The 72089-nt window shown below is 40.8% G+C and overlaps 1 protein-coding gene across 4 annotated transcripts; it reads left to right on the top strand.

Annotated features, from left to right (window-relative positions):
* Positions 1-31510: 31510 nt before the first annotated feature.
* Positions 31511-71691, top strand: LOC134527631 (sesquipedalian-1). 4 transcript variants are annotated; one of them, XM_063360485.1, is made up of 4 exons: positions 31511-31683; positions 33852-34089; positions 51872-52060; positions 59237-71691. In XM_063360485.1, exons 2-4 carry the CDS (start codon positions 33885-33887, stop codon positions 59611-59613), a joined length of 771 nt encoding a protein of 256 aa, XP_063216555.1. In that variant the 5' UTR covers positions 31511-31683; positions 33852-33884; the 3' UTR covers positions 59614-71691. The 4 variants fall into 4 exon arrangements, with proteins under 4 accessions (XP_063216555.1, XP_063216556.1, XP_063216553.1 ...); XM_063360486.1 differs by having other exon boundaries at positions 31557-31683; positions 33849-34089; XM_063360483.1 differs by having other exon boundaries at positions 31560-31696.
* The last annotated feature ends 398 nt before the right edge of the window (positions 71692-72089 follow it).

The raw sequence follows: 72089 nt of genomic DNA, 5'->3' as shown, positions 1-72089 counted from the left end.
TGTTCAAAATTCATTAAATAAATTTGTAATCTATATAATGAATGATTAGATTGACTAAGGTCCTTGGTTCGATCCATGGAAGATACAAAACAACTTTAATTTTAAAAAAGTACCACTAATGTGGCAGGTTTGAGAAAATAAAAGCACCGCAAGTTCTTTTAAAAAACTTTTATTACATAAATATTACACTAATACAAGTACAAAAAAAATACACAGACAAATAACTAAAGTTTTGTGGATTTCTCGATTTCTGCATCTGCCACCCACGAATTAAAGCGAGGTGGAAAGCCCCACCACTTGATGTAGGACTGTCCATTTCTTCGTTTTATAATCTTCTCCACCAAGTACGTATCGGGATACAACGTAGGCTGAATCTCTTCGGCATAGAAGCCACCATGGATAGGTTTGTGGTCCAAATCTTTGAGGTAGTAGGTCCTAGGCTCTGATTCACGAAAATGTGTCACACGGAAAAGTTCAGGAATCCAGTTCGCAGTGAAACCTTTCTCGAAGATACCTTTCTGCTTGGAGATCCGCACAATGTCACCGACGTTAGCTTTACGCTTTCGTGGATCTTTCTTCTTCGTGTTGGAAAACACAGTTCGAAGCAGGCGATTGTCTGTTACGTCCTTTGGCTTCATTTTCGTGGTAGAATGCACCGTGGAATTATACTCGCTTATTAGTTTCGGCAAGATGTCAAGCCATTTGTAATTTCCGTTAGCCGTGAACTGTCGCCACATCTTGGAACGCAAAGTTCTGTTAAACCTTTCGACAACGGAAGCTTTGACATTACTAAATGTAGAGTAGTGTTTGATGCCATACTTCTTTATCAAAACCTTGAAGGTTGCATTGAAGAATTCTTTCCCGAGGTCCGTTTGCAGGTGCGACGGTACACGTCCACCACGCATAATATTGTTCATGGCCTTGGCTACTTCAGTTGCAGTCTTTGATTTGACAGGTCTAGCCCAAGCGAACTTGCTATAAACATCGATGACTGTCAACATGTACTTGAAACCTTTATTCAATCGGGAATACGGTATCATCTCAACAAGGTCCGCCTGGAATAAATCATCAATTCCACGAACTATGACTTTGCGACGAAGGTATTTTCGTCTAGAAAGAGCATGAAGTTCGCGAGCAATTCCGGTTCGACTCATTGTATGTAGCCGGCTTCCCTCAGTTCTTCAAGTATGGAGAATATTTTGTTGATGTGCGAATAGTTTCCTACACTAAGCGAAGCATGTAGAATTCTAAGACGATCAACTAATTCATTGGGGTTGTCCCAATATACATAGTCAAATATCTGACCACTTACTAGCTTTTTTAAAACTTCTCCATGTATTGTTAGTTCACTGAAGCGATTAGTGAGAATGTCGATTTTTTCATGATCTTCGTATTTATATGCACCACTATCTGGATCGTTATCCCGAAAATGTGCATTGGTTAGCTCTAGCAGTTTTTTGTACTCTTGTAAGTCCTTGTGAGAATATCCTTTTGGCTCCCTGCAAAACAGCAATTCGTACAGACCCGAAGTCCCGCGCGTTTTGAACTATTCTACGCGCACGATATTTCCTGGTAGAAAGTCTATTTCTTTAGCACCGAGGAACCACTTATTATGTTTTCTGTACACTCCATAGGTCGTGTCATTATTACAACTCGTAAACGATATCAGGTATGGCCGGACCATTGCATTAACTTGGTGCCCCTTTTTCGGTATTTTTTTCTTGTGCATGGACTCTGTACTTGTTAAGTCCTCTTCTTCTCGATCTGGTTCATACTTTCTCTTCTTTACAGTCTGCATTTCATCTTCAACTTCTGTCTTCACAATGATGGCTGGTTCTTCCTGGTTTTTAAGTTCGTCGAGGCGAATAGTGATTGGATTAAATATCTCCTCATTTTCTATCTTACGTGCAAGTCTGGTTCGTCTAGCAAGTAGATATTTTTCACGAACAGACTGTATAGCTTGATGAAGTTCACTGGCCAGGTCCGACATTGTACTGGCTGAAAACATATTGCAAGACCTCCTTTTATATGGTTTTATTCGTTCGCAGAAACTTCTTTCTTTTGTTTGGCTAAATCTTAATTTGTTGACAAGTGAGATAGTGATGCTTTCAGACTAATTTGAAAAGTCCTCAAATCGTCACGTCTTTGTGCATTCGATATTTCGATCATGTCGCGAATGCCACACGCTGGTCGATGGCAACGAGATACTCTAGTAATTCGTTTTTCACACTTTCTACTGTTTTAGCCAGTAGCGAAATGTATTTGCGGATATCAGCATCGTGTTTCACGGTGCATAGTTCGGTACTCGGAGCTCGACTGCTACAACCAAATTTGGAAATGCTATGACTCATTTTGACGATAAACTGATCGAAACCTCGTCTGTACCTGCCCTTATATAGAGGCCAGTCTTTGACCATAACTAGGAATCCGTGTTCTTCTTTCCAACACAAGGAGCACATGTCTTTGAATTCCTGGAATGCCATGTCGGTGTTTACGTGATCGTCATAAGCATGACGTAAATTAAGTTCGTCCATGCGAAAAAGTACTCGGATTCGAATCAAAGGTGTATGATACAGGAAGAACGTACGAATATTCGTGCGCAGTAAACATTTTGCCTGTGAATGTCATAAGAATAAACTGTAATTTGCCAAGTGGAACGTATCTCAACGGAAGACTAAGCAACATGCTGCACGAGTTTTCGCCGATGGTCCCGCCAGGATATAAACTGGTCGAAGTACCGCAAAGTATCATTTACGTTCCAGTCGTCGTGAAGTGCGCACACGAAGTCGTCGTCAGAATCGTTGACCAACGAGGACGATTGGTGAATTTTCAAGACGAAGACATTGCATTACGTCTGCACTTGAAGCGATGGGCATAAAGATCGTAACACCGAACAGTTATAAAAGAAATCGCATTGGCGTGAATAAGAACAGTTCTCTACCAGACATCGGTGCATTAACACCTGACAGCATAAAGTATCTTCTTAGTATTGGACAAGTGCCGAATAAATATGGAAGACGAAATCCTCAACGTGGAAGATCCGGTCATTTTTGATGACAGCATTACGAAAATGGAATTGCACGAGTACCAGCCTTTCCTGCTCGGACCGTACGCACTACCATCAGAAGTACGCATTGCTGTACAGCACCAAGATATTTGTACTTTACCTTCGCAGTCATTTCTACATATAAGAGGCGCGCTGACAAAAGAGGATGGTACGCATCCAAAAATAACGTCAATATCCTGAAATGGTTTTCTTCACCTAATCGAGCGCATTACATATATACTCAATGGCATCGAGGTAGACCAGACGAGAGATGTAGGCATAACATCTGCTATGAAAAAATACCTTTAGCTCACGCCAAATGATTTGTCTGCTGCAAAGATGGCCGGTTGGGCTCTCGAGGATGAATATAAGCTTCCGGTTTATGCCGAAGGAAAGTTCGAAGTTTGTGTTCCTCTGTATATGCTTCTTGGATTCGCTGAGGACTACAAGCATATAATCATTAATTCGAAACAATTGCTCGTACTGCTTCTAGCCAACACGCACATTAATCCAATTGTCGCCGCTGCAGAAAACCCTCAAGTTGTCTCGCTAACACTACAGTCTATCGAGTGGATGCTGCCCCACATCCAAGTGAGCACTGTTGAACGAGTCAAGATGTTTAAGAACATAGAAAATGGCAAGAACTTCGATGTGCCATTCCGATCCTGGAGCCTGGAAACTTATCCTGGCTTGCCTCATAGTCAGCGTATCAATTGGATAGTAAAGTCCAGCTTCGCTAGGGAAAAACCAAGATACATCATCGTCGGGCTTCAGACCGGAAGACAGCTCAATGCGGGAATAAATCGCTCCATATTCGATAACTGTCAAATACGTAATGTAAAAATATTTTTAAACAGCGAAAGCTATCCGTACGTTGACATGAACATGGACCTAGAAAGTGGCAGATTTCTTCTCGCAAATCAAATGTATGCCAAGTTTCAGCAAGCTTACTATGGGCGGAGACAGTCACCGATACTGAGTCCCGACAGTTTCAAGAACAAGGCTCCGTTAATGGTGTTTGACGTTTCCAAACAGGATGATCGAATAAATTCAAACATCATCGACTGTAGGATCGAGATAACGACTAGCGGAAATATTCCACCAAACACCTATGCTTTTAGTCTGATACTTCACGATCGGCTTGCATCGTACAATTGTCGAGACAAACTTTTGAAAATTCCGACATAAATACTGTTTCGTTTTCGATGATAATTTAGTTACGACCAAGCATTGCTATCTACAAGATGTACTGCAACCTGCAAGGTTTCCAGAGTCAAAATGGATTCGTGCTCAAGGAAATTAGCATCACCTCTGGATACAAGACCCGAACTCGCATGTTCCGACCTCCGTATCCTTGGAAACTACTAGACGAAAAAAGTAAATGGTCGAATGAATGGCTATGTAAATATTATCATGGACTAGAGTGGGAAGAAGGAAAAATCCCGTACCACCAAGTGAAAAACACTATTGAAGATTTACTAGTTCAAAACGAAATAATCTACGTCGCCGGACCTGAACAGAAGAAACGGCTGAGCAAGTTGTGTGATGCGTCAGTTGGAAATGTAGACCTACAGACCGACTACGGCTGTCCTTCCCTGCGCAAGCTTAGTACAATATACGAAGTGCAGCCACGTGACAAGTTTGAACGTGTCTGTGCCTGTACAAACTCGCAGTTAATGCAGAAATGGCACAAACAGTGTTAGTAGGAGCCTGCTTATATAAATGGCGTACATCCGTACGTGCCTTCAGTTGACGTTAGACCTGCAAGAAGATGTTTACGTTTCATCCTGCTAACGTGTAGGTGAGCGTAAGACCTAGCTTCAGCAGTGTCGAGTACAGCTACTGGGATTTCGGGTATCTACGCACATATATAGAAACCTGTGATGGAGGCACTCAGCATTGGCGGTTTGCGCACTTTCCTGTGTCCTACGAATTGACTCAGCAGCTATTAGATTGTTGCGAACCTTGACACTGTGCCGTCTATCACACGAGACCACACACAATCCTTCCTGCTAGCATCGCTGAGGTAGTCGCCTCGTCTGCACGTGCAACACCAAAGATGAGCGTGTTGCAACCTGTTGCGACCTGTGATGCTTCTACGCAGACGTCCAAACGACGTGCGTTTCGTCGTCGAAGTTCAGGCGGTTAATCTGTCCCAACTAGCACTGAGTCAAAGCCAAGACACAGACGTGGTCACAGACATCATCGACCATGTGTTGTCGGAGTTGTCGACGTCGCAGAAGATGACCAGCTGGAAACCTGTGTTCCTGATCCCGTGACCTGCGAACCAGTTGGAACCGGAGTCGACGAGGCAGTTCGTGTGGCATTAAAGATTTTGGTTGTGAAACTGCTTAAATCCTTAACCTAATATGTATTTGTGTAATTTATATAAATAAATGTGTAAAACTTGAACTTGTGTGTTTTTTATTTCTATAATTTTTAGGTACCTATTAAAAATTATTTCTAAATACAGGCAATATTTTGACTCATGTAGTATACCAGTAGACCGCGGGTATATAAGCGAGGTTCAGACGACTGGACCCTTAAGTCCAAGTGCCCAACCCCCGCATGGTAGACTCTTTCTACTCTGGCCAACTCTTCATCCAGACCATCCTCTGTCTCCTGTACTTCCTACACTAATGCATGCAAACTTGCATCCCGCATGAAAGTGCCCAGGGTTTTCCCTGTGTCTATGCAGGTTTTACCTGGGCCCAACTTAACTAGTAGCTTAGGCTAGAGATAAGAGTGAGGGGAGTTAGTCATGGCAACAATCGCTGCCATGGCTGGCCAATCCCCTCCTAGCACACGATGCATGTGACCCTCTCCCTGCATGGCTAATCCCAGCATGACAGCGTGATAGGCTTCGGCCTGAGACGCACTTAGGTCCCTCCCTAACCCGGACCCCTCCCAAACACACTTAGGTTTTAGTTAGGTTAGGAAAAAAAAAGAAAATCTGGAACCTTAGTTCACCTCTGGCCGCGGTGCAGTACGGACTTGCTCACTTCAGTAAGTTTCGTGAGATTTAGTTACTGCTCCAATGTCGACCGGGATAGACTGTTTACCGTCAGCAGCGGGGACCTCGATGGCAGCAACGATGATGGAGTCGGAGATCCCGATACCGGCTGCAGAGGAGACATCGATACGTATTGTTCCATCATCAGCTGAAGTTTCACCATCTGCATTCCAGACTTCAATTAATGAAGAGCGTACAGCGCATCAATGCAAATATTATGGCGCATCTTTTACTAAACCTACGAATGCGCGCAGAGACGAGGTTGGACGGTAGAATTCAGACTCACTCTGTATCTTACCTGCAAACTAAACACTAAACACTACAGAAATGTTTACTGTTAATGATTACATTGTAATTATTATTACTAGCTGGAGCACTTTTAAGCAGGGACGCAACCAGAAAGAGGTAGACGGGGGCTTGCGCATTTAGGGGGGGGGGGAGGCTGGCAGAGTAATTGTTACTATAGATATATACTTTAAAGACATAGTGTTAATACTAAAATCAAATGGTGGAGGGTAGATGAACTGAATTATTTGTTTTGAAAGCTACATACATGTATATCGTCAAATATTACTACTGTCCAACTATCCAACTATCGAACTTGCGATGTATTAAAACTGAAATGACTGCAAATAAATCTATTTATTTTCCATCAAAGTTGAATAAAAAATATTTGTAATAGTGGAATTAATGTGTGTTGGCGATATGGGGCGTTGTCGGAAAGATTATTTATTTTTCTGGTTTGAAAATAAAAGATGAACTGTTTCCCCGGGTGTAAACTAGTCTAGTTACGTCCCTGCTTTTCAAGAGTAGTCTTGGGCGCTGTCTGGTGTCACCGACGTGCATCCTTTCGTTTAAGATTTCCCACATTCACATTCTCTTTTTTCACATTCTCTTTTTTCATTCTCCGATAATTGGCAGGTGGAGAGACCTGACGCCCCCCCCCCCCCCCCCCGTTTCTTTCGACCCCTCCCCGACCCTTCATAACAGGAGAGATGGAGAAACAATGATTACCAAGGTGTCTTGACCAGGGGGAGGGAGATGTGGAAATACTTTTTTTTTACCTCTCCGAACAACTGATGGTGTGGTATTCAAGGCCAGTCATTTGACAACACGCAAACTCTTAAAACTGTTTGGAATGTAGTAAATTTATGAAGTTTTCCACGAAGAACGAACCTTAAACAAACTAAGGGTTCTTCATAGCTCCAAATAACTGAATGTTCGTGGAAATTTCGTTGTATTACGAGTAGCGAGTTCAGTTTGTTCAGTTGCTAGCAGGGAAAATATTCACTTGTTTGAAATTTAGGTTAAGATAATTTTTATGCGCCAATGTTGACATTTAGTTATAAACATCTAACCATAAATTTACGAATATTACTGGGTAATCTGTATCTAGTGTTCCCCATAAATTTAATGTGAACTTTTTTTTTGCAAGGGCATGATGACCAATGGGAGAGGAGAACCCCTTGAAGAACCTTGTAAGTTACTTCTTACACTGGCTTCCATCGCAGCCAGCCGCCAGTCACGGGGAAGAAACCCTGGCGCGGACGCACCTTGTTGCAGTCTGATATGTCAGTTTTTTATGCGAAAAATACCTGCCCCTACAGATAACCCGCTCAACGTTTGTTAAATATGCAGATAACAACATCTCCTGAATATTTTATATCTTCTTTGCAGTCTGAAAAAATATATGTGAAAGAAGCAGCTGTCAGAATAATGCTCAAAGAATACTTTTCAGTGTATAAAATGTAATAAACTAATTACACGTCTCGATAGCTTACATCATCATTATAAAAATGCTCCGAGAAAGTTAAGTACGAGTATAATGAACATGGTTATTGTTTTGACTTATGTGTTGTACCAGCTGATGAGACTATATAAATGAGACCCTGCTGATATGAACTTCAACCCGTCTCTGGCTGCAGTGATGAACGGATCGGATAGTTAGACTTGTATAACATAATAAACCGGTATCTTGCTATTCTTGAGAACTCGGTGACATCATTACCACTATCTACACCAACCTGGATCGAAGGTCTACCATCAACAGTGCAAAGCTTGATGACAACGTCGTCTACAGCTACACCTACTCTCTTAGCACAACAGGGGATTTCGACGCGTGCAACATCTTCCGCAGAGCAGACCTCAAAGGCTTCAGAAGTTTTACAATGGTTTTCAACAGTTCCAGTGTCATTGATGAAGGAAGGAGCATCCAGCGGTGTTCCATCACTCAACTACTCGTACTGTGAGGAGATCAAAAACTTGAAATTACGGGATTATGTAATACACAATTGTAATAATAACTCTGAACGCTTAAATATCAGTGCAACAAGTGTTTAAGCAAGTTTATACACTATGGAAGATTAAAACGGCACCTCAGGTATTGTGATAGACTGGCTGTACATTCATCGGAAATAAGCTTTATATTTTGTAACAAAACATTAGCAAATATTCAAAGTGCACAACGACACGAAATATATCACTGTCCTTTTAATGAAGTCGATAATTCGTCTTTGTGTGAAAATTGTGGTGTACCAATATGTCGACCTAATAAACTGAATAGACATTTACGGACATGTAAAAGACTTACTTCGTCCATTAAGAAGACTGTTTGAATCGAGGAATCCACAAAACTTTAGTAATTTGTCTGTGTATTTTTTTTGTACTTGTAGTAGTGTACTATTTATGTAATAAAAGTTTTTTTTAAAAGAACTTGCAATGTTTTTATTTTCTCAAACCTGCCACTTTAGTGGTACTTTTTCAAAATTAAAGTTGTTTTGTATCGGCCAGGGATCGAACCAAGGACCTTAGTCGATATAATCATTCATTATATAGATTACAAATTTATTTAACGAATTTTGAACATGGTTTATTGAAATTATTATTTTTTTACATAAAATTAAACATTATTGCATCGATTGGGTATCGAACCAAGGACAGGAATCGATCAATTCAATATGTATATTAATGAGTGATTTATTTAATGAATTTGGGAACTTTTCCCGAATTTCTAGCTAAATAATTACACAATTCCAAGATGGCTACCAAATGACAAGATGGCGGGTGTCACAGCAATAATAATAAATGATTACTGCACTCTAGCGGGTACGAGTTTAACTAACATGGTGTCAGCGTGTTACGCAGTTTCGCACTGCATAACTATACGACTACCAGACAGCGCCCCTGCCCTTCTGATGGATACAACCCACAGCACAGGGGCGCGTAACTTTCGATTCCTGCGCGTCGGACGGCAATGCATCGGGGCCGCTCGGGCCGCTTCGACTCCGCTCGGCTTCGCGGGCTTCGTCCGGAACTACCAACGATGACGTACTTCCGCCGGCGGGTATCCAGACTGTTCCTCCGTCGGGCTTCGGCGGACTATATAAACCGGCCCAGCCAACGCTTCGGCAGGCAACACCGCAAGCTAGGACTGAATACAATCGCCTTAAAGCTCAAGTCTCGCGAAAACTTAAAGATTTAAAAATAGAAAAATACGGAAACCTAATAACAGAATGCGCAACTCAACCTCGGCAAATGTGGCGGCTCACACGCAATTTACGAGGAAAAAATAAATTTATCTCTACACCTGCCATTGTTACAAATGCGGGCATTAAATATGACGCGATAGATAAAGCAAATGCTACAGCAGACATTTTTGAAAAACAATTTTCACCAAACGAGGACATAAATGAGCCTCAGTTTACTAGGACCACGACAGTAGCTGTTAATAACTATTTACAAATCGTTCCACAAGCCGAGCCGGAACTCGTAACTATTAAAGAGCTCTTAGAAGCTATTCACTCGCGACCAAAAAATAAAGCAGGCGGACCTGACGGAATAAATTTTGATACTTTAAAGAAATTATCTTTTCAGGCAATACAATATTTTCTTAAAATAATAAATGCTATTTTCATTCTTAAATCCTACCCATCGTCATGGAAACTAGCTAAAGTCATAACCATTCCGAAGCCGGGAAAAAATGCGTCACTACCACAAAACAGGCGACCTATTAGCCTCCTAAATAGCATGAGTAAAATTTTCGAAAAAATTTTACTCAAACGACTTCAACACCATTCGGACGAACACGAAGTCATTCCAGATAACCAATTTGGTTTTAGAAGTGGCCACTCTACCTCTCACCCCCTAATTAAGCTCATTGAAGAGGCCACTGACGGTTTTAATTCACGAGCGAAATTTACTGTCGCAACGATGCTCGACGCGGAAAAAGCTTTCGACAAAGTCTGGATACCTGGCTTAATTCAAAAATTAATAACATTTAACATTCTGGACACGTATATTCATCTGGTGGCCCACTATTTATGGCGTCGAAAATTTTTTGTGTCAATAGAGGGGGCGAAATCAACCACTCGGGAGCTGACAGCAGGTGTGCCGCAGGGGTCCCTACTCTCGCCATTTTTCTATAATGTTTATACAGCCGACATCCCGCGGGAACATGCCCACGTGCAATTATATGCAGACGACACTGCAATAATATATCAATCCCCGAATTTGAAGTTTGCTTTAACCAAAGTTCAGAGGCAGCTTACCTCACTCGAACAATGGTACACTCGCTGGCGCATTAAAATAAATGGAGCCAAGTCCACAACTATAATTTTAACTAAAAAATACACCGCCCCCGACCGCGAATTAAAAATTTTTAATCAAGCCATACCATTTGTTAAATCGGCTAAATATTTAGGTTTAACTCTATATACCAGGCTTACCTGGAAAGTTCACACCACTAAGGTGACACAGTTTGCGCAAGGCACTTTGCGCAGCCTGTATTCAATGTTTAAGGCCCCCCAATTCCCCAGAAAGAAAGAATTACAGCTGTATTTACAAATAGTTCGCCCACAATTATTATATGCTTGCGAAATCTGGGGCTATGCAGCAAAATGCCATATCGATAAAGTACAGGTCACTCAAAATAAATTTCTTAGAGCCATTGCAGATTGCGGCTGGTACACCAGCACACTAGAAGTACACCAGCTACTCAAAGTAGAGTATGTAGAGGATTATATAAAACGGCAAAACAGGTCTTTTTATGGCCAGCTCCCTGAACATGCCAATACTTATATGAATTCACTTCCGGACTACGACCCTGCTGCACAGCGACAGTTTAAAAAACCGCGACTTGCCTAAGCCAGGTTATTCTAGAATCCACACAACCCATGTACGCAGGGCAACTTAGCAAACATAGCAGACGTTTCTCTCTGGCCCCGATGTGCCTGTCTACGTCCTGCGGTGCAAATAATCAACATTGGACTAGCCAATGATTGACATGCCCAGGACTCGTAAATATTGCGTCAACACTACTTTTGGCCCAGCGGGGCTCTATTTTATTGCGTCATCACTATCTTTGGCCCAACGGGGCTCTAATTATAAACCAGCGACAACTCGACCGCAGGCCCAAATTCCTTATAATTACCAAATCTTTCCTTCCCCCACCTCCTCCACTAGTCCTTGCTAGTTGTTTTCCCCAGCCATTATTAATTAATTAATTGATGTAACTTTCCTTCTCTTGCTAATTCAAAATGGTCCAAAGCACGCAGGTGTATGTACTAACTGACTTCTGGGTTCACTGCCTGTGTGTTAGGGCTGACTCCCTATGCCTGAAGGGCGAGACCCGCCTGGCAGGCTTCACCTCCAGTGCCGGCCGCGTTTCGGAAAGGCATGGGATTTTGAATTGCAACAAAAAAAAAAAAATTCAGTGTCACTAATCAACCTGCACTCTCTCCTACACATCGGTAAACTTACACGATGATATGCCTGCTTGGTCAGCCGGGTATGTGCGGCCTTGGAGCTATACACTACACTCACACAACGAAATTAATTAGGCCATTTTTGCGCACACTTCACACGCCTCTAAATACAGACATCACGACACTCTCATGCATCAGTTAGCCAACTAACTGAGGGGAAAGGGTGACCTCCCCCCGCTTGACACCTACACTATTAAAAATAGAGCCAAGCAACATGCGACAGCTATTTTACTTCTTTCTGGACCGTGAGCCACCTTTAATCTTAAAATCGCACACATCGCGCCCCGCCGTCGTTTCCAATGATTCGAACAAAGTGACGGGGTTGCACTATTTATATTGGCGACCACATAGCCAGTTATGGGAACGTAAGAGTTCCCGGTATCGCTGTCACACGCTCCCGGCCGAGCATATGAGGAAACGGCGGCTTCGGCAGGCAGTCTCTGACTGGCCCAGCAGCATGAACCTGCAGTGATGACGATCTACACCACCGGCCTCCTCCATCACGCTGCCCGACGACGTGCCGACCGCTTCAGCAAGACTATTTGGTAAGAGACGCCGTCAGAATCTAAGTTCGTAAGGGACTCTGAAAATATTTTCAACCCAGTAGAAAAATTACAAGTCCACGAGGGACTTAGAATAAATTCAAGCCGAATTAGTTTGGACTTAGAATTTTCGCAGAGTGAGGAAACAGAAGGTTTGCCTCGTCTGTAGAATGAAGGGAACTGTCTCGTGAAGGTTACGGGATAAGTAAATGTTTGACTGGTGTTGAAAGTAAAACGGCAGTGGGGCAGTGTGGCAAGTGACGGAGGAGAGGTCAAGTACCGCATAACGTAAAGTGTACTTACTTGCAATACGTTGAGGCTTACCGTAACGTAACCAACTGACACGTCCGTAACCAACGTAGCCTTTACGTAACGGGATTCGACTGAACTGTTATATGTTCCCGAACAGCACAGATCAATGTAACGAGCACTCCTGTGTGAACTTCAGTACGCAGCTACTTCGTATAACGACTGACGAGGCGAGTAAAGATAAAGACTGCTCACCGCAATATTGGCGGGACACCACGGAATACCGCTGTCAGTAATCAGGAGACATTTGAATAAGACTCGCTGACTAAAAGTGTGTGTAAGAACGTAAACATTTTAAGTGTCATAAATTGTGTTATTTGAGACTTACACCAGAAACACTGTTTCATAACTTTAAAGTGATCAGAACACGATAAGAGAGAATGTTTTTTGAGTTTAATCGATATTTCTTTATTATCTGGGTAAACTAGTTACAGATAATATTTAACTGTACTATAAGCGATTTTATGTCAGTTCTCCTTGATTATTTTCTTTACTTTTCTTATTCTCTAATTGTAAATTGATATAGTTGGCAAATGTTAAATTCATGTTAGTACAGTTATTTAACGTAATTTTGAATGTGCAAAAAACCAAATAATTTGATGTTCATAATTTAGCTTGCTGTTTGCTTTATGACAAGGCATTAATTAAATGTGTGTAAAATATATTTGTGATCCCATATTGTTAATTATATTATTCTTTTCACAGACATCGTGGGCACTTGCTGTAATCATCAAAATAAGAAATCAGAAGGTTGTCATATCTGATCATGTGTCTATTGAAGGATGTGATGTTGTTATTACAAGTTTTTTTTAATAAAAGAACTTTTGTTTCACGAACTTTAGAACCACTTTCTGAGATTCTAACCCTTGTCCTCCCGCCCTTTCGGACTGGAGGTGACAAGCGCACTCTAGCAGACGATAACATGATGATGGCTTCCAGCAGACGAGGACAAGATGGCAGTCATTAGGTCATGCTAACTGGCGATATATATGCTATGACATAAGTGGTGGTGGTCAGTCTGTCTGCACCCACCACGGGGGAAGGATCGGTCGCCATTTTTTTGTCCTCACCGGGTTCGAACCGAGGACTCCGAGCTCCATGTCGTAAATGTATGTTTTTTTAAAATATTTTTTATTAAAATTTTATTAATTGAATTTTTTTTGTAAATTTTAAATTTTTTTTATTAAAATCGGATGATAAATAAAAAGTTAAAGATGGCAGCCGTAACGGAAATTGCAACGGTAACGTCATAATTCAAAATGGCGGAAAACAAAATGCAGGAATGTTCGAGAAAACAAAATGATGTCATCCAAAATGGTGGATCCAAGATGGCGGATCCAAAATGGCCACCGAGATCAAGGTCAAGGTACTACTTGTCCTGTTACGATGTGTCCCGTTACGTTCATCCAAGATGGCCACCGTGATGTCACAATCCAAGATGGCGTTCGACACCACACACCACACTCCGACCCCAGTTTCCGGAGCCCCTATTATATACTACTCCTACAACCTTCTTGTTTGTAGGTGAGTAGCAGGGGTGGTCAATGGGATAGCTGCTCGTGTCAAATATATCCATCAGCGTAGAGTCGTCGGCCAGGTCCTGGTAGAAATTGCACGTCTTGATGTCATATATGAAGCTGTCCGTGTCCATGTATGCCAGCGTTATGTTATCTTTATATTTATGTTTCATCACATCATAGTGGAAATTGTATATCAATGTCTTGGACAAGTCCAGAACCGAAAAGCCCGCATATATAGGGCGGTCAAGAAAGATGGTTTCATGTTGAAGTTTGACTAGTGTTAGATTTTCGTTGAAGATGGTTCGGTCCTGGAACGCTGGCTTGGCAATCACTTTTCTACGTCTCTTCTCGCTGCACACAAGTTCCATACGTTGCCTCAAAAATTTATTCTCTAAATGATGCTTTGTGGCACTTGTATGAGCTTATATCCGGGCGGTTCCGTGGTGGAAAACTCGTAGATGCAACTACTTTTTTTACCACTTATGCAAACTCAGTCTGCCAAATTACAGTTCATTCTTATGACATTTGTCGACATAATATTTACAGGTCGCGTGGAGATGTACAAATTGTTGGAGTAGTATGTAAATGGGGTTCCGAGATCTGGCTTCTGGCTGTGGATTGAAGATTGTCGGCGTCCGCCATCTTGGATTGTGACGTCACGGCGGCCATCTTGGATGGTTGTGACCTTGACCTTTGACCTTGACCTTGAATTTGATCCTCAAAAATCGCCAAAATCCGCCAAAATTGGGCAAAATTTGCCCAAAATTCCTCAAAAATCGCCAAAATTTCCATTTCTGTGGAAAAAAGTTCCGCCAAAAAATCTCAAAAAATTCCACAAATTAAAAATTTCTCATTTCGAGGGAAAAATTTCCCGTTTCGAGGGAAAAATTCCCGTTTTTAGTCCTTAAAAATCCCAGCGGCTGAAAATTCCTAAAACTGGCTTAAGCATCCTTAACTCAAGCCTCAGTTAAACCATATCTAGGAATAAGGATACCATGGCCGCCATCTTGAATTATGACGTCATCGTTGCAATTTCCGTTACGGCCGCCATCTTTAAATTTATTATCCGATTTTAATGAAAAAAAATTTAAAATTCATAAAACAAATTAAATAATAAAATTTTTAATAAAATATTTAAAAAACAAACATTTACGACACGGAGCTCGGAGTCCTCGGTTCGAACCCGACGAGTGCAAAAAAAATAAAAATGGCGACCGATCCTTCCCCCGAGGTGGCTGCAGGCATACTGACTCCCACCAATTTTTATCATCATCTAGTATGACGTCATGGCCGCCATCTTGTCTTCGATGCTGGAAGCCATCATCATTGTATCGTCGGCTAGAGTGCGCCGATGACATGTTAGTTTAATTCGTATCCGCAAGAGTGCAGTAATCATTTAATACTGTGACATCCGCCATCTTGTCATTTGGCCGCCATCTTGAAAATCCGTAATTATTTAGCTAGAAATTCGGGAAAAGTTCCAAAATTCATTAAATAAATCACTCATTAATTTACATATTGATTCGATCGATTCCCGTCCTCGGTTCGATACCCGATCGTTGCAATAATGTTTAATCTTATGTAAAAAAAATAATTTAAATAAACCATGTTCAACATTCTTAAAGAGACTTTAAATCCTCTACTACCACCATCCTATCAGACATCAAGACCACCATATTGGAAATGTGTAATTTTAATGCTAGAGATCCGGGAAAAAGTTCAGAAATCATTAAATAAATTTCCGATCAATATACTGATTAATTAGATCGACTAAGATCCTTGGTACGATCTAGGATGATGCAAAAAAAATTAAATATATCATCAATTTAACATAATAGTAACAGGTTCGAGGAATTAAACACCGCAAGTTCTTTTACAAACATAATATTTATTACATAATTTCTATTCTACTACAGGATCACTTACGAAAGCCAACAATCTTATAATCATTTAGTTCCGCAGCGGTGTGAAATGACTAATTCTTAGCTCCAATCGGTTTATACTAGACAGAGTCCAGCCAGAACCTTTACAGACATAGTCCACCTCTTCTTGACAGAGTTTCTGGATACCGTTTTTAACAGTTTGCTTCACATCGTTAGAACTGTAAATTACTGCAGCAGATGTCTTGAATGCACACTTCTTCACTTCGTCATCGAACGGATATGGCTTTCCATATATACAGTCCAACCACAAGTTATATTTCAAAGGTCCGTTTGTTGCTACATCATCAGTAAGCTGATTGATTATCTTCTGTCTGATATCATCAAGAAAATTACAAATGTCCTTCGACTCACCGAACGTATTTAGATAATAGTAGTCTTTCAACGTTCCACGAAATGCAGACTGCGCCAAGTAGAAGCCATTATCGTTCACTTGTAATGCTACGAACACAGTCTTAGGTTTAGTTCCATGTTCAGACGTCATAACAATCGGTTGCTGGGCATCTGTTTTTTTGGTTGTACGCTTTCGTGTCTCCAATCTAAAGCGAGGAGTCGAAATGTCGGCAGGTAGTTCAGCAGTAGGAGCACAGACTCCACCTTTACATTTTTTCGCATGATGTCGCAAACTGTCAATTCGAGTAAACCATTTAAGGCACTCATCACATCGAAACTTCATGCGAGAAGGATTCTTCGCGCATTTGCTCCGCTCATGTCTTCGTGCATCATGGTAAAATGCGAACTACGTATCACAGTAGCTGCAAGGATACCGTGGTGATGAAGACGATCCTTTCAGACCCGATCCAGATACAGGCGTTGCAACAGTAGTACCATTTCCAGGCATTCTCTTATGCACATCGATGCATCGTTGTTGCGCCGAAACCTTTACTTTCTGCCGCACAGCAGGACCTTTGCATGCCTTCATGTGCGTTTTCATATTATCTTTTCTGGCAAACTGCTTATGACATTTCTCACAAACAAACATTTTACGATATAGGTTCTTGGCACATTCGCTCCTCTCGTGTCGCCGAGCATTGCTGTTGTTTGAGAAAATCTTGTCACAGTAACAGCACCGATGTTCGCTAGTTGTCAAATCAGCATCCATTGAAGTCTCCATCGAGGTCGTATCGTCGATCGTCGTGGTTTCCTGCACATCCATCTCAGTAGTCATTAAGCTATCTTCTGCTGGTGGTATCACATCTGTTGAAATCTCCTCCAATGTTGACATCGTCGTCGTTGCCAACGGGATCTGCTCCACCATTGTCGTCGCTGTCGTCAAGGTTTCCGTAGACGATGATACAACGTCCATCGAGTACGACGTTAAAGTCGGTAAATATGCCATCGAGTTCTCAAGAACAGGTAATTACGCGACTTATTCACCAGATGAAATAATCTAGGTGATCCTTACACCGTCGACGACAGTAACAAACTGAGCGACCTGCTGTCTAGGACTCGCTTATATACATGCACCGGATGGAATAATACGCAAGTCAAATCAAGAACCACTTACTATAATACCAGAGTCAAAACAACATTAAAAATAGAAGGACCATCAACGAAAAGGCAGCACATTTGGAAGCACCGACAACGAAAAGGCAGCACCGACAACGAAAAGGCAGCACCGACAACGAAAAGGCAGCACCGACAACGAAAAGGCAGCACATTTGGAAGCACCAACAACGAAAAGGCAGCACCGACAACGAAAAGGCAGCACATTTGGAAGCACCGACAACGAAAAGGCAGCAGCGACAACGAAAAGGCAGCACATTTGGAAGCACCGACAACGAAAAGGCAGCACCGACAACGAAAAGGCAGCACATTTGGAAGCACCGACAACGAAAAGGCAGCACCGACAACGAAAAGGCAGCACATTTGGAAGCACCGACAAAGAAAAGGCAGCACCGCCAACGAAAAGGAAGCACATTTGGAAGCACCAACAAATAAAAGGCAGCACCGCCAACGAAAAGGAAGCACATTTGGAAGCACCGACAACGAAAAGGCAGCACCGCCAAAGAAAAGACAGCACATTTGGAAGCACCGACAACGAAAAGGAAGCACCATCAACGAAAAGGCCGCACCGCCAACGAAAAGGAAGCACATTTGGAAGCACCGGCAACGAAAAGGCAGCACCGCCCACGAAAAGGAAGCACATTTGGAAGCACCGACAAAGAAAAGGCAGCACCGACAACGAAAACGCAGCACCGACAACGAAAAGGCAGCACATTTTGAAGCACCGACAACGAAAAGGCAGCACATTTGGAAGCACCGACAAAGAAAAGGCAGCACCGCCAACGAAAAGGAAGCACATTTGGAAGCACCGACAAAGAAAAGGCAGCACCGACAACGAAAAGGCAGCACCGACAACGAAAAGGCAGCACATTTTGAAGCACCGACAACGAAAAGGCAGCACCGACAACGAAAAGGCAGCACATTTGGAAGCACCGACAAAGAAAAGGCAGCACCGCCAACGAAAAGGAAGCACATTTGGAAGCACCGACAAAGAAAAGGCAGCACCGCCAACGAAAAGGAAGCACATTTGGAAGCACCGACAACGAAAAGGCAGCACCACCAAAGAAAAGACAGCACATTTGGAAGCACCGACAACGAAAAGGAAGCACCATCAACGAAAAGGCCGCACCGCCAACGAAAAGGAAGCACATTTGGAAGCACCGGCAAAGAAAAGGCAGCACCGCCCACGAAAAGGAAGCACATTTGGAAGCACCGACAAAGAAAAGGCAGCACCGCCAACGAAAAGGAAGCAAAAATTGGGATGCACCGACAACGAAAAGGCAGCACCATCGACGAAAAGGAAGCACATTAATTTGTCATTGACTGCAATATTCATTGGTTCCAATATTCATTGGCTCCAATATTCATTGGCTCCAATATTCAATGGCTCCAATATTCATTGACTCCAATATTCATTGGCTCCATCAGTCATTGACACCTACAGTCTTTTGGTCCCAAAAGTCTTTTGGCTCCAAATATATTAGGCTAGAATTCTTCGAGTCTAAGAGACTATGAGACCACATGGTTACAGAACTACGTGACTACGAATCTTCAAGTTTACGAGACTGCGAGGCTACAGAGCTACGAAGCCTCTAGTACACAGGTTTACGTGACTGCGAGGATACAGGACTACCAGTCTGCATGAGTACTTGACTACGAAGCTACTCGTCTACAAGGCTACAATTACAGCATCTGTTTTCGTCAGAATTTTCTCTTTTGCTCCAACTGCACCACCAGCATTATGTTATAAGATTACAAGGCCGCCTGCTTACGTAGCTTCAAGTCTACGAGGATACTTGGATACGTAGCTTCAATTCTACGAGGTCCTAAGACTTCATGACTACGCGACTTCGAGCCATGAGGTTACGAGATTACGTGACTACGAATCTTCATGTTTACGAGACTGCGAGGCTACAGAGCTACGAAGCCTCTAGAAAACGAGTTTACGTGACTGCGTGGATACAGGAATACAAGTCTGCATGAGTTCTTGACTACGAAGCTACTCGTCTGCAAGGCTCCAATTGACACATCTGTCTTCGATGGAATTTTCTCTTTTGCTACATCTACGCCATCAGCATTATGTTATAAGATTACAAAGCTACTTGCTTACGTAGCTTCAAGTCTACGAGGCTCCAATACATCATGACTACGAGACTACGAACCATGAGGTTACGAGACTATGCGATTGCAAGTCTTCAAGGTTACGTCATCGCGAGGCTATAGGACTACGAAGCTTCCAGAACGCATGGTTACGAGAATGCATGACTAATTGGCCGCATGGCTACGAAACTTTATGTCTCTGACTGACTACAATAGCACTATTCAGTGGTGAGAGTTAATTTATTTCATGCAAAGGTACTTGCTGCAAGCAGTTCCGCTTTTCAACATCAGATGACGTCACGTTTTGCTTGCAGGTAAAATAATATTTATTTATTTTATGCGGGATGCGGGTTGTTCACTATCGGTCGCATAAGAAGAATGGCATCGATAGTCTTCAAGGAGAAGGAAGTTCGTCCTTCCTGCTAGTGCTTCTCAGATTTCTCACAGTCCGCCATCTTGGATTGCGACGTCACGGCTGCTATCTTGGATGGGTGTGACTTTGACCTTTGACCGAAACCGCAGGAATGATCGCAAGCACACGGATTAACCATCATAATATTGATAAGAATAATCAGGAGCACACGGAGAAAACCATCATAATATTGGCAAGAATAATCAGGAGCACACGGAGAAAAAACGACACATGTTTTCTTTGATATCATAAAATTACAGAAAAAAAAATATTTAAAAATAAAAATAAATTAATAAAAAAATTTAAAATAAAAACAAAAAATACATAAACTGATTCTGCTAGCTTGTAAACTTATCATTGTTGACCAAAGATAGAGTTCTAGTACAAGCCAGAATTTTATGTATTTTTTGTTTTTATTTTAAATTTTTTTATTAATTTATTTTTATTTTTAAATATTTTTTTTTCTGTAATTTTATGATATCAAAGAAAACATGTGTCGTTTTTTCTCCGTGTGCTCCTGATTATTCTTGCCAATATTATGATGGTTTTCTCCGTGTGCTCCTGATTATTCTTATCAATATTATGATGGTTAATCCGTGTGCTTGCGATCATTCCTGCGGTTTCGGTCAAAGGTCAAAGTCACACCCATCCAAGATAGCAGCCGTGACGTCGCAATCCAAGATGGCGGACTGTGAGAAATCTGAGAAGCACTAGCAGGAAGGACGAACTTCCTTCTCCTTGAAGACTATCGATGCCATTCTTCTTATGCGACCGATAGTGAACAACCCGCATCCCGCATAAAATAAATAAATATTATTTTACCTGCAAGCAAAACGTGACGTCATCTGATGTTGAAAAGCGGAACTGCTTGCAGCAAGTACCTTTGCATGAAATAAATTAACTCTCACCACTGAATAGTGCTATTGTAGTCAGTCAGAGACATAAAGTTTCGTAGCCATGCGGCCAATTAGTCATGCATTCTCGTAACCATGCGTTCTGGAAGCTTCGTAGTCCTATAGCCTCGCGATGACGTAACCTTGAAGACTTGCAATCGCATAGTCTCGTAACCTCATGGTTCGTAGTCTCGTAGTCATGATGTATTGGAGCCTCGTAGACTTGAAGCTACGTAAGCAAGTAGCTTTGTAATCTTATAACATAATGCTGATGGCGTAGATGTAGCAAAAGAGAAAATTCCATCGAAGACAGATGTGTCAATTGGAGCCTTGCAGACGAGTAGCTTCGTAGTCAAGAACTCATGCAGACTTGTATTCCTGTATCCACGCAGTCACGTAAACTCTTTTTCTAGAGGCTTCGTAGCTCTGTAGCCTCGCAGTCTCGTAAACATGAAGATTCGTAGTCACGTAATCTCGTAACCTCATGGCTCGAAGTCGCGTAGTCATGAAGTCTTAGGACCTCGTAGAATTGAAGCTACGTATCCAAGTATCCTCGTAGACTTGAAGCTACATAAGCAGGCGGCCTTGTAATCTTATAACATAATGCTGGTGGTGCAGTTGGATCAAAAGAGAAAATTCTGACGAAAACAGATGCTGTAATTGTAGCCTTGTAGACGAGTAGCTTCGTAGTCAAGTACTCATGCAGACTGGTAGTCCTGTATCCTCGCAGTCACGTAAACCTGTGTACTAGAGGCTTCGTAGCTCTGTAGCCTCGCAGTCTCGTAAACTTGAAGATTCGTAGTCACGTAGTTCTGTAACCATGTGGTCTCATAGTCTCTTAGACTCGAAGAATTCTAGCCTAATATATTTGGAGCCAAAAGACTTTTGGGACCAAAAGACTGTAGGTGTCAATGACTGATGGAGCCAATGAATATTGGAGTCAATGAATATTGGAGCCATTGAATATTGGAGCCAATGAATATTGGAGCCAATGAATATTGGAACCAATGAATATTGCAGTCAATGACAAATTAATGTGCTTCCTTTTCGTCGATGGTGCTGCCTTTTCGTTGTCGGTGCATCCCAATTTTTGCTTCCTTTTCGTTGGCGGTGCTGCCTTTTCTTTGTCGGTGCTTCCAAATGTGCTTCCTTTTCGTGGGCGGTGCTGCCTTTTCTTTGCCGGTGCTTCCAAATGTGCTTCCTTTTCGTTGGCGGTGCGGCCTTTTCGTTGATGGTGCTTCCTTTTCGTTGTCGGTGCTTCCAAATGTGCTGTCTTTTCTTTGGCGGTGCTGCCTTTTCGTTGTCGGTGCTTCCAAATGTGCTTCCTTTTCGTTGGCGGTGCTGCCTTTTCTTTGTCGGTGCTTCCAAATGTGCTTCCTTTTCGTTGGCGGTGCTGCCTTTTCTTTGTCGGTGCTTCCAAATGTGCTGCCTTTTCGTTGTCGGTGCTGCCTTTTCGTTGTCGGTGCTTCAAAATGTGCTGCCTTTTCGTTGTCGGTGCTGCCTTTTCGTTGTCGGTGCTTTCAAATGTGCTGCCTTTTCGTTGTCGGTGCTGCCTTTTCTTTGTCGGTGCTTCCAAATGTGCTTCCTTTTCGTGGGCGGTGCTGCCTTTTCTTTGCCGGTGCTTCCAAATGTGCTTCCTTTTCGTTGGCGGTGCGGCCTTTTCGTTGATGGTGCTTCCTTTTCGTTGTCGGTGCTTCCAAATGTGCTGTCTTTTCTTTGGCGGTGCTGCCTTTTCGTTGTCGGTGCTTCCAAATGTGCTTCCTTTTCGTTGGCGGTGCTGCCTTTTCTTTGTCGGTGCTTCAAAATGTGCTTCCTTTTCGTTGGCGGTGCTGCCTTTTCTTTGTCGGTGCTTCCAAATGTGCTGCCTTTTCGTTGTCGGTGCTGCCTTTTCGTTGTCGGTGCTTCCAAATGTGCTGCCTTTTCGTTGTCGGTGCTGCCTTTTCGTTGTCGGTGCTTCCAAATGTGCTGCCTTTTCGTTGTCGCTGCTGCCTTTTCGTTGTCGGTGCTTCCAAATGTGCTGCCTTTTCGTTGTCGGTGCTGCCTTTTCGTTGTTGGTGCTTCCAAATGTGCTGCCTTTTCGTTGTCGGTGCTGCCTTTTCGTTGTCGGTGCTGCCTTTTCGTTGTCGGTGCTTCCAAATGTGCTGCCTTTTCGTTGATGGTCCTTCTATTTTTAATGTTGTTTTGACTCTGGTATTATAGTAAGTGGTTCTTGATTTGACTTGCGTATTATTCCATCCGGTGCATGTATATAAGCGAGTCCTAGACAGCAGGTCGCTCAGTTTGTTACTGTCGTCGACGGTGTAAGGATCACCTAGATTATTTCATCTGGTGAATAAGTCGCGTAATTACCTGTTCTTGAGAACTCGATGGCATATTTACCGACTTTAACGTCGTACTCGATGGACGTTGTATCATCGTCTACGGAAACCTTGACGACAGCGACGACAATGGTGGAGCAGATCCCGTTGGCAACGACGACGATGTCAACATTGGAGGAGATTTCAACAGATGTGATACCACCAGCAGAAGATAGCTTAATGACTACTGAGATGGATGTGCAGGAAACCACGACGATCGACGATACGACCTCGATGGAGACTTCAATGGATGCTGATTTGACAACTAGCGAACATCGGTGCTGTTACTGTGACAAGATTTTCTCAAACAACAGCAATGCTCGGCGACACGAGAGGAGCGAATGTGCCAAGAACCTATATCGTAAAATGTTTGTTTGTGAGAAATGTCATAAGCAGTTTGCCAGAAAAGATAATATGAAAACGCACATGAAGGCATGCAAAGGTCCTGCTGTGCGGCAGAAAGTAAAGGTTTCGGCGCAACAACGATGCATCGATGTGCATAAGAGAATGCCTGGAAATGGTACTACTGTTGCAACGCCTGTATCTGGATCGGGTCTGAAAGGATCGTCTTCATCACCACGGTATCCTTGCAGCTACTGTGATACGTCGTTCGCATTTTACCATGATGCACGAAGACATGAGCGGAGCAAATGCGCGAAGAATCCTTCTCGCATGAAGTTTCGATGTGATGAGTGCCTTAAATGGTTTACTCGAATTGACAGTTTGCGACATCATGCGAAAAAATGTAAAGGTGGAGTCTGTGCTCCTACTGCTGAACTACCTGCCGACATTTCGACTCCTCGCTTTAGATTGGAGACACGAAAGCGTACAACCAAAAAAACAGATGCCCAGCAACCGATTGTTATGACGTCTGAACATGGAACTAAACCTAAGACTGTGTTCGTAGCATTACAAGTGAACGATAATGGCTTCTACTTGGCGCAGTCTGCATTTCGTGGAACGTTGAAAGACTACTATTATCTAAATACGTTCGGTGAGTCGAAGGACATTTGTAATTTTCTTGATGATATCAGACAGAAGATAATCAATCAGCTTACTGATGATGTAGCAACAAACGGACCTTTGAAATATAACTTGTGGTTGGACTGTATATATGGAAAGCCATATCCGTTCGATGACGAAGTGAAGAAGTGTGCATTCAAGACATCTGCTGCAGTAATTTACAGTTCTAACGATGTGAAGCAAACTGTTAAAAACGGTATCCAGAAACTCTGTCAAGAAGAGGTGGACTATGTCTGTAAAGGTTCTGGCTGGACTCTGTCTAGTATAAACCGATTGGAGCTAAGAATTAGTCATTTCACACCGCTGCGGAACTAAATGATTATAAGATTGTTGGCTTTCGTAAGTGATCCTGTAGTAGAATAGAAATTATGTAATAAATATTATGTTTGTAAAAGAACTTGCGGTGTTTAATTCCTCGAACCTGTTACTATTATGTTAAATTGATGATATATTTAATTTTTTTTGCATCATCCTAGATCGTACCAAGGATCTTAGTCGATCTAATTAATCAGTATATTGATCGGAAATTTATTTAATGATTTCTGAACTTTTTCCCGGATCTCTAGCATTAAAATTACACATTTCCAATATGGTGGTCTTGATGTCTGATAGGATGGTGGTAGTAGAGGATTTAAAGTCTCTTTAAGAATGTTGAACATGGTTTATTTAAATTATTTTTTTTACATAAGATTAAACATTATTGCAACGATCGGGTATCAAACCGAGGACGGGAATCGATCGAATCAATATGTAAATTAATGAGTGATTTATTTAATGAATTTTGGAACTTTTCCCGAATTTCTAGCTAAATAATTACGGATTTTCAAGATGGCGGCCAAATGACAAGATGGCGGATGTCACAGTATTAAATGATTACTGCACTCTTGCGGATACGAATTAAACTAACATGTCATCGGCGCACTCTAGCCGACGATACAATGATGATGGCTTCCAGCATCGAAGACAAGATGGCGGCCATGACGTCATACTAGATGATGATAAAAATTGGTGGGAGTCAGTATGCCTGCAGCCACCTCGGGGGAAGGATCGGTCGCCATTTTTATTTTTTTTGCACTCGTCGGGTTCGAACCGAGGACTCCGAGCTCCGTGTCGTAAATGTTTGTTTTTTAAATATTTTATTAAAAATTTTATTATTTAATTTGTTTTATGAATTTTAAATTTTTTTTCATTAAAATCGGATAATAAATTTAAAGATGGCGGCCGTAACGGAAATTGCAACGATGACGTCATAATTCAAGATGGCGGCCATGGTATCCTTATTCCTAGAAATGGCTTAACTGAGGCTTGAGTTAAGGATGCTTAAGCCAGTTTTAGGAATTTTCAGCCGCTGGGATTTTTAAGGACTAAAAACGGGAATTTTTCCCTCGAAACGGGAAATTTTTCCCTCGAAATGAGAAATTTTTAATTTGTGGAATTTTTTGAGATTTTTTGGCGGAACTTTTTTCCACAGAAATGGAAATTTTGGCGATTTTTGAGGAATTTTGGGCAAATTTTGCCCAATTTTGGCGGATTTTGGCGATTTTTGAGGATCAAATTCAAGGTCAAGGTCAAAGGTCAAGGTCACAACCATCCAAGATGGCCGCCGTGACGTCACAATCCAAGATGGCGGACGCCGACAATCTTCAATCCACAGCCAGAAGCCAGATCTCGGAACCCCATTTACATACTACTTGTTGGCATAATATATTTTCGGCTCGAATCCGAGCATCGTACTGACATCGTATGGCCGAAGGCCACCCCAAAGCCCGACCTGCACCCGCCAGTACTCGGCTCCGCTAACGGAAAGCACCCCTAGCCATGGCCCACCTGAGTCAAGTGAGCGGACCGCAGCCCAAGGTAGAGAATAGCGAACCATTTTAATTACACATGCAACGCACTCCCCGTGCCTACAAAATTCCCCACACAATAATAATAATGTAATCAGAAACAAACAAAAGCCCTTAATTAATAGAGTGTGACGTAGGAGTGCCCGGGTCACTCACTTGTAGTTTTCTACTAAAACAGCTGTGAGTGCAACCGTTGCGGCCTTCAGCCTAAATTCAGTAGTGAAACGTGTGACGTAACGCAAACCACCCCAAATTAGCATTATCATTCGTCACTGGAGTAGTTATCAAGAAACAGACAGTCTCCAGCTTGACTCTTATATTCAAACTTATTTTAGACAAACTTATTAAATGTCAATTCTAAAACATACATAGATATTAAGTTAATCATAAAGTTTTATTGTATGAATTTAGAACCACTTGCTTTTTATTATTAATGTAATTTTTTACGAATAACGGAACTTTAGAAACTCTGGCGCGACAGGGAGCTCACCCCTCCCCTCGCGCCAGGGCCAGACGCCAGTACAGCGCGACTCGCGGAACGGGACGGACGCACGTCCCACGGGGAGCCAGCATTTCTTTGTTTCACCGAACGTCCATCTGGTAATTATAGTCACAACCAAAACCTTTTTTTAAATACTCCCCGTGTGCGCCCGGTCCTTTTCCGGTGTAGGGCCTAACCCAGCCGCGTCAATTTAACACGCCCCACACAAAGCATTACGTGGGGCCGTGCAGTATACGGTACGGGCCGTCTCCCGCCACCCCAGAACTTTAGTTAATCGCCCAGTGCACAGGCACAGGCTACATCCAAGCTTAAACGTGTTTTTAATTTAGTAGCGAGCTGCGGTCCACATAGGTGGGCCCGCGCGTTGCAAGTTACCGATTACGAGATTAGCCGATGCTAATCGAACGCTCTCGCTCGACTGCGACTGGCGTGAGGACTTAATAAGTAAACACATGTAGAGGCACGCAGGTGTCCCTCTCAGATAACGTGTGCAGTGTAATCGTGTACATAAAAGCACCACAGAGTGCCGTTTTGTCAAGTGTAATTGTAATTATAGTGTAATCAAAACTTCTACGTGTTCCGACGCCTCATTGGCAGTCATGTACCGCCGAGCAGACCTCGCGCCCAATGTAATGAACCAGTGTAAATCGTGAACAATAAAACGTCCACCCCGCACCTCCCGTGCGCGACGTGCGACCCGTAGAACAACCAGAACAGTGTATGTAAATTAACCTAAACAACCCAACCTAATCAGGAAACAAATTCCATCACCGCCGACGGTTCTAGCGGACCACGCTGGGGCAACGAACCCACGACCATCACACGGTTAGACACCGAGCTAGCCTGGCGCCCTCCCGGAACAGAAATCTCTAAGAAAGCCAGCCACCCCGTTAGGACCTGCGCCCGACCTCGAACACGAGACCGCGGCGGATGGCAGTACCAATGATAACAGATTTCGTAAAGTCAATTTGTTCGCTACACATTATTTCGCACTGTAACATATTAGAATTGTCGCGTAATTCAAACACTATGTTTGTAGAAAGGCCTTGCTTGATGTAACTTGCAATATCGCTCAGCTCGTACGCGCCAACAGGTAACTGTATTTCATGAGCGGTGCCGTCACTTTTCAGGAAGCGAATCTTGCAGTTTTCTTTGTCGATATTCGGTATGGAATTATACGTTTGAAAATCTACGAGTCCGATACACCATTCGCCGTCCAACTCCAAGGGCGGGAAATGGACCGCGCGCAGCTCCGTACTGTGACGCTACAAGATAAGTGTTATCTACATGACGGATTTATTTTCATTTCTTTACGGTTATTTTATAGGTAAAAAGTTGTTTTGCCAGCTATTTTTTTTGTTAAAAAGTGAAGGCACAAGTGTCAGCAGTTTATTTGGTTAGGCGACTGTTCGGTTTCGTAATTGTAGAACAACGTAGTTGCCCGGCCCAGGTACCGACTGAGTTCTGGCGGAGGTCGTAAATTACCAAAACTATCGTAGTACTCGACCATTTTTACAGACTTTATGCACGCTACCCAGTGCGTATCACGACCTGTAGACATGTCTAAATTAATAATGGCGCGCTCACGTGTCTTTGGCTTACTAGATAAAGTGTCTCGCATAAACACGCCTCGGAAATGTGGTATTTTCAGTTTTCGAGCGTACTTGATTAAATTTAAATTGGTGAGCGGTCGTTTCGGCAAAGAACTTAGGATTTTTTCACTCGTTTCTTTTTCATGCCTCGTCCTAATTTGTGAGGTTGCAAGTAGAGTCCTGCGCAGTATTTTTACCCATGGCAATGGCTTCCATGCTGGCATTGTTTCGTTGTTCTTCTTTTAACTGCTTGCGCTCATTCATCGAAGTGTTGACTGCCCGCACTATACCGCTCGTCTCACCGATGAGGCCGCCGAGAGCACCCAATGCAGGAAAAAGCAAAGAAAGAAATCCTCCAATAATCTTCTTGTCAAGAGTCTGTAATTTTTGCTTAGCTTTGAACCAGCGAAGGGATTACTGGCGAAAACAAGAACGAAACACGGTCTTACGCCCTTCCTGATTCACATACTATTATAGTGATGAGTTTCAAAGGACTCAAGCTAGTTCATAGTTGCTTGTAAAGAAACAAAGAGGGTTCCATGCAAATAGCTTTATATTTTCTAATAACAGGTCATAACACATGCTGCAGCACATAGAGCACATCTGTACAGCAGACACAAAGCAAATAGTACGTACAATTCAAATCTAAGCCCTGGATATTACGTACGTGACTAATAACAATATTAAGAGCTGCAGACATTATAATCCCAAATGATTAATAAACAAAAATTTCGAGTTTCAGAAATTACAGTGATGATTACTAAACTATGAGGCCTCATTAATTACAGGAAATACAAACATACATATAGAATGAAAATAATTAATTCATAATTAATGATTCATGCTAGGCCCAAGCCTTGCGTCAATGACCCACACAGTTAATTTACCGGTCCCCTTTAGACAGCGCATGTCGAGTCCCACTGAAAAATTTAAAGAGACAGGCCTCTAAGACCTCGCAGCAACTCAGTCAAAATGAAAGCTAGCCTTTCCGGCAACCGACAACTGAGCAGGTGGAGGTTTTTGCATGACTAACTGAAGACTGAAGAAACATGGCCCAGACAGACATTAATTCGAAATGGAATTTAGAAGGACGGTGCCAAACGAAAATTTGGAATAAGGCCGCAATCTATTAAGTCAACTTACATGGCGCGCCGTCCTCGTGCCCACAGTCCAAAAGGGACCCCCTGCTGCTACCTCCACATGTTGGTCTGTTCCCCACTCGCTCAAGAAGGGCCCCATACCTCTCAAGCTTCACGTTTACAGCTCGGCGAACTAACAGCGCAGGCGCAGAGGGGAAACGTTGCCACGCAACCAAGACACTACACCAGGGGAAGGGGGAACAAGGAGGGGAAACGAGGTAAGGAATTATTAAATTATTAAAGTCCAGATCCCAGCCCTGTCCGCAGCACACTGCAGCATTGTTTGTGACGTCACATCCGCTCTGTGCACATGGGAATGGCGTCCCGGCATCCTGGTCTCCAGTCCCGCCCGGGCCACTACCGAGGCCAGACGCGGTCGCGAGGTGCTCAATTGCAAAATTCTCTTTGTTATTTCTATTTTACTGATTGTTCTCTTTTGTATCATGTGTGTGTTTTGTAGCAGCACCTCTTAGTGTCCTGTGCTTTAATAAATTGCCACTGAACTGTAATTATTCCTTTGCGACATAATCCATCGGCCTCATATTGCCTTGTCATACATGGGGCCCCAACATGTGGACCAACTAGTTGTCCACTAAGTTTTCGCTGCAGAGTTCTCCACGCAGGTGATGTCCTCGTTCAGCCACACTGGGCTGGACGGTCCACTCCTGTTTCAGGGTTAGAGGCTGTGTTCTTGCTATATTTTATCCCAGTTCAGCAAGCCTGACATTCAATTGTGTAATTATTTGTAATTTTACAACTTTATTATGTTGTCACCGAGTTCACATTAATAATCATCGGAAAACTCAAAAATTAAGTTTCCAAGTTTCAAACTATTGCATAATTCAACAAGACGTTATTTAAAGCATTAAAGTGGAGACCAACACAAATTTAAGAACACATCGTATTATAAAACGGCGAGAACTATCACATCTCATTGTGCTCCAAAAAGCGACACACATCATAAATGATATAAATAAACCACAGGAATATTTAAAGCATCTTTATTCAAGTGTAATTTCATTTTCTTCGAATATTACTTCATATACTCGCATAAGAACTCCAATTAATTCAAAACCATGTTGTTGCGTCTCAAAACACGTAGCACCAATGCAATGTTTTGGTTCTCAATGTGGGCGTGGCTCGGCAGAATGTAAATACGGCCGCCATATTGGTACATTCCACATAAAAGTTTGTTTGGAACTCTATCTGGTTACTTCTTATATATGTAGACTACACCCACCTTTTTTTATATATATATAAAATCAACGACCTAGAGATATATAGACTGCTTGTCACCCTGCTTTCAGCGCCAATTGCTGCTGTCGACGGCATACTGGGGAACTACAATCCGAGCGAGAGAGACAGAGAGCTGTTTTGACAGAATGGTGGGCAAAACATAGCTGCAAAAGCATTGGTTCTTATGGGAGAAAGATGCAAGTTGCTAGTAAATTCCCTAAAAATGTAGGTTTTCCGCAATTTTACAGTTTTTGCGGGTAATACTTAAAGATGGAACGAGTGAAATATAATTTTAAATACAGTTTCATTGTAATGTGATGTGTATTTACGACATTAAATGCGCTAGAAAATAGCTAACCCTTCTTCGACCCAACGTTTGTGACCAATATATGTACATCAGTTATTGAACCTATTAAATATGTATTTCGTGTATGTAATCTGATACAGTACGTGGAATTTATCTCAACTAAGTACTATTAATTTAAAATAATCTACTGCAATGGAATAATGACCACTTTTAAATGGTGTGTGGGTTTTTTATTATTGTAGTCGTATTCGTTCATTACGAGTTTTAGTTGTCTCTTTACTGTTAATATTTCAGATTCAATGCAATTTCATAATTAACTTAGTACACTGCCACTTTTCTGCTGTCAACGTATGTCGTCTGCTAACAAAGCACTGTTTGCCCACCATTCTGTCAAATTCAATTGGAATCAAAGATGGCCTCCCACTAGCAGTCTATATATCTCTAGGTCGTTGTATAAAATCGATAGTACGTCGCTTGCCAGCAAACCTTTCAGTTGTCGGAAGCCAGTTATTTGTTTACTGTTTTCGCTTGAAAAACTGTTTGACGTGTATTGACACTGTGGATGGACGTGAATGTATATATATAAGTATCTTGAATTTATGAAGGATTGTCCTCACAAGAATTTAATTGTTTGAACGTAAGGTTCCATCGTAAGTCTGGTGATTTGGAATCCTTGTACAACTCTTAATATACAGTTTTAACAACATTTTAACCGTGTTTTGAATTTGAGACACTTTCTATTATGTATTTGCACTAAATATGAAAACTATTAATACTGGTTTATTTCTTATTCAGTATTTCGGGTGTCGCACCATAATGGCACTGGAAATATTGAAAAATTATGTAGTAAAATGTGCTGACCGGGATTTAATACCGACTAAAAATAATAACTTGTATTTGAAGGATTTGGAAACGTGACAGACTGATAATTTCCTAGATTCGCAAATTTGTCGCGAAAAATTAAAATTCCTCGATAAGGCATTTATGTAATTTACTAATACTCTTTTATCATCATGAATAACAACATTGTTTAGTTCGTACTATAGATTCTAAATATTCGGATTTTGCCCACCCAACATAACCTAACCTAACCTAACCTACCCTACCTGTCACACTGAAAACGTTAGCATCAGTGTACTGAAAAAAAAAATATTACGAATATAACAATTACTAAAACTAGAAGAAAAAAGATATTTTTAAGACTTTGGGTAATTCTAATGTGTTCGTTTGCCACTTCCTTTAAGTTTACTTATTAGAAATTACCAGATTAAAATGTTGCTAACCTATCGAAAGCAATAGCCAGTATTATTTTATAGTATATTTAATATGGCTCACCTAACTTATCAAATGTTTAACATGATAAGTACCTATTTTAGGGTAATCATTCCATATTATGTATCTAAGTTTATATCTTTTGATCCTGATTGCATGATTCTGAATACATTGATTCAGTAGTACATGACACTTGCTGTTTTTTTTAAACTTTGAAAGATCCTGGACATAACCAAAACTCAAATATCACAATACAAACAAATTATGTGAGGTCTTGTGGTCATTTTTTGCTTTTCTATACATCATAATTCATTTTTATATCACAAGTTTTTGTTATATTCAATATTGTTCTTGCAATACAGAAAAAAGGGCGAGCATTGTGAGCTGCTGGGATTTTATGGGTTCTCCTGATACCCTCCAACATTGCAGTCTTCCCTTATTTGTTGCTAATGATGGACTGAAAATATTTCAGTAATTGTGCAGAATGGCAGCTTCTAGGGAAAAGATCAATTGAAATTAAAGCTTAAAGTTCATTAGGATTGTTCAGCGGTGTAACATGTATTTAATACCTAAATAACATAATATGTATTAGTAATGTAGGTAGGCCTAATTGTTCCGTATCATGTATCCAAGTTTATCTCTTGATCCTGATGGCATGATCTTGTATTATTGATCCTTTGGTACATATTGCTTGCTTTTTTAATTTAGTATGTCGAAAGATTCTGGATATAACAAAAAAATATTACAATACAAACAATGTTAGGAAGTTAAAAAAAAATTCAGTTTGGGATTTTTATTTATCTGATAATATGATCACAATTAATTGTTCTATCACAATTTTTTTTTTAATATTCAGGATCTTTTGACGCACTAAATTAAAACAGCAAGCATCATGTACCACAGGATCGGATCATGCCATCAGGATCAAGGGATAAACTTGGATGCACGATTTGGAACAATTACTCTAATGTAGCTGATCTAATACAAACCAACCTTTCATTTTAATTATTATTTGCACCTTTTTTTCCCAAGAACAGATAATCTACAGAGTTACTATTATTTCTTAATTGGCTCTTCACTTGGGAAGTTGTCCATGATTTAATACATTTTGGGTCCAAACAGATTGGAAAAATTGTTACTTTTTTTATATTGCCACAGTTATTAGTAACTATTTTTTGTATTATTCCATTGTTAAATTTTTAAAACACACACATGCTTGCTGATATATTTTTATTGTTCCCAGTAGTTGGAAGTGCTTATTACAAATCATTATGTTGTAAAAGTGTATTGTATCAGTCGAAATGACACTGTTTAGGTGAATTATCATTGAAGAAATAAGTGTCATATTCGTTTAATATTGTGCTATCGTTATGAATAAACAGAGTTTATAAAAAAATTAAAACAATAAGACCAAAATCTCTTGTTTTAAAAATGAGATTGGCCTAAAAATAAAACTAGAAAATCTTGTCTCTACCAATCTCCCTATAGAGATAACTGGTTCAGGTGGTAGAAGAGCAGTTCTGGTTTCAGCAGGTCCCGCCAGGGGTGGTTGCCTCAGCGAGGGCCATGAAGATAAACGAGAAGAACCTGGCTGCGTTCGCGACGTCTGCGACGCCCGTGGACCGCGAGGGCTGGCTGGTGAAGCGCGGCGAGGTCAACAAGGGCTACCAGAGGCGCTGGTTCGTGCTCAAGGGTAACCTGCTGTTCTACTACGAGAAGCGCGGTGACCGCGAGCCGGTGGGCGTCATCATCCTGGAAGGCTGCACTATCGGTGAGTTGAACTAAACGCCTCAGAGTCACGCCGAGTCAAGCATTCTGATTTTATTACAGTCCACCAGAAAATAACAAATATAAACAGTTTACTTGTGAAGTGTGATGAAAATAAAATGAGGTAGTACCTTGAGAAAACCCACGGCGTCCTCCCAGTGCTAAACCACGTGGAATCAAACTCAGATTGCTTTGGTTGGTGACAAGGGGTATGACCACTCAACCGTCTTCTTCTCACATACTTAAACCTGTTTTCAGACGTGTAGATGTGACCAAAGAAACAAAAGTGGTTATATTCTGTAACTTCATGGTGATGCTGTCGTATAGGAGAAGAAATTTTAAGGTGAATTACAATGAAGAGGAAGTTTGTTAATACACTACATACATAACACTGAAAGGAAAGTTAATTATGACATATGTACAATATAACACCAAAATGCTAGGAAATTTGTAAAATAAAATCAAAATAAACCAAATTTTATTCATCATGCAAATTTTATTCTCTAACTTGAAAAATGAAATGGAGGTAATGCATAACAAAATATTAAAATCAAGCTTATTGAAAAATTTTGTTCCTTAATTTTACATACTCCTCTTCTTTTCTCAAGTTTCTGATATGTTGTTTACATTTTTGATATGTACTTAACCAAATCATTTTGAACATGTATTTTTTTTTCTCAGAGTAAAATGTAGATTGTACCTCTGTCAAACTGACACTGTTTTGTTGAGAAAAAAAAATTCTGGGTAGATTGTATTTTGTACTACAGCCGCCCAGGCGATGTTTCATGAATTTCCATCGTGCTGCATGAGAATGTTCGGTATGAAATATATAAAATAATTTAACAAGTTTTATGTTGTGTTATTTTTTGACGTGAATTCAATGAACGCCTTATTTGACAGTCAGGCAGCCAGGCCAGAAAAATTTTGACACAGAAAAAAAAATTGAGAGACCAAACCACGACAAACTCTGTCCATCTCTCAAAACCACTGGTTATAACTGACTTCATATCAACATCAGAATCATCAGAGAGCATATCAAACAATTTTCTGCATTCCCTGTTGGCTTCTCGTGAGGTAGAGCACAAATTAAGTGCCTTGTTTGGGGACTCGTTTTGCCCCCCTGGCTCATTTCTGTACTACTTTTTACCTCATTCGATACCTACAACACTTCTTTGCAGTTTTTCCTCCAGCATAACCAGTTTTCGCTTAGGCATTTTGCAATTAATGGCTCCAAAACCAAAGTTAGTAACTTTATAGTTATTCCACTCAGTTAGCACCATTCAGTGCTCACGAGCAAATTAAAGTTACAATCTCATAAAGTGGTTTATTACTTTCGAAGTTACAGCTCTCACAGACTTCAATTAGACTCTCCCCACCAATTCTCTTTCCGTTATCACTGCAAATGTTAACGGGGTGAGTCATACATAACAACCACGAGCAGTCTGTTCTACTTAGATATATTTACTTCAGCTCTGTAGCTTTCATACTTTACGAGTTTTAAGTCATTTTAAGTGTTGTAAATTCCTCAACTAAAGTAACATCTAACCCGAGATTAAAAATATGTCCGAAATTCATGTCAAAAATATTATGTAACATTTTATTATCTTGTATGTTGAATACAGCACTACCTTATAAAATCAGTGGCATTTATCCTACATCTAAACCAAAATATCTTTAATTTCAAAAATGAAATTGAGCTAAAACTAAAGTATTTGCACATTGATGCAGCAGGGTCATTTCATGTCAAATCACCTAGAGCCATGTGCTCCAAGGTTACAGATTTTGTTCAAATTATTTTTATGCATACATACTTATAACATGAGTAACTGTGAATTATTTTAGAATTTTTAAATTAAAACTGGAAGAATGAGAAATTTTCTAAACTTTCAGTTTTTAAGCGAATAATGTGCTCCGACGATCTTCACCAGTACACTTAAATTACTATAAAACCCACAATTTTCATGCTATCTAGCTCATTTAAATTGCAAATAAAAGCTAATATTCCATACTTTGTAGATGTGGACAGAGAAGTAACAAATTCCATCACAAAAATTTTACACTGAGCATGGAATACAATTTTAAGCTATTTTGCACCTTTGCTCGTGCTCAATACCATAACTCAACAACCACAATGAGCACTAGCTTGATAATTTATTTTTACATTCACAATAGCATTAGGTAACTAACTATATTTTAAAAATGAAAAGGGTGTTTTTTGTGGTTTTTAAATAATTTTTTTTTAATGTATCTTACCAAGGTAATACAGTATATGAAACACTATTGTAGGTAGCATGTAGGTAAATTAAAAAACAGCATGCATCTCGATAGTGGGGTAAGGGAAAATATTATCTACCAGCACATTCTATTATTTCTTGGTTCAGTAGGTCTTGATGTTCCTTGTAGACAGGTTTTCAGTTCGTGCTTAATTCTCATGAAGAATTGTTGGGAATAATAAAGTTAATAATCCCACACAATTTTACATGTATGGTTTTGAACTGAAAAATTTTTACTTTACAATAAAAAAATTCACAATAATTTAGTACTTTTTTTTTAATCTTTTAAAATTTTTTATTCCCCCCAGGAAAAAATATGGAGCTGGTTGGTCGTTAAAACAGTCTCTCCAAAGGAAATAAGAAAATTTTAAGATTTGCTGAAAGACAACTCATTGTTTGAGTATATTATGACTTCACGGCTGCCAGTGGTACTGATACTGTGCTGCAGATACCAGCAACTCCAGTACATTTGTCGTCGTCCAGGCTATTCCCCGGGAAAGGTGCAGCTGCCCGACTGCTCGAGGTAGAGGGGGGTTCCGGCCTCGTGGCCTCCGGGGAAAGCTAACCTGGTGCTTACCCGCGCTGGGAAATAAACAGCGACCTCTCCGCTCCCGTGACCGACCGGGCCCGTGACTCGCTCGCGACTCCTGCGTGCCGCCGTCCGCGCGCGGCGCTACCCCTCCTGACACGTCTCCCCCCCCCCCCCCCCAATCTTAGCTACACTGCACCACACACGCATAACTGGCAGGAGGGGCGTTGCCACGTCATAACGGCCTGTAGGGAGCTAGGTAGGCACTTGGTTCGACGTCAAATGTCCCCCTCCCACGAGGCCGTTATGCGCGGCATCGTCTCTCAGTTAGGCACCACTCGACGCACTTGGGGACAAGTCGAACACTGTGTGGTCAAATCTGGGGGGCCAACCTCGCGCTGCTCCCAGGAGGGTAACAGGCTCATCACGCTGCACCTGGGTCTGGGCACGTCGCGGCGCACTGGCATGGTCAGGGTGGGGCACACGTAGTCGTTCAGATACTTAGGGGCCCTGCGGGTCCTGGAGGGGCGAATTGGGGTAGCGGGTTCGCTCACCACGAGTGCCGCGGGGTCTGCCTGAGGGGGGGCAGCTATGGGCGGACTCGCCTTAGGTGTGGATGCCGCCTGTGGGAATATGTCGAACAGTGTGGGGGTTGGGTCGTCCGAACAGCACTCACTCCCGGTCAACCACCTCTGTTGGCGCGGGCAGCGCTCCTCCTCGTCCCCTGTGTCCGCCTCGACATCAGACCCAAGACACTCAGAGATGTTGCAACCGACCGCAGAGATCTGGCGGGGAAGGCCCTGCTCCTCACTGACCTCCCCTTCATCCTCCGAATCCGGTTCCGTGACGATTTCCCGTGACCCGTCCGCCCCCGGCCTGGGGCTCCCAGGTCGAAGAGGCGCTTGAGCTACCCGCCCCTTCTGACCCTCCCACTTCCTGTCGTTGGGCACTGCCACTGACTGCTCCCGGTACACCTGCCGTCCCGTGTCCAGGGCGGGCCACCCCTTCCATCCCCTCTCCAGAGAGTCCAATGTTGTCTCCAAATACTGCCACAGCTCCCGGCTATAAGGCCACTGCTCTGCCTCCTCCCATTCGGCCCTGCCTGGTGTTCTGCCTCCCACAGCCGCGGGAGTCACGTCTCGTGCTGCGTCACCCCGGGGTGCCACGTCCTCTGTCGCGTCTGTCAGCCTCGTGTTTGTTATGTCCATGGACGTTGGTGCTGGAGTAACTTCTGTGGGTGTAGCGTCTGACACATTGCCCCTTGCTTCCCCTGGGGCCTGTGGGCGTACTGAACCATGTGGCTCTGACGTCCGGGATGCTCCTGGGGGCGTAGTCGCCGGATATGCTGGCGGCCCATCCCGACTCCTGTGCTGCCCTGTGTCCGTCTCCACGTCCGTTGCACGTCTGAGGTCATCCCTGTGAATTTTGGCTAGTCCTCCATTGGGCGTCCGTACTATGTAAGACGTTGGTCCAGCCTGACGCAGAATTAGCCGGGGCCCTGCCCATTTCGGCGCTAACCCAGCGCAGAACTTCTTGGCTCCGGATGACAGGTGATGTTGGCGCACAAACACCTGCTCTCCGGGTGCCAGCGGCGGCGGCGGTCTGTCCATCTGTGGCGTGTGCTTGCGGAGGTAGGTTTCCTGATGTTGCCTGGCCTGCTCCCGCTTCTCTGATAACTCCGCCCGCAGCGACTCGCCCCACTCACCCGCCGTAGCGGCCGCCACCACGCGACACTCGCCTGGCAGCGCCAAGTTCTGCCCCTGGACTAGTTCTGCTGGTGTGTACCCCGTGACCGCGCTCGTCCTTCGTCTCAGACTGTACAGGAGGGCCGGAATATGCATGTCCCACTTGCTATGGTCCTCGCCCAACCAGAGACGGAGCTGCGCCTTGATTTCCTGGTTCCGTCTCTCGGTTGGGTTGGCCCTTGGGTGGTATGTGGGGGTAGTATGATGGTCCACCCCCCACCTCCGACACGCCTGCTTCCACCTGGCCCCCGTGAACTGGCATCCATTATCACTTAACACCACTGCCGGGTATCCAAATCGGGGAAAAACCTCCCCGTCCAACAGGGCGACTAGTGTACCCGAACGGACATTGGAGACAGGGTAGGCCTCCACCCACCTGGTGAACAGGTCCGTTACTACCACGAGAAACCTTTTCCCCCTGCTGCTCCGGGGATAAGGGCCCATGATGTCCAGCGCTATGGTGTGGAAAGGGTACTGGGGCCGCCTGGGTCGCTGCTGCTCCTCGCCATCTGCCCTCCTCGCCTTGCAGTGTTGACAGCGGAGACAATTCCTCACATATTCCCGGACGTCCCTGGTCACCCCCGGCCAGTGAAATGTGGTGCGCAGCGCCTCCGCCGTCTGCTCTGCGCCGGGGTGGCCTGCGAGCTGGTGGTCATGGAAATAGGCGAGGATGGCGGCTCGAGCTCCCTCCGGGGCATAGATTCGCCATGAAGCCATATCCCCAGGTGCCCTACCCTGCAGGACTCCATCTACCACCCTCTGGTACGGTGTTACCTGGGTGCCACAGGCCTCAACAACAGCCCTGGTGGCGGCGTCTCCCAGCTGTACCTGCTTGACAGCACTGATGAGGTCGGCTAGAGTGTCTATCGACTCGGGACTGGTGCTCTGGGGCTGGTGGGTCACAGTGTACAGGGCGGCACGCCTGGATGACTCCCCTATGGCAGAGGAGTGGCCTTGTGGAGGAACCAGGTCCTCCCAGGATCCTCCGTCCTCGTAGACGTTTGTCGGGTCAGGGTGCCGGGAAAGCTCGTCCGCGAGCTGGTTCACCTTCCCCGGCACATGCTCGACTTGGAAGGCATAGTTCTGGAGCGTCATGGCCCACCTGGTAAACTTAGACTTGCGGCCCTGCATCGTGTTTAGCCATTTGAGGCATTGACTATCTGTCCTCAAGGTGAACTCTTTGCCCTCAAGTTAGTGCCGGTAACGACTGACCGCCCACACTACCGCCAAGCACTCCTGCTCATTTACGTCATAGTTCCTCGCGGCTGGCCCGAATTTGGAGCTAGCATACTCCAACACTCTCCGCTTGCCGTCAGGGCCGACCTGGTATAGCACCGCCCCCATACCCACCTTGCTGGCATCCGTCTGGAGGTACAGAGGCTCCCCTGGTGCCATGCGGGCGAGAACATGACTTCTCCGGAACAGGCGCTTGACGGCAGCCAGGGCGCCGTCTGCCTCGGCTGTCCACCTATACTTCGTCTTGGGCGAGAGCAAGTCTGTGATAGGAGCAGTCACCGTCGCGAAATCCGGGATGAAGGAGCGTAACCAATTCAAGAGGCCCATTAGGCGCTGCAACTCCTTCCTCGTGCGTGGTGCTGGCTTGGTTTCGATCAAGTCTAAGTGCTTTGGCAGCGGTCGGCAGTCCTCGGCATCAACAATATGCCCCAGGTATTCGAGCTCCGCCGCCCCGATGTGACACTTACGTGGCGCACATGTGAGGCCGTGCCTGGCCACCCGTTCGAGGACCAAGGCAAGGTGTTGTGCATGGTCCTCCCACGACCTGGACCAGACGATCACGTCGTCCAGATAGGCCGTGACGAATTCGCCCACGAACCCATCCAGGACGCGGACCATCATGGTCTGAAACGTCGTGGGGGCGTCCATCAGCCCGAACGGCATGGCGCAGAACTGGAATCGCCGGCCATCCGGGGCGGTAAAGGCTGTCTTGGGGCGGTCCTCAGGTTTAACAGGTACCTGCCAGTACCCACTCTTTAGGTCTAGTGATGTGAATATAGTGGCGTCCCCCAGCCCCGCGAGGGAATCTGCAATGTTTATGAGGGGTGGGGGTGCAGGGATTGTTACTGAGTTCACCGGCTTAAAATTCACACAAAAACGAAGAGACCCGTCCTTCTTGGTTGCCATAACCACTTGGCTGTTGTATGGGGACTCGCTTGGCTCGATCACCCCGTCCCTGAGCATCTCTGTAATCTGCTCCTGTATGGCCACCCGCTCGACTGGTCCAAAACCATGGGGCTTTACAAAAATGGGTTGGTGGGGCCGGGTAGGTATAGAATGCTCCGCCATTGTCGTGCGTCTTAGCATGTCTGTGGCTGCGAAGACATGAGGGTGCTGTGACAACACGTCCTCGAATAGGGTGACATACTCAGGGGGCACGTCATTGGTAATGTCCGCCAGTCAGACTGGGTTGGCTGGAGGGGCGGGAACTGCTCGACCCACGCCGTACACCGTGCGACGGCCCCGTTGACCCACGTGCAGCCTACCTTGTCTGATGTCGATGGTGGCATCCTCCTGGACCAACCAGGGTAGGCCCAGGATCAGGTCATCTCGGAGTCCTTGGACGACCAGGGCGCTCGTCTGACTAGACTGGTCACGTATGCCGATGGTTACCTGGGCGCGCCCAGAGGTGGGCGCGCTGGTCCCCTCGGTGGCCAGTAGGACGGTCCCCTCGTACTGCTCCAGGTCCCCCTCCGGCACCAGGTGGGCAGCGACGTACGAGTGGCTCGCCGCCGTGTCCAACAGAGCATGGACGGGGTGCCCGTTCAGGAGCACCAGGACTCGGAGCAGAGTAGCCTCGTCGTCCCCCAGCCGTCCTAGGCAGGCAGGTGCGGCCCAGCTCGCTGCAGGGGCTGCCGGTGCGCCTGACGTCCGGGTGGGTTCGGCCGTGCTGGCCAGTGACGTGATGCCGGCGGCTGCTGGTACCGGTACGTCGCTGACGTCCTCTGGTGGTGCCAGCTGTGTTGGTACACCCTGATGTGCTGCGGATGACGTCGCGACCTCTGATGACGTTTGCCCGTTCGTCCTGTTCCCCGTGAATCTGGCTGAAGATTCCTGTCGGCGACCCCTCTCTCTGTCCGCCGGCAGTGACTGATTCGTGATCGTCGGGCGGGTGCGTTGGGGACAGTGGCCGACTAAATCGCTGCCCCCTACTGGAAGTTTCCCGGCCGGCGTCCCTCGGCCTCCATCTTCCGCCACACTTGTTCCCGTGTCGGACAGTCCACGTGCCAGTGGTATTGCTCAGAGGTGCAATATTGACACCGCGGTGGCTTGCTGCCACTCGCCCTTCTGTCCGCATACCGCCCGTCCCGCCTGGCTGCTTGTTCCGGTCTAGCCTCGAGTTGCGGTCTTGAGTGACGTGGGGGAGGCTGGGCCCCATAGGGCACCAAGGCCATAGCGTCCCCTGGCGCCACCTGTCCCTGAACACGAGTCTCGCGCCTCGGGCGCAACGGCGTCCTCTCCTCCCGGTTGGCACGCAAGTCGCCTTCCACCTCCCTTGCCCGCTCGACAAACTCGGACAGCTCCAAATCGGTCGCGCCCCGCATGAATGGTCTCAAGTCCGGTGACAGCTGCTCGCAGATGAGTGGGAGGATCTCGCTCGTCGGCCTCCCAGTGTCCAAACGGCGATAGAGTCGCATTTTCATGTGCACAAATGCCTCGACGCTTTCACTGTCCGCCTGCGTCGTGCAGTACAGCTGCCGATGACAGCTGGCCCGCGCCTGTGGCCCGTTGAAGCGCCTCTCGAATGTCCGCACAAACTCCTCCCATCCTGTGAGGTAATCGCCGGTGTCCGTCCACCAGGTTCGTGCACGGCCCCGTAGCTGCCCGCTGACCTTGGGCACCCAACTGTCCCTCGGCACACTCGCCAATCTGTCCCGGCATGCGGCTAGGAAGGCCCGCGGACATTCGTGTAATTCTCCCGAAAACTCCAGCAACACGACGGCGACCTCTGTCACTCGCATCACTATAGGTGAATGTCCGTGATTCTGTCCGTCACTCTCCCGCGTCACTCCCGGATTCCCTGTCTTGTTCCACGGACAGGTGCACACTTCACTGTCCTCCGTTTTTACGCCGCCCAGTTTCGCGGTAAAAACTAGCCCGCACCACGCGCACCTATCTCCCCCTTCCATCTTTGTTGCGTCTGAGTCCATGCCGCCACTGCGTCCCTCCGACCCGGCTGAACCGGCGGGCCCGTCCATTATCGCTCGCGCGATAAGCTTTGTAAGCGAATACGCGCCGACACTCAACACCGCCGTGCGACACTTCACTCGCAGCTCGCTATCTCGCCGTGCGATCTAATCCCTGCGTGAGACGCGACGTGCTATCGTCCGCAGCTCGCTATCTCGCCGCGCGATCTGATCCCGGCGTGAGACGCGACGTGTTTTCGCCCGCTGTCGCGCCGCACTAGCGCGCCTGCTTCCGCTCCCCGTGTCTCTTGATTCCCTGCGTACTTTCACGGCCCGTCCTACGACTCTGCACGTCACTGAAATTACTCACTACTGTTCGTTGCCCTGTGTAAAGTTCGTAGCCCCACGTTGGGCGCCACTTGTCGTCGTCCAGGCTATTCCCCGGGAAAGGTGCAGCTGCCCGACTGCTTGAGGTAGAGGGGGGTTCCGGCCTCGTGGCCTCCGGGGAAAGCTAACCTGGTGCTTACCCGCGCTGGGAAATAAACAGCGACCTCTCCACTCCCGTGACCGACCGGGCCCGTGACTCGCTCGCGACTCCTGCGTGCCGCCGTCCGCGCGCGGCGCTACCCCTCCTGACACGTCTCCCCCCCCCCCCCCCCCCCCACCTTAGCTACACTGCACCACACACGCATAACTGGCAGGAGGGGCGTTGCCACGTCATAACGGCCTGTAGGGAGCTAGGTAGGCACTTGGTTCGACGTCACATTCACCATTTGTAGATTAGTAATTATAATTGCCAATATGCTATTACACTAAACTAATTCTAAAATTGTTATGCTATTGTGATTTTTAGCTCATGTCAAGAAGTGAAAAATAGTTAATGAAAAAAAACTTACTTACTCATGAGCACACACACACACACAAACATGCACAGAGGGGTTAACACATGCTGAGTTTAAAAAAAAATGCATGCAATTCATTGTTTTCTGTCTGTATTCACACACAAGTTTAGCTAACAAACTATAATTTTTCCCAAAGGCTTCCAATACCAGCACTATCATCATCGGCCGATAACTGCCTTCAGTGAAGTGGAATAAGGATGCAGTGGTAAGACACTGGCCTCACATCCCAGAGGACCCAGGTTCCAGTCTCGGACCGGCAACCCTGACTAAGGTTCTGCATTCTTTCCTGAAGTCACTCCATGGCCCTATTCCACAAAACGTATGGACTAGTAATTATTAGTGAATTGACTTGTAAACTCAAGAAATATAAAATATAGTGTTCCACAAAACATTTACTTGTAACTTGTAGAAAGTTATTACTCCATACTTACAACTTACAAGACCACCATCCAAAATTACAAGTGTTGTGTTCCACAAACTTATTAGTATTAGTAGTGTACTTGTAATTTCATAGTAAATTCTTACAGGTGAACTTAGTTTGGTAGAAAGTGCTGTTAGTGGTTCTTTTTTGTTGTGAAAATAGTTTCACTGATGTGGTCAAGTGACAGCAGCGATACTGAGAATGAAGAAGCTGTAAGATTACTTAAAAAAAACTGTATAAACTCCGTAAAAATTTTAATTTTGTTTCAGACTTTGAATTTAATGAACGATTTAGGTTAAGTCGCACTGCTGTGGAAGTACTTATTCAAGAGATTGGGTTTACACTGCAAAATCCAAGTATGTAATAGAAACCAGGTTTTGGAGCCAAAGCAGCAAATTGTAATATTACTACATTGGCTTGGTAACGGAGGGCAGTACCATGGTCGTCTAACAGAAATGCATGGTGTGTCAAAATCAACCATTTGCCGTACTGTTAAAGCTGGTGTGGGAGCAGTCAATGCTGTAATGTTCCAAAACATTGTCAACTGGCCTGAAGATATTGTGTCAGTAGTTCAGAGATTCTATAACATAGCTGGGATTCCACAAGTGATTGGCCTTCTTGACGGGACATTGATTAACATAGATGCCCCTCATGAACATGAAGAGCAGTACGTGGATCGACATGGTAAGCATTCATTAAATTGTATGGTTGTATGTGGACCTAATAGAAAGTTTTACTATGCAAGTGCCAGGTGGCCAGGGAGTGTTCACGACGCAAGAGTGCTTCGGAAAAGTACCCTGTGTCGTAGAATGGACGAAGGCTGGCATTCGATTACACAGTCGGTACTACTTGCAGATTCTGGATTTGCATTGAAGGAATGGCTAATCACTCCAATGTTAACAAGACTGGATGAAGAAAGAGTGAGAAAGTTTAACCGTGCTTATAAAAAATCTGGACATTTGTTGAACAAGGTATCTGCATTCTAAAAGAGAAGTTCCCATGCTTGAACCATTTGCGAGTGCAACCTGAATTTGCAGGTAACATATTTAAGTGCTGTGTGAGTTTACATAACTTTGCTTTCAAAGACGGCAGAGAACCTACAGTAGAAGATGAAGTCAATGTGGATGAAGATGTTATTGAAGATAGGAACTATGAAGTGGATAATGTAGCAGGCATTCAAAGACGAGAGCAACTTATCAATCACTTCCAGTGAAACCACATAGCCAGTATTAAGAACACACAATATTAATTTAATCGATGGCACATGTACATGGGTCATTCCATGTCAAATCAACACACTTATAATAAAATTTTTACCTCACCATCTCTCAGATTTTGATGAAATTTTGAACAGATGTTACTTCCATACAGACTAACAAAAATATCAAATTTTAAAATGATATATCCATCCGTTTTGAAAATATTGTTTTGTAAATTTTTGAAAAAATGCTCAAAAATGCACGACAGGCATATTTTAAAAATTACCATAACTCTTCTCCAAATTAAGTTAGAAAGGTGAGACAGGTGTCATTTTGCAGCATTTGGTATGGCCTTTCATGTGATATGTAACACACTAATGTCTAGAAAAAAAATTATTTTAAAATTAATTTTTAAAATTTGAATTTAAAATTTTGGAAAAAGTGCATTTTTCATGTTTTTCAAAAAATTCTATAAAAATTTTTGTACAAATATTAAATTGTCTACAAAGTTTCAAAGTGGAGAGTTAATGGGTTCATAGTAAAATGAATTGGTAATTGTAACCATATTTATACTTTACTTTACTCAATTATGATATTTAATCATTTTTATAATTATAATAAGTTATGTTAAAAGTATAAACACATAAAATTGATTAAAAATCACTAATAACACAATTGTAATTAATTCTAGTGATACACTTTGCTTGTCTCTGATACAGGATTTCAAAGATTAGGTTCAGACAAGCATCCAGCTACTGGGGATTCCCCTCAATTTGCTTTGGGATTTCCCTAGCTTTGGGATTCCCCTTACTTTGGGATTCTCCTTGCATTGCCTTGGGATTTCCTTAGCTCTGTGATACCCTTGCTTTGCCCTGGGATTCCCCCCTAGCTCTTTCAGAGTACTGTACAGTAGTGGTTTCAGCTAGTTTATGCTAGGAGTCTGTATTGTTCTGATGTAGTATCAAAGTTGTTAGTACAAGTCTCAGTGCTACGCCTATATAAAAGTGACCATTTTATTTATATTATTAGTGGAGTTTATGCATTCTGAATTGAGAATGTTGATATTTATTTTTAAAAAGGCAATGTGTTCATCATGATAGTGACTGAAACCCTATGAAAAGGTGGGCAGTTTACGGTAAGAAAAGGCCCTCAGTGAATCATTTTTGAAGTTACAGTGTTTTAATCCATTAAAAAATAGAAATCACAACATTAGGGAAAAAAGAAAATTAAGGAATGTTACTAGTTGGATGTGCAGTTTGTTTTCTGGATTGTCAAAGGGAGCAAAAATTTGTGATAGCTGTAAAATAGAAATTACAACATTACAAACTGCTGCTGCTTCTTCTTCTACTCACCAGCATAACGAATCAATTTCAGATTCTGATAAAGATCCCAGTTTTTCTGCATCCTCAGAGGTGATTGGTTCATTAAATATTTCACTACAAGGGCTAGGAGAATCTCCTATTAGAAGGAAAAAATTCAAATCAAAAAGTTATGCAACCAGAAAAATTTAAACAATTGACTCCACAATCAAAAGGAAACTTTTTGAGTTGCCAGGTAATTTCTCTGAGGATGATGGTGAAGATTTAGAGGAATCAGTTTTGCAAAACCTCAAAGCCAATTTCTTGAGTTCTACTAGTAGGAGCAAGAAGTTAATTATATTAACCTTTTTACCACCAAATTGGGGAGTTAGAAAAATAATGTGAGAGTTTGATGAGCCAAACTACATGGTACGACAATAAAAAAACTCTTGGCTGAAAAAGGAATGTTAGAAAGTCCTAACCCCAAACCAGGCAAACACCTCTCAGAAGATGTAGTTGAAGCTGTCCATTTATTTTATGAAAATGATGAAGTCAGTAGAGCGATGCCTGGTGTTAAAGACTGCATAACAGTCACTGAACCTAATAAAAATAAATCAAAAATATCAAAAAGACTTGTTTTGTGCAATCTGAAAGAGGTTTTATTCAAGGCGAAATTTCCAAATATTAAAATAGGTTTTTCAAAATTTGTGGAGGTTCATCCAAAGCATTTTATTTTAGCGGGTTCTAGTGGGACACATGCAGTGTGTGTATGTACAATCCATCAAAATGTCAAATTGATGATTGAAAATGCAAGATTATGTGATTTAACAAATGGAGAATTCAAAACCTACAAACATTGCCTACCAAAAATGGTATGCAATCCACCAACAATAGATTGCAATATTGGACATTGTACATATTGTCCTGGTACTGCAGCAATACGGACCGTCCTTGAGAAATCATTTGAAGAGCACCTGATACGAAAGATCACATTTCGGCAGTGGATTTCAGTTGACCGTTGCAATTTAGAGACAATGCAGAAATCATGAGCAGATTTCATAGATTTACTCTGTGACAAGCTGTCACTCTTAGTCCGCCACGACTTTATTGCAAAACAACAGACCTCTTTCATGAATCACTTAAAGGAAAATTTTAAAGAATCTGAATTTGCCATCACACTCGACTTTTCAGAAAACTACAGTATGGTTGTACAAGATGAAGCCCAGACTTACCACTGGACTAAGGGACATGCCACAGTTCACCCGTTTGTGATATATTATAAAGGAGAAAAAAGAATTGAACATTTTAACTACGTTGTAATTTCTGACTGCCTAGAGCACAATACAGTTGCTGTTTACACATTTCAAAGAAATTTGGTTGATTTTTTGAATACAAAATTGAAAAACGTTCCTTATAAGTTCTTTTACTTTTCAGATGGGTCTGCTGCCCAATATAAAAAAGAGAAAAATTTCATCAATTTGTGTTTTCACAAGCAAGACTTCAACATATCAGCTGAATGGCATTTTTCAGCCACAGCTCACGGTAAAGGGCCTTGCGATGGAGTTGGAGGTACGGTTAAAAAATTAGCAGATAAAGCTAGCTTGCAACGGCCCTACGAAAACCAGATCTTGACCCCTTTCCAGCTTTATGAATGGGCAGTAGAAAATATTTCTGGTATTAATTTCACTTTCACTACACAAGAGGATTACATAGAGTCAGAAATATGTTTAAAAGATTGTTTCAATCAGGCAATTACCATCCAAGGAACTCAACAATATCATGCATTTATACCTGTTGACTCAAGCACATCAAAAATTACTGTGAAAATATTTTCTGGAGCTACACATTCATCACAAGTAACTGTTACAAGATCACTAGACAAACCGCAAATAGGAGACGTAAAGGGCTAAACTGCAGTTGTATATGACAAGAACTGGTGGCTAGCTTATGTTATGGAGAAAAACTAAGAAATTGATGAAGTGAAAGTAACATTTCTCCCTGGACCATCACCATCCTTTTCTTATTCAGGGAAACCAGATGTATTATGGATTCCTCTCACAGATGTGTTATGTACAGTAAATCCTGTGACACCAACTGGAAGAATTTATGTGCTATCTGAAAATGACACTTTAAAAACCAATGAGGAATTTTTCAAGTACTGTAATTGAAAATTGCAATCAAACATGTGGGTGCTAATTTCCTTTCTTCAATTTATTTCTCATTTTAAATTATTGTGCAGGGGAATCTTGCATATATTGTACTTCAGCATAAAGTATTTCTTATTTTAAATTAAATTCCCTGTAAAATTTAATTAAAAAATTGTTCAGTTTAAGATACTTTCAGTGTACAGAATATAATTATCTTATTTTTTTTTGTGTATTTTACAACAAGATTTTACTGTATTCTGTTATGCTTTCCTTTGCTGCCAACATTTAACCTGAGGTTTGACAAAAAGGGCCTTTGTTTTCAATTAATTTTACTATGAACCCATTAACTCTCCACTTTGAAACTTTGTAGACAATTTAATATTTGTACAAAAAAATTTATAGAATTTTTTGAAAAAAATTAAAAATGCACTTTTTCCAAAATTTTAAATTTAAATTTTAAAAATTATTTTGAAAATTATTTTTTTTTCTAGACATTATTGTGTTACATTTCACATGAAAGGCCATACCAATTGCTGCAAAATGACACCTGTCTCACCTTTCTAACTTGATTTGGAGAAGAGTTATGGTAATTTTAAAATATGCCTGTCGTGTGGTTTTTGAGTGTTTTTTCGAAAATTTACAAAGCAATATTTTCAAAATGGATGGATATATCATTCTAAAATTTGATATTTTTGTTATTCTGTACGGAGGTCACATCTGTGCAAAATTTCATCAAAACCTGAGATGGTGAGGTAAAATGGGTGTGTTGATTTGACATGGAATGACCCACATGTCATGTAACAGATGAATAACTGCAAACAAAACTGAATAAATAGGCATATTTAAGTTCATATTTTGTCAATGCTAATTGTTATGAATTAAACTCATTTACAATCGTTCTATATGTACTTCATTTGACTCACTGACAACAATGTTTTCAGAATCTCAAATGATAACACTCTGTTTGCAGCTATCTTTGTTTGGGTAGTATTTTAAGACATTTTAATCTTCTGATGATAGTCCTAAACTATTTTCCATATTAATTATTTCTAATGCCAATTTTCTGTTCATTAGCTTGAGATGCTCAACCTGCAGCTGCATTTTCATCTTCTTAAGGTCAGAAAGTTCCTCGCTTGAAGTTCCTGTCATTATCATTTTCTTTGAAAGTAGAGGTTTCAGTTGTGGAGTGTTCATGTGTGGCTCTACACAAAACAAATACATAATAAAGTTATTTATTACAACATTTCGTCATAAGGCAACATATCTATGTGAATCCTATACTCTTTATTTCAAGCCATTTGTCAAAAAATAAACTATGCTTTGTCAAAGAGAAGATTTTAATAAAATATCCAACAAATGTTAGAGCTCTAAAAATAAAAAATACAAGAAAACATTTAATATTCCTCCTTAAATACCATTACTATATGTCCACTTACCCATACCATTCAACATTTCTATGTTGTGGGATGCAGAAATACTATTGTTCACAGGCTGCTTCTCCTCACATTCCCTCTCTTCTTCAAACGTCTCGGTGACATTTAAGGACGACACGACAGGCGACTCTTTCCCAATGATATAGAGGACTTTCTTGTCAATGTCTGTTAACTTCGCTTGCTTGCCTCCCCCTGTGCCAGTTTTCCTGGCATTGTCCACTTTCAGCTCAAAAAAAAATATAATATACCTTTTGATAAAACTAAATATTGATATGAAACATTCTATAAAACTCGTCGGGCAAGAATTTACAAATGGTGAAACAAACTGTTGCAATATGTCTAACATGTACATACATAACCACAAATTTTATTGCATAAAAACTGAGTATGGTACCATTTAACTTTCAGCATGCATTATTGTTTCTCCAAAATATGTTTCACATTACAATAGGAAATTATTGAAACCTACCATTGTATTCTTCTTCATATTCGGCCAAAAAACATCCCTCAAATATGTCCATTTCTTGCCACAAGTAAAGGAATTACCGAACACGCAACTTCAAACACTTCTTCCCAAGCCTTGGCTTTATCTGCCTTATTTAGTGTATCACAGAAACTACCAAACAATGTAGCTTTCCGGCATTCAATGTTTTGTAATATTAACATCTTAACCTCTTGTGATGTCATTGTTCATCAACACAATAAACAAGATGACTGATTCCACTTTGTAAATTATTAGTGCAATCTACCTTCTTTGTGGAACACAATAATATTACACCATATTTATTTGTACTTGTAACTTGTAATTTATTAGTCTTGTAGTTTTGTGGAATAGGGTCCAGGAAAATGCTGGAATAGGTCCTTACTATACACAATGGTACAAGTGGGACTTTCAGGTCTGGATAGGATAGCACAAATAATTAACTAGGGTTTTATGTATTAACTAATTATTTCACTATTTACAAACAAAACACTCTGAATAACTGTCCATAAACTAATCCCACTTTAATAAGTCCACTTTTTACTTCCTCCACTGGATCTCAGCTCGATAGTGGCTTTCTCTACTTTTAGTTCTTGCCACGCAACTCGGTCCCAACACACTGCTTCGCACTGCTCGCTCGTCCACCGTGCCGCAACACCGCCCTGGATACTCCGATCTTCGCACGCAAAGCCAGTCACTCAAGGCCTGTTATCGTTTACGAAGGCTCATTCATCCTTTTCACTTTACTGCAGCTCACAGGTTGGTCTACCTTTTATACCTCTGGGTCCCGCCATGGAAAGGTCTCGTAGCCTTCCAAAGTGTTGCTTCACAGTCACCTGACTTAACAGTCGAAGCTGCTAGAACAATGGCATCCTAGTTACGCTACTTCACATGACGGGGCTCTGGAAAACCTGCCGAACCCTCCAGAGAGACAGAGAGGAGCCCAGACTCCACAGGAAGGGGTGTGGTTGTCAGAAATCAGCTGCTTATGGAAGGTCCTTGTAGTTGTAAAGGGAGAGGGGTGGACGAGCATTACCTGTGTCCAGGAGGAGGTGGGGTCTTTGGCTGACTGGCCGGTCTCGTAATAGTATTCAATATAGTGGGTTAAGTTGACTCTTAAGTCCAGATTAAATATTTTAAAACAGTTACAGCGAAAGCAGTGCAGGAGCGAAGCCGTGCTACTATGTGCCGTGTCGATGTCTGCCCTTTCTTGCAGAGCTTGCCGAGGATGAGGAGCAGTTCGGGTTCAAGGTGGTGTTCCACGGGACAGGCAACCGTAGCTACGTGCTGGGGGCAGAGTCCCAGGAGAGCATGGAGCAGTGGATGAAGACCCTTGCGTGTGCCTCCTACGACTACATGAAGCTCATGGTCGCCGAGCTGCAGCGGCAGCTGGACGAGATGGATGGTTGGTAGGCCTTGTATTAGCTCATCATGACGTGCAGAAATTCACAGCTTAGAGCAGCCATAATATAACTTAGACCATTCCTAGCTTAGAGCCATCAATACTTAGTAACATTGGCAGGCCCTGCCTCAGCGTATAGTGAAGTCTTGTACCGTCACAGCTTAGAAAAGTCATAACTTAGAATTGTTATGACTTTGAATGAACACTAGGCTGTGTCTTGGCCTGTGGCAACGCTTAGGACATTCACATCTTAAGAAAGTAAGGGTAACAATTTTCAAATGTCCAAAGAAAAATGTGGGACTGTTAGCAATGCTAACTGCAATATTGATATATCATACTATGCACATAATAAACTGAAAAAATTTATAAGTACACTAGAGTCTCGTTATAGCGAGGTGTCACGGTTCCGGGTTTGATCCTTGCTATAACCGAATTGGACAAATTTTGGCCCCCCAAAAAAATAAAAATTAACAGAATATAGCATAAAAATTGTGTTTAAACCTGTATAATTGGAAAATAACAGGTTATATTAACGAAATCTTAATTTCTGTGAGCAGACGTGTGAATTCTCTTTAAAACGATACCCCACAAGTACGGATGTGATCACCGATTGCGTCAAAATAACCAGAATACCCTACCACGCCACGTAAGTATAGCATCTCAGTCCGCAATCGATTACTCGACTTGGCCGCGGCCGACGCGACGCAGCTCTGCTGGTGGCCATGTTGGTTCGGGATGATGCTAACAGGCGGCGCTAGTGTAGCACGACGATTTAATTCCTTACAAAAAGCAGGAGTGCTGCACCGCACGTATGCCTCAAACGAAATAGTCGCTGGAAAACTATACTTTTTTCATTTCAAGAAACCTGTAAACTTTTTTAGAAAATAAATTTGGGATTAAACTCAAACCATCACCACCCCCTTCCCTGACAGATACTCCAACAACTGACCGAAACAAAAGTTACAAGAAAACTGTCCTAGCGATTCGGAAATAAATACGGTAGTGCCTACTATTTGTCAGATAGTAAAATAAATAACGTGATGTGTTTGTAAATGTGTCACAACTGAAATAATTCCAAACAAGTTTATAAATATTTGTGTATTATTAACGCAATCCAATTAACAAGTATAAAGACGGCTCTGACTTTCTTGGCCTAACATAGTTATAAACAATGTTATTATTCGTTAATGAAAATGTCCCAACAAATTAATTAAGAGCATTTATATTTAAAAAAAAGTCCACATTGTTAAGTTTAATGGCGGGAAAAAATAGATTTGTCTTTTTTCTATATAATAAGAAATGCGTAAGTATATGTATATTCAAAGGCTTGGTTTATTCGACTCGAGCATACCTTGGCCTTGAAGCCAGCCAGTGATGCTGTGACTGTGAAGTCACAGGCACAGATAACTAACGGAAGTTTGATAAAAGAAAGAAAGGATGGGATTCTATTTTTAAAGCCACGCACTTAGGTGGCGACTGCAAGGCTGAAGAATGTGACAGGCGTCAACAGCAAGATGTCTAGTGGCGAGCGAGAGGGTGAAACCCGCCTTCCGATCAAATTGGAAGGGGGGTTCCGTCCCCGACTCACCCTGGGTAACTAACAAGACTAGGGATGGGGCAAATCCTGATTTCCTCGAATCCGAATCCTAACTCGAATCCTCGACTGGAATTGCCGAATCTCGAACCCAAACCCGAATCTTTTAATAGATGATGTCCACATATCTAATGTAAGTGAGATGTATTCTGCTTGCACTAAAAGTCCCTTGACTTTATCACATGTAGATTGGTACATTTCTGGTATAAGTGTATATAAAGACAAAAATTTTTTCTTGAGAAATTTCAGTTTTAGTACAGATTAGCGGTTAGGATTTTTTCTATAAATAAGCTAGAGGTCTGCGAGCCTAAGAATTTTACTTCGAGCCGAGCTCGAGCTTTTGTGGTACAGTTACACTTTTGGGAAATTATTTTTATCTTAAACTTAATATTATGTTTGAATAAAGTATTAAAATGTAGTGGGCTTATTAATTTTGGGTAACTATTTACAGAGTGTGTTTACATTTTGCACTGCTAGAAAAAAAATAACATTTTTTTTCATTGAATCTTACCTGTTTCCATTGGTTCATTAGTAACTGATATCATCCAACTAACATAACCAAGTATATGTTTGTGTAAATGTAACATATCTTTGGAAAAATTTCACCCTTGTCAATTTTTCTGGAGTCCTTACTGAGCTTCAACAAACTTAGCACCAAAAATCATGTTGTTTGAAAAGTACATTCACATTGTTTCAACATTTCCACTTTTCAGCACAATAATTCTGAGAGAGATTGTCACAGAGTATTAAATTCTGTTCTTTAATCTATCATTCAGAACAATAATTTGTTCTGCACGTTCAGGAGTTAAATTAGCTCTACGATTGGAGATAGTGTTTCCAGCAAAAGAGAAGCGTCTCTCGCTGGCAACCTGCTTGGCTGGAATGCTTTAGTAAAATTGCTTAACCTCAAAATTAGTGTCATAAATATCTGTAACTGGTCATTAAAGTTTAATCAATTGAAAGTAATAAAAATAAAAACATTTTACATCATTCAATTTACACTTGCAAAAAAAACATACACACAATAAACCTACATGGAAATTAAAGTCTTTTTCAATATCCTGAAGTCTGAAATATGTTTACTCATGTCATTAAATGTAGAGCTGTATTGAAGAAGCCGATTTTGCCAATATTTAGTTGAATCGGCATTTCTGCCGACTTCCGATACAGTACGCTCGTTAATTTTCGACCGATATTACTGAAAAACAAAAGAGACTGCCATAACCTAAAAATCCACGAGTACCATTTTCACTTTTCGTAGTAGTACTGCATTCTTTCAGATCGCATTATTTCTTAGCAACATGTGCCAAACGTACATATCAAAGTTTAACATCCTTTTTTTTTTAAAAATGTTCTTTAATTTAATATGTCATAAATAAATAATACATTACTATCACGGTAAATATACATCTCAGTTGTTACTGTAACTATAGTGCAAATATGGTAGCTATCATGCTTCTGTAGTAATTATGGTATTCTACAAAGAATCTTCAGTTATTTTTATGGTAATTATCTTAAAATAACTATTGGGTTTGTACTGTAGTTATGGTACATCATCCATATTTCTTCGTATGCTGTTGTTCATTTGTCTTTTCTTCATATTTACGTGTGCCATTATTTGAGACAAGAAGTTTCAGAAAACATTTTAACGACATTATATCACACATTTAATGGCGTAAATGACGAGACCTCGGGCAATTTAAACGCTTTATACGGAAAAACCTACCATGCAGGACCTCGTAAGCGAGTTTTACTGTATTTTTTTTCCCGTAAATAGTAAAAACCGAATCCTTTGACGAATCCTATATCAGACCCGCCGAACCTTCGAATCCCTAGGATTCGGCGGATATTGGATTCGGTCGCCCCATCCCTAAACAAGACAAAAAAAAGGCAAAATCTGAAATAGGTATTGCGCTCCAAACGTTGCACCCAGGCGGTCGACCTATGAAAGGGAGAATAATGACAAACATACACAGCAAGACTTTGGCTCATTAAAAACACAACGCAGATTAAGGCTATCCAAAATTTTAATATCGGCAACATCTTTCGTAGGATTCATAAACAAAAATATTAAACAATCATACATGGCGTTTACCTCAACGTACTTGGATATTATATAATATAAATATGAAACTATCATAAAAATCAGATAATACTAATACCATAAAAAATACTATATAAAAAAAAAGGATTAATTATGAAAGTTCAAAAAAAAGTCCTACTGGGAGCCGGATTTATACTCGCGCTCGTCCATCAATACTTGCACGTCTTGTTTCTTAGAATCGAACAGCTGTTAACCGTGACCTTCAGAAAATGCATTTATATAGTTCAGTCAAATGTGCCATGAAAAATGTCACATAGTCTGGGCCTTCACTGAAAATGTTTTAGTTCCGAGGGCAAAACACGCAGGAAAACCAAATTTAAATTATAAATCTCTTGAGGTAATGACGTGAATTCCTACAAAAGATTTGATGCACTCAACATTAATCAAAGTCAAGCAAAGTGGCTTGACCCATTTTAACAAATGGGAGGGTCTAATCAGTAAGCTTCCACTGTAATACGTGCTTCGTAAATAAGTTCGACTTGCAAAGGTATGCTTCTTTTGAATAATATATTCTTCATCCACAACCGCTACATCGAATACTACGTGTCGCCTCTTTACCTTAGCGTAAATCTTGAATATATCGCCGCTGAACACGCCTCCGGGCAAGGCAAGGCCCCATCTCAGCAGGCCCCGTCAAGGGCTGGACGGTGCAGAGTCAAAAAGCAGTTAAGCTTGCCTCGCGACGTGGGCCCTCCACACGTCCGGTCTCGGCGACTCCAAAACCAACAGTCCCGCGGCCCACAGTTCACCTCGGCACCGCCGGCACTCGGGCGCTCATGACGTCATCGGTGAATCGAACTCGCGCTCCCAGTAGCCGGCCATTGAAACACAATTGATATATATATTGAATAGCAATAAAACTAGAACGAAACCAAACCAAAATATAACTATAAAAGGAAATAATCACAATAATTAAATAATCAACCAAAAAATACAGTAACTAAGATTTTACAAAATTTAAAAGAATTCTTTAAAATGGGAATAATTCGTAAAATCAATAACAGCAAAAAAAATTAATATCATAAATGTGGCCTGGGGGCCACAAGGGGTGGAGATAAAGCAGACAAATAACCAAGGCGTGCATCACGCGATCACGCCGTAAATTCCTCAAAAAGACCTTGTTATAGCCGTGCTCTCGCTATTACCGTGCTCGCTATAACGGGATTCTACTGTATACTGATGTTGCAAAAAATCATAACTTTTTATATCCCCCATCCTTTGCAGTTATGGTTGGTCATATCTAAAATGAATTATGACTAAATGTTTTGGTATTACTCTAATGATATATAATAACTTAATCACTAGCCTAGCATTCATGAGTTTAATTAAAAATTTTGTTTCTGATTTCAATGTAAGATTGTAAAAAAATCATATTATTTCTCAGGAAGCTGGTATGCTCTTACCATAAAACTTCTTTGGATTACATATCTACATGTTATGAAATGAGATTCTGTTGACTGTTTGAACCTTGGCATAAAGACATAATTTATGAACACTTTTAATTTATTATAGATTATCTAAAAATTTAATGTGTTTGTGGTTTTTGACTTGTAAAATAATTTATTGTAATCACTTTTAATTTGAGTGCTGTTAGGTTCCTCATTGGCTGTGCTAAGAGGGCACGCAGTTCTGAACTGTCTGGACTTAAGTAAAATATTGTTGTGTTATGAATGTTTGGCTAAGCTAACTCAAGAAGGTGGTGGAGATTAAGAGAAAATGACTTAACTAACGCCAGATGCTTATCTAAGTGTAAATGTTTTAGCTAAGCCTATTGGTGCATAGTTTTAAAGCCATTTAAACCTCAGTGATAGAGGTTGGTAATTACTAATTACATACCACAAGGTATCCTGTATTAGAAATAATAAGTGTACTTAAATTCGGTGCAAGTAGCCTGTGGTTGATGTCCAGCACCATGATGTCTATGTAGGTATGTTGAGTCCTAGACAAAACCTAGACACTAATACGTTTTCGTATACTACGTAAATGTTATCTAACTCAGTTCTGTGCTTATCTGATAGGTAAATGATTAATTAATGAACCATTAATAATAAGTATTTACAAGATAAAATAAGTAATTTTATTACAGGAACTTGTAAAATATTTGTTTTAGTCGTGGACTGGTACATTGGTTCGATACGTATATAGTTTTCCTGCTTTGTTGAATGTCCCTGAGAACTTAAATGTACATATTTTATTTTAATTAAAATGTTATCATATACACTATAAATTTGCTATAGAACAGAACATTTGTTTTAAGGTTGGGTCCATAAAATTTTTCAGTCCAGCCATTATATGTTTTAATCTTAATTAAAATAGTGTTGGAATAAGGCAAGTTTTATTTTGATTAATAAATCATAGTGTATTGTTTGTGTTGAGTGTTCCATGTTTAAAATGTAATTTGTTTAAGGGTACTTTTGTTATTGCAGTGTACAAGTTGTAACAACCCAGGTGACTGTCCTTCCCACTATGTAAATAGTACTTTGTTCAAGATTTATTATGTTTTTATAATCAGAACTAATACTTGGTTAGGTTTTCTATCATTATGCAGATAAATATTGTTTATTCTTTTGAGAGGTATTCTGGCAGTTGCAACATGTTTTATGAGCATATTTTTTTTATTAAAATTAACATTTGTAATATTTCTGATGGTTTGTTTACTTTATTATGGAAAATTAATTTGGAGATATATTTACTTAATTTTCTTACTCATTTAAGTTGTGATTACACACATTTATTTTGTATCAGTTGCCATGGCTATTTGTTTGAAAACGAACTGTGCTATAGTTTGCCATCTATGTAATAATTAAAGAGATATGGTGTTCAGAGAGTGTGGGAGAGACTCAGGATTTAGTTGAAGTGCTGTTGCCATGGGCCAGTATTGGCGGATATTTTTCGGTGTATTTTGGTAACTGGGTGGAAATAACATCGTATGAGCTCCCTTTGTCCTTCCTCAGGAAGGAGGTCAGTCGTGTGGTCGTGGTACCGAAAGGTCGCGGTCGGGCGATGGCTCAAAAAATAATATAATATGTAGTTGAGGAGCAAATTTTGAGGTTGCGATCTGGGTAGTGCCATTTTATAAACATTTTTGGACCTTTTATTGTGAATTTGTCGACTGTAGTTGTTGGTGTAGGCCTGCAACAAGACTTTAAAATTTATTGGTTTTTTGTCATCGTTACAAGAACAGAGACCTTGGATTGTACCATGAGTTTGTATGTAACTACAGGATGTAAATATCAGTAATAAACTTTGTTTTGTTAGATATTTTGGTACCATTTTAAAGTAAATTGTTTTTTTCTTGAAGCAACCAATCTTTTTTTAGAGAAGTATTGTGTATAGTCTGGGACAGTGTTTAGGTCAGAAGATGGAAATAATATGAAGTTATCAACATGGGATTGAAGAATAAACCTTAACTCTATGTATTACTAAAGTCAATATTAGAAGCAGTTAGTGGTGGAAGTTAGAGCATTGCATGTGGTTTCAGAGTGCGAGACCGTGAACGCCAATAACCAGGCAGCGGCCTTGAGGTGCGCAGACGACGTCGGCACGGAGGCCCCGGGAGGCCGGCCATGCGAATCGCCCAGGCCCCCTCCCCGCCAGCGGCACAACCCGTTCAACCGCACGGACTCGGGGGCGCACCACCACCAGCCATACCGGTCACACAGCGTGCGCTCGGCTCCGGGGCGTGCAGACTCGGGGGCAGCGGAGAACGTCCCGCGCACCAAGGTCACTTTCCGGGAGCTGCACACGGCATACGGCCGGCGAGTCCTCAGCGACTTCAACACATGGAAGTACATGAAGCGGGCGGAGCAGGAGAAGAAGGTGGACAGTGCCACTCAAGGTCTCCTAATCACTTTGTAAGATCGCGACCAGACTGATTTAAAATCTTTGAATGATTTTCCATCACACCGTACCTAGCAAAAAATTGTGAAGTAGTCTTGTGGAAAAAGTTTTACAAGCATATTTTCATACTTGTTTTTAATTCCTGAACAGACAGGGGAATAGACAGTATTTAATTTAGCAGAGAGATATTTAATAGCACTTAATCAATCTGTAGGCCAGTTTTCCCTATCTGAATTTCTAAGTACCTTGGAAAAGTTTTTAATAGTTTTACTGTAAAAACTATTTATGTTTTGAAATTATGGGATTAAAAACTAAAAACGTGTTTATTATAAGTGTGTGGAGAGGTTATAATGTTGGATCTTCCTTGTTAAATTGGATAGTCGGACTTCCATTGGATAGGCAGCTCCTGTCTGTAGTCAACTAAACTCAAGGTTTTGAAGGAAAAAATTTTCAAGAATGAAAACAGTGTTTTCAAAGGGGTAGGAGAAACTATTAGTCAAAATATTTACTTGAATCTGAGATGTCATCAATTCTACGACACATGTCTTTTTGATACTTTATGTCTCGTAATGAAAAATTCACCTACAAATATAATATGCACTTCAGTTCTAATAAATTGTTCATTATCTTTACACAGCTGCTCAGGCTGTACTGGTCAACCTTGCATTAATTTGGCTGTTCAACAACAAATAAGTTGTTCTTTGATGTGTGAAGTGCACTGTGTCTTCCTGAAATAAGTAGGAATCTTGCTTATACAGTGCACCTGTAGTTATCAACATTTTATTCTACATTGACAGTTCTTTAGCCACCTTTTTTTTTGTGCTACATTTTGAGTTATTGAATTATTTATAATAGTCTCTATGTTTACTTAAAACAGTTGGTGTTTTCGCTAAAATGCAAGCAATATTTATCATTATAAGTCACACTTAATTCTCAGATCTCAAAAACATGATAACTTGATGTGTCTTAACAAGTTGATAAATTCGGTTAATGTAAGATGCCATTGATTGTAAGGTGCACCCTATTTTCTAAACTGAAAAATAACAATATTACGTAAAATCTTAGAACTGAGTATAAATTTGGCACCAAGCAAGTATGAAGGGTATTTATCACAGACACTGACATTCCTTATAAGAAAATTTATTTAAGGGTGCATTGTGTGAAAGAAGAAAAACTTTTCCCCTTAATATCCCCTTTATTATTTTGTGCCAAAGAATATGCTTCACTTAAAATATAAAATTTTGATGGTTAAATGGTTACTTTAACATGGTCTCCTAGAAAGGTGTGGACTGTCTTTAATGCAGTAGCTTTGAGAATCTCACCAGTTCAGCTGATGGATTGTTTTCATAAATTTTACCTGATAAAAGTGTACAGATTATGATGTGAATGTGTATTCCCTGTGCAATTCGTTGTCCTTAAAATTTTCTTCCCAGAGCTTGATTACATACACAACACTGCTCAACTAGGGTAGGTAAATATGTTTAGGTAATCATATTTAAAAAAATTTCATGATTTAAAAGAAAAAAAATGCTGGTCAGGTTCCACAGGGGTCAATTATACAGCTCGAACTGTAATGTTCTTGTTTATGTTCTCTGTTCGATAGGATGGGTCTTTATTTGCATTCTGAAAGCTATGGCATACATACGGGCATATATTTTTCACGAAAAGATTTTGAAACTATGTAGCTGTGTGTTAAAACATTGTAGCATCGTCTGTGTTTCGTGAATGGTTGAGTTTCTCTCAGGTACATGTCTAATGTGGGCACACGAATAGCAGAAAGTTTGTGTGTAAGCAAATGTGTCCTGACTGGTCAGGTAAAAGGTGGCAATGGCTGCTCTTGAGGATGGTCGCAGATTACAACAAAGAGACTGTTGGTGCACGCATACCTTATTGTAGTCTAACAACTCCTCAGATTGTTTCGAGAAAAATAAATGCCCCTAGCCATACAACACAAAAAAATCAGTTTGTACATTTTTTTAGCTGTTGATATTTCTACTATGCATGATATGTGATTGGCCATCTTTTTAGCCATGGTTTGTTGACATCAAACCAACCAAACAATCACAAGTAAGCATAGGAGATTCATAATTATGAAAACTTTTCAGTTTGAATGAGAAATAACTAGAAATGTTCGTTTTCTGTAAATTATTTTTGGGAAAATTTTTTGAGTTATACTTTCACACAAACAAATTTTATCAACCGTTTTATACAAACATAACTAAAGAAAAAAAAAAGTTAGCTATTATGTAGTAAAGAAAAACAAAATGTACAATACGTATGGGCATACTCTACAGTTCTATAGGTACTTTTTAAGTTATAAGTTTTTACCTGCTCTGTGGTAATATAATTGTATATATTGGTATAAAAAGTGTGTAATAGTACTACATACTATCTTGTATCAACCTATCTTAAATTATATAAATCTTTTTATTGGAAAAGAAAACTATATTAAAGAAAAATAATGCAAAAATTTTCCCACTTACATCTATAATCTATAAATAACCCTGATTGGAGCACGTTTAGAATTTATGTAACCACTTGCTGAGCTAAATATATTTAAATTTCAGTGTTACCATGGCTTTAGAATATGTTTTGCTGATAAACCCAGAGGTGCAGAAACAGCATGTTTTTGTGGTTATGTGTAAATTGCTTGTATTTGTAATTCCTTTGTGAGATGTGTTACTCCTTAAGGTACGATTCCTAAGGCGCGACTCTAGCCGCGCGGTTATCGTCGCGCGGCTCGTGAGGCTGCCCCATTCCTAAGAAGCGGCTGAAAACTATACTTAATGCGGCGCGACCACAGTGCAGTTCCAGTTGTTGTAGCAATGGATGAATGTAACGTTGTTAAATGGTTACTGCTGGATGAAGAAGAAAATGAAGAACTGATGACGCTGTTACTGAGTCACAACATCAAAAACATTGATGCACATGTGATGTTTAAAGCAAGACGAGAAGAGGGATTCTACACAATCCTTATTAACAGACAATGAAAGACAACGCAAAATTTCGGGAGTTTTTCCGTTTAAATGTAAGGCAGTTCATTTTATTTTGGGACTAGTGGAAGATGACGTCAAATGTAAGTCGTGCAACAAAGTACGAGAACCAATAACACCTGCAGAGAAACTGGCCATAACATTAAGGTAAACTGTTGAACTTAATTATAAATTAAATATAACATAACCACTCACGTCAATATTAACCTTAGTTATAAAATTTAATTTTTAAAATAAATATTAGTATAAGGAATTGTAACTTTCAATTGCCATATTAAGTAGAGCGAATAAAATTGCTTAAAGTACAATTATCTTGCATAAAGTAGTATGAGAGAAATATAAAGACAAAGCACACTGTCAATACAACTGTGGAGATGACACGAATTGATCAGTTTTGTATGTTATGACATATTTAACATATACGTTTCGTTTTTTTCACTGACAAAAGGATTGTTGTATTGGAAGGAACCTTGTAACAATGACTGTGATTGGTGTGTTTCGCCACTATTTGTAACATCATCATAGTAATCACTCGCCGAATGACTAGGACATGAAGTGTCCGACAAAGTGGATGAAGATCGTCCAGGAGCTCCTAAAGGAGACATGTTTGTGTGCTGTGCCATCTCCAGTGCTCTTATTTCTAAATCTGACACAACACTGCAGATGCGCATCTTAGCTTGTGCGCATAGAGAGGGTGGTAGCTGTTTCACTGTTAGCGCCATACTTCTGAAGAACACATTAGTTGCATCATCTTCACGTTCCGTTATTTTACTTCGATTAAGAGCTTTCAGGATCTCCTCTAGTTCATTAGATATTTTTTTTAAGTATATTCAATACCTTTTGATTTGTTTGTTCCACTGAATGCTTGCGTTTCTTCACGCCGAATCCAGATGTACTAGAAGTAGGTTTGTTAGCCTCTGAAATATTTTATATTGTCTCAGTTACTTGCAAATGATCTTGAGATGCTTCTATATATATCGGACTACGTGGTAGGGTTTCCAAGAATCTCTTCATAGGCACTGGGTGTGTTTCATGTCCGTTTTCGTTAGTTGTGTCGTTTTCCTCATGGCTTGCTGTACGAGAAGAACAATTTAGATAGTCTTGGTTTCTCTGGGCATTCTGTGATACTTTGGAGACGGATTCAATATCCTGTGAGATGTCTTGAAAGGATTCAATAGTCTGCGAGATGTCTTGAAATGATTCAACATTCTGTGAGATGTTGGTAATGGTCCTGAAACATTTATGTATATACGTTACATAACATTACAAATATACATATACATATATTTCTTGCGCAACAATATATTAAAGTTTGATGAAAGGACGTACATTAGTTGTATCGTTTATGTTTTATTTGCAATAAAAACGATAGTGATTTTTTCCTAAAGCTGTGAATTTTTCTATTTGTTTCTAACATTTCAAACAATATAAAAGTGTTAGCACCAATAAGCTTTATTTATCAGGAACATGTCACTTTTTTTTTGGTGCTGGGGTAATCGAAATACCCACCTTGGTAAATCATGCATTGAATAATTGTTTAATGTTTTATCTTTTATTAGGTTTTGTAATATTGTAAGAATGTAATTGTTTGGTTATCAAGTGATACGTTTCTTTTTACGAGAAAGGTAAATATATTCTTTTTTATATTTTATGGCCTAATAAAATAATGACTATTCTAAATCCTATCTAAAATGTATTGCTTACACCTTTGTGTCTAAGGATTCATAAATGGCTAAAAAATACACACCTGAAGAGATACAACAAATACTAGGTATAGATGTTCCAAGTAATCTTACAACTGAAGAGAGGGAAATAGTACTTACTGTCCTTCATAACGTACTGCATCTAGGAATGATAGAGCATCAGCAAGAGGCCACTTTGTACGTTTGGCATTTGCTGCTGACCCTGTCCCTATTTTGCTTTCCTTCTTGCACCTGTTTTACGTATCTTTCATGATCTTCCACCTTTTCTTACACATATCACCTGGAATCAATAAAAACATATTTGAATTTACAGAGTGTAATATGTAATTGCTTAGACAAAGATACTCTGTATTAATATATCGTATTGTATTTCAGGTTTATGTCCACTGGAGAGTCCTTCAGATCGTTCTCGTTTGCATTTCGCATTACAGAAAGCTACATAAGCCGCATTGTGAAAAAAAACGCTGAATGCGTTATCGAGGAAACTTCCTCCGATATTGATGCCAAACCCTACCAAAGAAGTCCTTCTTGAAAAAGCAGCAGAGTTCCAGAATCTGTGGAATTTTCCTAACTGTGTAACAGCCATTGATGGGAAACACATTCGAGTCAAATGCCCCGCTAAAAGTGGGTCTGTATTTTATAACTACAAGGATTACTTTTCAGTGGTTTTACTTGCTGTTGTAGACGCCAACTACAAGTTTGTTGTTGTTGACATTGGTTCTTATGGTAAGGAAGGTGATAGTGGGGTTCTTGAGAAATCAGCACTGGGAAGATGTATCAGAAGTGACGGCTTTTTCCCACCTGCACGACGTTTGCCCGGCTCGGACATTGTTACTCCTTATGTACTCGTAGGCGATGAGGCATTTCGTTTGAGTGATTACATGATGAAACCGTACACAAAACCTGAGGCGCGAGAAGAAGACCCAAAGCAGTCCTTATTACAGGCTTTCCCGAGCAAGGAGAGTTTCATAAAATAGCTTTGCATTGTTAAGTCAGGTTTTTAGAGTATTTTACACGCCTATTGCCATTCATCATGAAACTGTCAATGCAATTATTATGACAGCTTGCTGTTTGCATAATTTACTTCGCGATGCCTACCTAGAAAATGACAGTCGATGCTACTACAAATACGATCCTTCAGTGCCTGCCCTTGTGGACAGCATGATGCCATTGGTTAAACCTGGTGGATTCGGAAATTTAGAGGGATTTGTGGTGAGAGTTAATTTTAAGATGTACTTCAACAGTCCACAAGGCCGTGTAAAATGGCAATACAGTTCAGCAAGGAAAACTGATGTTTTTCATTAGTATAAATTGTTAAATGTAAACAAAAAAATTCATTACATGTTACACGTGAATTAATGCGTAATTGTATATGAATATATATAAACTTAGCAGTAAAATATATAAGTATAATACTTTAATATAAGCTACTTACTTGTTCTTCCCATTCGTTTTCCTATTTTAGCCCACACATTTTCCCGTACATTTTGATGCTGATACTGTGAATGCTTTAAATCATGCAAGCATGGATGCTGGCTAACTAACTCAGCAAGCACTACGTCTTCTGTACTTGAAAATGCCATGTGTATGATGAGCAGCTCGGTCCGCGGCGCGCGACGGAAGCGACTGGACTGGTCCCGCCACCAGTCGGGTCGCGTCGCGCTGCGCAGCCGCGCGCGGCCAAGCTGCATCATGCTGCGCATGCGCAGAAGCTCGTGACGCTCTGCCGCGCGGCTAGCATCGCGTGAGTCGCGCCTTAGGAATCGTACCTTTAGACAGTACATTGTGACAGAGACATTTACCCGGCACATAAAATGTTGCTCCAGCAGGAAAAGTTTTCATTTCATGAAATTTTCAGATAAATGCTAAATAATTTCTTCTAAGTTGTAAGTATGAAACATATAAAGATATTTTTGAGAAGAGGAAATACCATTGAGATACATATAATATGTGCGATAACAGTGTTACAGACCTCAAAAGTTTCAGGACTAAATGAAATGCAAAAATCTCTATGTTTGCAATCTTATGATAAATTCTAAAATTTTAAAACTTGTGCTGGAATAGTATGCAGTGTGACAGCAAAATATTGCATTTTGTGAGCATATAGTTTTAGTTTTAGGTGAGGGACAAAAAAATAATGATTATATGTAAAATGTTTTTTTTTGTCATATTTGCAGCACACACATGAACACCATTACTATTTACAATTATTTTGTAATCAACATTTTTAAGAGAAATACATTTGAATATAAATTGAATGTTCAGCCATAAAAATCACTGCTTGAACACATTTAAAAGATTTCACGGGTAACTTTAGTACACAAAACTCTTAAACATTTATATGAATTATCAGTGTACTAGTTCAACCATAATTTGAAACAACCCGATCCAAATAGCGTTCACGAATTTTGTCACACTGTTGTCATATGATTGAACAGGAAATTTTTTAACTTTTGCACCTTGTTTTTAGGTACTGCCACTTTTAGTGTCTGTGTTAATGGTATCACGCATACATACATTTACATATTACATTCTTATAAGAGAATACGTGTATGCAGCATGCTTTATAAATATTAATGTTACTCTGTGTAGTTAGTGCTTTGTTGAAAAAAATGTTATGGTACTTATTTATTGTAAAGAAAATGTCTTTGTATTGTATAAAACTATAAAGCAATTGTTCTTAAAGGTTGGAAACAACTCGTTTTCAGCCAAAGTTAATCTATGTTAATGGTAGTTAATTTGTATAGATGCAAATTTTTGAGTAGACAACGGAAAAATGTAGTTGGTGACCTACCATCCACTTAATATTTGTAGGAACGTTTTGCCTATGAGATGCTTTCCTTTTGAAGACTTGATTATCTTTTCATTTTCTATCTTTATTCCCCATTCACAATAATACTTTTGATATAAAAGAAAAAGCAGAAAAAAATATTTTTTGTAGTTCAAGGAATATTTTTGTCACTTCCATTTTTAAGCATTATGATGTGTAAGCAAATTTTTGTGTTTTCAGCTGTGATGTCATTCAAATGTATTTATTTGTTGTAATTTTGTATCAACTTGGGCCAAAAACTGGACCCAATTTGTTTGCAACTAAAATATTAATTAGCTAGTAATTTTGGAGTAAATGTTGATTGATTATATTTATTAGTATGATAATTAATAAACTTTATGGTTTTCATTAAATTGCAATACTGCATTGTAATAAGAATAAAATAAAGTAATTAATGTCTTTGTAATGAACAGTTTTTTTACTACAAAGGATGCTGCAATGAGATTACATTGTAAAATTATCGGGCGATGCGAGGACAAATTTTTTAGTTTGTATCAGTCGTCATAGATGAAGTTCTAAGTCCAGGCCTAAAACAAATTCCAAGTCAAAGATCCCTTAAATACTTGCTACAATAACAAAAATGTAAATAATAGGGTCCCTACAAAATAAAACAGGAGCTTGGAAGATTTTAAAACAAAGGTTATAAAATATATAAAGTGTAATAGTAATTTTTTAAATTCCTTTAGTACCTATTTAACTAGTGAAAATTCTAATCCACTTTTTCAAAATCTAAATCTCAAATGTGATGCCCATAGAAGAAAAAAAAAAAGCAAGAAAATTAATTCTATATCTTGTCAATAATATAATTTATGAGCAGAAATTTCAGCTTAGGAGAAAAAGTCAGCCAATTACCAGGGATGTACCTAGACTAATTTCTAGGGATGTGTGGGTAACCAATATTTTCTGGTACAATTCGAATCCAGCACTATCATCTTTGTACATACATGGATTCGAACAGTATCACGGATATTCACAAATGTTATAAATTTATTTAATAGGCTCAAAAATACTAGCAGTGAAAAATCAATTAGGCTACTATTACGTATGTATTTATGATATGATGTATCAAAGAAAGAAACGTAAATTAAATAATTAACACAGTGACATTTAAAAAGTTTCGAGATTTCGAGAGCTTAAACTCTAATTATGAATATAGTCGTATAGCAAATAGAAACTAAAAACAATTACATACCTAGTACCTACAAGTTACCAACCTTTTTTTTATTCTTATATAAATAGTTGTAAGCATGTTGTACTAGCCTATATATTTATTATTGTGAACCATATTATTGATAATAAAATTAGATTTATAAATAAAAGTAACCCAACATATTTTGCTTGATTTGCAGTCAGTTACAGTAATCATAGAATATTGCATTATTTTTATTTAAAAAATACTGCTTTAGCTTGCTTACATTACCGCTACAACTAAGTTGTAACATAAATGAATATGATATACAGTTAATTATGTACTTCAAACTGCACCAAAACATATCAATATAGGTCTATCTATAAATGAGCTGTCATTAAGCATTCATGTAACAAAAAACTTGTGAAAACCAATTGAATTAGGTAGGCCAAGTAAGGAATATTTGAAACTTGCTTCATGTTTTGGTTTTCATTGTTTAGAGTGTTTATTATTAATTAAGTTTACATAATCAGTGTAAGAAATAATTGCCAGTAGTTACAGTTAGAAAAAAAGAGAACACACATTTTTTAAATTAATCAGTTATTTTTAATTATTCTGTGCTTCATGTTTAAAATCAGATTCATATCTCAAATATTGCCAGGGATTCGAATCTGATTAGAACCGAATTGAAAATCAAGGATTCGCACATCCCTACTAATTTCCACCCAGGGCAAGAACTCATCTTGACCACCCCCTCCCCCCCCCCCCCTTTTTTTTTTTACCAAAAGCAACCAACCAAACCAAACCCCTTTCCGATAGCACCTGATATCGCCACCACACATTAATTCCACTATTCCCAATAATTTTTGTTTAACTTCAATGGTAAATAAATATATTTATTTGCAGTCATTACATTTTTTGCATATGATAAGATATTCTAAGATACCTATTTTCTTGACCAACAATCTAAGAGTAGCATATTTTGGTATATTCTTTCACATATCATAAATGCTACAAATGAAGTCAAAAGGTTTATCAAATGATATTGAATATGTTGTGCTGAAAAACAGACAGAACAGGATATTTAATTATGATAAATAGTGGAATAAGAATAAACTAAAGATGTGTCAAATCCCAATTTTCTCTAATCCGAATCTCGAATATGTATCCCAAAGAGTACTTCAAATATACCTTTGAATCCTAATCTAGGTCTCAAAATTCCAAAATAAAATAATGTATAAGAAATGAAAAATATTATACATGGTTTTGTAACATTTAATCCTTTAAATATTTTATTTGTGAACTAAGCTTCCAGAATCATATATACTGTAATTATTAAAAGTGTAATATTTTGGGGTGAATGGTAACAGGATGGGTATGAAGAAAAACTTGTAAACTTCAAAGGTTGAATTTTTTTTAATTTTGTTTATTTCCTCTAATATTTTTCTTCAAATAATTTTCTTTGACTATTGAATTCTACGAATACTGAGGATTCAATGGTATTTGAGAATTTTATTGGCCCATCCCTAGTGTAAACATGTTCTCAAGTTATCATCTTTAGTACTGTACTTAAATATTTTACACAATATCTATCTATTGACAGTGTGCAAGAAAAATTAATTTAAACATAGAAAGTAGTGATGGCCCGATATCCAAAAACCAGATACCGATATTTCCAAATTTACCGATCCGATACCCGATACCCGATATTCCGATAATAGGCCTATCTCATTTCTAACACTGATTCTATAAAATTGTGGTTCTGGAGTATTGTTAGAGACAATAATGGGAAATTTTAAATATCAATAAAACATACTTATGTGAATGTACATTATTTTTATTAATTGTAAGATATTGTAAATTCACATTAAATTAAAGCTAATAAAAAATATAATAATGGCCTACAAATAAGCTCGCTAAATTCAAGGTCTTAAAAAATTAAATTGTTTTTCAAGGCCAGATAAAGCAATATTCAGTCAACTGGCAAAAACTTGTTGAAGGTATAGAGAGAGAATCACATTTGTCAGAACCACCAACTTCTTTTTGATGATGCAGGGATAAGTGATTCCATAAATTTGCTGTATTGAATGTCCTAGCAGATTTCCCACCACGCAATATTTCTTTACAGCAATAATTGCAAATTGCTTTTGCCTTATCATTAGTTTTTACTTGAAAATGTAACCAGATGTCACTTTTCGGCAGCATTGCGCATTGTACTCACAAAACAATACGAGAATACTGTTAATTATCAAATATTGTTAATTGTTTATATTCAATTTATTATTATTTACACGACGTCATACTGTAAGCGTACGCAATACGAATCGATTCGTTGCTGTAACATAACATAGCATGTTATGCGGTATTATAAGTAAAAAGTCACGTAACAATACGATAGTAACGGGTACTAATTGTTATAGTAACGAATACATACAGGTATGCTTTTTTTCGTTACTTTTACACCTCTAATATTTGCTTATAATGTATGAATCACGAGTCACTGCATGTACTTATGACGTCGACCCAAGTGTCTCCCCGGCTCCTTCAGGCCGTTATGCCTCGCCAGCGCCATCTCTAGTGTGTGTTGTGCGACGCAAGTGACGATGACGTGCGACGTTTGTTTTCTTTATAGGATTTGACATATTATTTATTGTAAATATATTTTTGTTTTACGTTTTTGTACATAATTTTGCTTATATTTTATTTTAATTAATTTTGTATTGAAAGTTTTGTATTTGTATAAGTTTTAATTGTTCACCGGGCGCCAAGGCCGCGGCTTCCGCCTGTGACCAATCAGCGTGTTCCGCGGGCTCGCGGAGGGGGGGAGACGCGGGCGCTCCTGCACGCCAGGCAGGGGAGTGGGAGTTAGTAGTCGCCAGGACTCGGCAGACAGCGGTCACGCGAGTGTCATCGCTCGGCGCTAGCGAGAGGGAGTCGTGGACCCGGCACGAGAGGCATCGGACGTGTTGGTGACGCCGCTCCGGGACGGTGAGAAAAGCGGGCGCGGTATTAGCACAGGTTTTAGACTTTTGCCGCGCTGAGACGTTTTCTCAACTTTGCAGTGGAGCTTGTCGATTTGCTGTTACGGTCGCGAGTTTACATTTTATTATTTCGCACACGTGTGTTCTGTTTTCAATTCGGGCGAGTCGCGATTCATTTTTGCAAACTGGTCATTCGCAGTCATAGGTTCTGTGTTTTTTCATTTCTTGCTGGCCAGTGCGGAGTACAGTCAGACAGGCATCTTATCACGTGCGGGTCATAAGCATTATATTCCTTACCGTGGGAGTAATAGTCATCACATGCGGGACGTCCTGTAATTTTCTTAACCAGAACAGTGCGCGGAACCGGGTTTCGACCCATCTAGAAATAGTCACAGGCAGAAACGTGGCAGCCCCATGTAAAGTGTTCGGAGTCTTGAGTATAAAGGACCATCAAACTTTATTCGAGTTGTTCTCATTTCATCTCTGGAGACTAAGTTCCTCGTCCACGCGGCCTGAACCCCCCTCTACCGAACCCTGAGTAGCCGGCAGTACAGCAGCATTGTCAGGAACTAGTCGACCAGCCTACGTCACTTAGTCCAGTGTCTCAACTGTAATCTATGAAAAATACCGTCCGAAAAACATCAAACTTTTGTATCCTTTCTAAAATTTCATCACGGTAAACGACACGCTAGAAAGGAAGGTCTTCAATTAGCAAATTTTGTGACCATTGTTCAAGTGTATCATTCCATTTATTGGTGCGAAAACACGTTAAAAGTACGTGAAAAGTAATTTCAATACAACTTTGAAAACTACTGCATATCTTTATTTATGTTGTTGGTAATGCACTCAATAATGCCA

The sequence above is a fragment of the Bacillus rossius genome, chromosome 1 (genome assembly GCF_032445375.1).
Source record: "Bacillus rossius redtenbacheri isolate Brsri chromosome 1, Brsri_v3, whole genome shotgun sequence".
In the NCBI taxonomy this organism is placed as follows: domain Eukaryota; kingdom Metazoa; phylum Arthropoda; class Insecta; order Phasmatodea; family Bacillidae; genus Bacillus; species Bacillus rossius.
Note: the sequence above shows the minus strand (reverse complement) of the source record. Positions and strands in the feature narration are given on the sequence as shown.

Coding starts and splice junctions, on each gene's coding strand:
- LOC134527631 (XM_063360485.1), top strand. CDS start 33,885: ATGAAGATAAACGAGAAGAACCTGGCTGCGTTCGCGACGTCTGCGACG. Junction 34,090..51,871: donor CCTGGAAGGCTGCACTATCG/GTGAGTTGAACT, acceptor CCTTTCTTGCAG/AGCTTGCCGAGGATGAGGAG. Junction 52,061..59,236: donor GCAGCTGGACGAGATGGATG/GTTGGTAGGCCT, acceptor ATGTGGTTTCAG/AGTGCGAGACCGTGAACGCC.